Source organism: Triticum aestivum, chromosome 4B, assembly GCF_018294505.1.
Source record: "Triticum aestivum cultivar Chinese Spring chromosome 4B, IWGSC CS RefSeq v2.1, whole genome shotgun sequence".
NCBI lineage: Eukaryota > Viridiplantae > Streptophyta > Magnoliopsida > Poales > Poaceae > Triticum > Triticum aestivum.
In genome coordinates this window covers 100,009,595-100,081,683 of record NC_057804.1, presented here as the reverse complement: position 1 = coordinate 100,081,683, position 72,089 = coordinate 100,009,595, and the positions used below count along the sequence as shown (strand labels likewise).

Sequence of the window (72,089 nt, the reverse complement as noted above, 5' to 3'; positions counted from 1 at the left end):
AGCCCACCTCCCACCTCCCACTCTTCCACCTCTCGGCCCCCATCCCGACCCACATCCCCACGGTGCGGCCTCCTCCCCCGCGGCCGGCGCGCCACCTCCCCTCCACCCCAACGGCAGCGCGGCCCCCTCCCCTCCTTCCCAACGGCGGCGTGGCCACCTACCCTCCTCCCCAATGGTGGCGCGGCCCCCTTCCCTCCTCCCCAATGGCGGCGCGGCCTCCTCCCCTCCTTCCCAATGGTGTCGCGGCCTCCTCCCCTCCTCCCCAATGGCGATGCGGCCCCGGAACCCACCGCGTGCTTTCACCGATCTGCCCTGGTTCCCGAGCGCCATCGCCGGTCCCCGGATCCCACGAGCAGCCGCTGCCTTCCTGGCTGGTGAGCACGAAGATGCCGGCACCGAGGTGGCAGGTGAAGCCGAGTCACGTGAGGTCCCACCACTTGAGGCAGCGGCACACTCGTTCTTGCTCCGGTGCCACATAACGCCGAGATCCAAGGCGTCGGGTGGAGCGGCCGGCGAGGAGGCGGCCCCTGAGCCGCGCGGGCGTTGCAGCCAGCGCGCCCCAGCTCGCCAATGAGGGCCCCGGGAAGAAATCATCCTTGCCCCACCGCCAGTAGCTCCTCGCTGTGGTCGCTGGCTTATGTTGCGGCGCTCCCACGGGATCCATGGCCTAGAGCTTTGGGTCAGAGCATGGCTTCACTCTGTTTGTCTGTGCACAGGTGCAGGACAAGTTATTCTGAATCGTTGTCTCCGGAGGTGAAGTGACTGCAGAATGCGAACAGAACAAACCTGTTGTCTTCTTCCTTTGGTCGCCAACTCTCCATCGTTGTGGACTCCCTATCTGTCCATCCCATCTTTATCGTGCACCATAAATCATATACCAAGCACGACTTTGTTTTTGTTGGAAAACCAAGCACGAATCTTGCTATGACGATTGGCTAGAAAACAAAGGGATACCGGAGGTGAAGTCTGGGAATAAAAGTTGCACTCTTTCGTATTTGTTCTACAACTTTTGTTACTTGGAAAAAAAAGTTGATGAAGTTCATGTATTACTGTCGATGAAAATATCATAAAAAAGAGGACAGACGAGTTCCCAAAAAATCGGGGGTGTGGGTCGGAGCCTAGAAGTTCATGAAAGAAAACTAGGGGGAGGTTAATAATATCTTAGTCGATATGACAACCCTTTCAAGTTCAAAAATAAAAAACCATGAAGTTCAATAGAAAAACAATAATCATAGAGTTCAAAACAGAAGAAGCAAAAAATTCATGTTCAAAACATTGTACAACATGCTCTAGGGGGAATGTCATCTTCTAACATAAAAACATGGGTCTAAAAACATCATGTTGTACAACTTTTCGTTCGTTATTATTTCCTCAAGTTCAGCTGTATTTACGGATGCAAAAAAGTAATGTTAACTCTCGAAGTTCATATATAATAAATTAGAGAGTTCGACAAAAACGCGAAAACAAAAAAGAGACACATATGTTTATACAAAAAAAAGCTCATGGATTTTTGAGGGAAAAGCCAATAAAGAGAAAATAAAAAGAAGTTCAAAGTGATGACAGCCAGAAGTTCATGTATTGCATGTTGTTTGTTTCATACGAGAAAAAAGAACAAAAAACCTAAGCCTAATTTTTTTTTGTTCCTAGAAGTTCATGTGCTCTACCCTCAGAAGTTCAAAATTCTTGAGGGAGAGGTTCACGGTGTGTTTACATTATTAAAAAAACACAAAAAGATGTTGTTTCTCATGTTTTAAAATAATTCTCTCAATCCATTACAAATTTGGAACAAGAATGAAAAAAAGAATGAAAAAGCAAAGGCTAAAGGTTTTGTTGCTAGAAGTTCAATTGCTCGGATCGAGAAAGTTAAATATTCTTGTGAGAGAGGTTGAACAAAAATACATGACAGAAGTTCAAGGTGAAAACAACGAGAAGTTCAACTACTGCAAAGAATGCATTTCCGGTAAGAATAAAAGTATAGAAAAATAAAACCTTAAAAGGTTTGTTTCAAGAAGTTCATGTGCTCTGTCCGGGGAAGTTCAAAAATTCTTGCGAGATATGTTCACCTTGTATTTCCATGTTCAAAAACAAAAAAAATGTTTTTTTGCATTTTAAAATAATTCTCTCAATCCACAAAGAAGTTCAGTTATTATTTAGGAGCAAATTGATTTCAAACAGAAAATAAAAAAATCAAATTATAAAGATTAAGAAAATAAAAGCAGGAAGTCCATATTAAAAAGATGGAGAAGTTCGATGATTATAGAAAACTCAGATTTTCCTCGTTATTAAAGAGTGGAAACAAGAAGTTCAAAAAATACAAGAAGGTCAACTTTTAAAAATAGAGCGCTTCAAAATTCACATAAATATTAATAGATAAAACCAGGAAGTCCATATTAAAAAGATTGAGAAGTTCAATGATTATAGAAAACTCAAATTTTCCTCGTTATTAAAGAGTGGAAACAAGAAGTTCAAAAAATAAAATAACAAGAAGTTCAACTTTTAAAAATAGAGCGCTTCAAAATTCATAATTTTTTTTAAGAAATTCAGATAAATATTTATTTAAAACTCAGATATTTTCACGTAACCGAGAGAAGTTCGATTGATAACTGCCAGAAGTTCACGTACTACACGATGTGCATTTTGTATTAAAAAGAATAAAAAAGCAAAGACTAAAAGTTTTTTGATCCGTCGGAGAAAGTTAAAAAAATATTGTGAGAGAGGTTTATACAAAAGAAATACCATTTGTGTAACACTTGACGAATGGATGAGAAAATTACAAATGAAAAATACATCACAGAAGTTCAACGTGAAAACAGAACGAAGTTCAACTACTATAGTGAATGAATTTAAGATGAAAAACTATTAAAATCGTCGCGGGTAAGAAAAAACGATCTACACGGGAAAGTTGTGTGTTTCCAACAGCTTTCCGTCGGTATATCACTTGCTCAATTTCGGTGAGTGGATGGAGAGCTACGAGCAGTGGATGGAGATCTACGAGCAAGAAAAGCACGTGAAAAACAGAGTGAAGTTCAGGTACACGTGCCGAGAAGTTCAGGTACTTCACGCGATGCATTTTTCACGAATCTGTTTCGCGATAAAGGCAGAACGAATGATCTTGCCATTTTCCAAATTACTTGAAAACGGCAGGGAATCACAGAAACCCATCAACACGAAAAAGTTTCGCAGTTTCGTTAGCTTTTCAACGGTATATTATTTGCCCCATTCCGATAAAGTTTATGGAAATTACAGCGAAAATACGTTTTTAGCCATTTTGAAAACTGACATAAAACAGTAAGGAATTGGGAGAAATAATATATACCAAAAGTTTTGCATTTCCTCAAGCTTTCCAACGCCATATCATTTGTTGCATTCGGACATAGGGTTAAAAAAATAGATCGAAAATACGAACTCGATGAAACTTGTACCGTTTTCTAAATCACTTTTAAACCGTTCAAAATTAGAAAAAACTTTCTACATGAAAAAGTAGCGCCTTTTCATAAGCTTTCCAACGCCATATCATGTGCCTCGATTGGTTTAGCCTTTTAGAAATGACATCGAAAATACGAACTCGGCTATTTGGTTTTTGAAATTTTACGATTTTCTAAATTACTCTTTAACCGTAGGGATTTAGAGAAAACTTTCAACATGTGGAAGGAGCGGTTTTGCAGTAGCTTTCCAAAGCCATATTACTTGCCTCATTCCGATAAACGGTTTATAAATGCGATCGAAATTACGATTCATGTTTTTTGTGTGAAGAAAAAATGGTTTTCAAAACTGCTCTTAAAACGCTTACATTTTGCGAAAAAATTATCTTGGGTCATGATACTCGTGTCCATAGCTTTCCGACGGTATATAGCAAGCCCTAATTGGGCAATGTTGCGGGAAGTTCAACCTAGCACGGGGGGAAGTTCAGGTCGAACAACTTACGCAGTAAAATCGCAAAAAACGCGAGTTCTTCACGACCCGAGTGCAAAATCCGCCTATGAGCGAGATTCTTATCAAAAACGAGTATTTAGTTGCTAAAAATTGTTTGAAGATTACACTTACATTACATGGAACACGACTAACCAGAAAAACTCGTGGTAGAAGGCACAGTTGCGAAGATAGCCCGAAGGTCGGGTTCGTACAGAGAGAAGTTCAGGCTCGCATACAAACAAAAATATGTCACAGAAGTTCAACGTGAAAATAGCATGAAGTTCAACTACCACGCTGAATGAATTTCAGATGAAAAACTTTTAAAATCGTTGCGAGTATGAAAAAATGATCAACACGGGAAAGTTGCGTGTTTACAGCAGCTTTCCATCGATATATCACTTGCTCAATTCCGGTGAGTGGATGGAGAGCTAGGAGAAGTGGATAGAGATATACGAGCAAAAAAAGCATGTGAAAAACAGAGTGAAGTTCAAGTACACGTGTCGAGAAGTTCAGGTTCTTCACGCGGTGCATTTTCGAAGAATCAGTTTCGCGATAAAGGCAGAACGAATGATCTCGCCATTTTCGCAATTACTCGAAAACGGCTAGGAATCAGAGAAAACCATCAACATGAAAAAGTTTTGAATTTTTCGTAGCTTTTCAGCGGTATATTATTTGCCCCATTCCGATAATGTATGTATAAATTATGCCAAAAATACATTTTTATTCATTTTCCAATTTGACTTAAAACTGTAAGGAATTAGGAGATATAATATATACAAAAAAGTTTTGCATTTGCTCAAGCTTTTCGACGCCGTATCATTTGATGCATTCGAACGTACAGTTAAAAAATTAGCTCGAAAATATGAACTCGGTGGAACTTGTACCGTTTTCTGAATTACTTTTAAACCGTTCCGAATTAGAAAAAACTTTTAACATGAAAAAGTAGCGCATTTTCACAAGCTTTCCAATGCCATATCATTTGCCTCAAATGGATTAGCCGTTTAGAAATTACATTAAAAATACGAACTCGGCTGTTCGGTTTGTGAAATTTTACAATTTTCAAAATTACTCTTTATCCATAGGGAATTAGAGAAAACTTTCAACATGTCGAAGGAGCGGTTTTGCAGCAGCTTTCCAATGCTATATTATGTATCTCATTCCGATAAATAGTTTAGAAATGCCATAAAAAATACGATTCACGTTTTTTGTATGAAGAAAAAACGATTTTCAAAACTGCTCTTAAACCGCATACATTTTGCCAAAAATTTAACTTGGATCATGATATTGGTGTCCATAGCTTTCCAACGGTATATTGCAAGCCCCATTTGGACAGTTTTTAGCTGAAGTTCAACCCAGTACAGAGGGAAGTTCAGGCGCGTTACTCAGGCAGTTCAGGTTGTGATCAGAATATTATTCTGATCCCGTGATCAGAATAGTGTTTATGTATATATATATACGGATCGCTCTAACACAAAGTGCTTGCCAAAGGAAAAAGTGTAAAAAGGAAAGGTGATGATCACCATGACTCTTGTATAAGGGTAGAAGATACAAGTAAAAGATAGGCCCTTCGCAGAGGGAAGCAGAGGTTGACATGCAATTTTAAGGTTGGATGCACAAAATCTTAATGCAAAAGAACGTCACTTTATATTGCCTCTTGTGATAGAGACATTTATTATGCAGTCCGTTGCTTTTATTTCTTCCCTATCACAAGTTCGTATAAAGCTTTTTTTTTCTTTGCACTAATAGATCATACATATTTAGAGAACAATTTTTATTGCATGCACTGATGACAACTTACTTGAAGGATCTTACTCAATCCGTAGGTAGGTATGGTGGACTATCATGGTAAAACTAGTTTAAGGGATGTTTGGAAGCACGAGTAGTATTTCTACTTGGTGCAAAGAATTTGGCTAGCATGAAAGGGAAAGGCAAGCTCAATATGTTGGATGATCCAAGACAATATAACGTTTCGGATATAGGAAAACATATCCCATTAAGTTGTCTTCCTTGTCCAACATCAACCTTTTAGCATGTCATATTTTAATGAGTTCTCACAATTATAAAAGATGTCTAAGATAGTATATTTATATGTGAAATCTCTCTTCCTTCAATATTCTTTCATGAATTGTTCAAGTGACCAATTCTGTGTTTTCTAACTTTCAATAAGTTTACTACCTATACTTATTCTGTGTGAAGTCATTACTCCCCATGGTATAAGCATATGAAACATATATAAATTCAGATTTATGATATTCAATTCATTCAACCATTTATTCATAGGATATACGTGAAGCGCGTGAGTAAATGACAACCTACTCCAAAAAGATATAAGTGAAGAACACTGAGTAGTCAAATAATTAACTAGCCATGGGAGGATTCTTTTTCATTCAAACAGCAAGTAAAATTGAAAATACGCTCCAAGCAAAACGCATATCATGTGACGAATAAAAATATAGCTCCGAGTAAAGTATACCGATAGTTTTGAAGACGAAAGAGGGGATGCCTTCCGGGGCATCCCCAAGCTTAGGCGCTTGAGTCTTCCTTGAATATTACCTTGGGGTGCCTTGGGCATCCCCATGCTTAGGGTCTTTCCACTCCTTATTCTCCTTATATCAATATCTCACCCAAAGCTTGAAAACTTCAATCACACAAAACTTAACGGAACTTCGTGAGATAGGTTAGTATGATAAAGAGTAAACCATTCACTTTGGTACTGTCAAAGACAAGGTTCATAATTGTTATCATACAATGCCTACTGTACCATATCATTTCTACAATTTATATTGAGAAATATAAGCCATAGAAACTAGAAAACAAGCAAACTATGCAATGAAAATAGAATCTGTCAGAAACAGAACAGTCTGTAATGATCTGAACAACAACCATACTTCTGCTACTCCAAAAATTATGAAATAAATTGGTGGACGTGAGGAATTTTTCTATTAATCTTCTGCAAAAAGAATCAACTCAAAAGCACTCTTCTCTAAAAAAATGGCAGCTAATCCCGTGAGCGCAAAGTTTATGTTGTTTACAGCAAGATCACATTAACTTTCACCCAAGTCTTCCCAAAGGTCTTACTTGGCAATTTATTGAAACAAAAGCTATAAAACATGATTACTATAGTATCTTAATCATGTAAACACACAAAGACAGCAAGAGTAGATATTAGGTTGTCTCCCAACAAGCGCTTTTCTTTAATGCCTTTTAGCTAGGCATGATGATTTCAATGATGCTCACATAAAAGAAAAGAATTGAAACATAGAGAGAGCATCATGAAGAATATGACTAGAAAATTTAAATCTAACCCACTTCCTATGCCTAGGGATTTTGTGAGCACATAATTTATAGAAACAATAATCAACTAGCATAGGAAGGCAAAACAAGTATAACTTCAAAACATTAAGCACATAGAGAGGAAACTTGGTATTATTGCAACTCCTACAAGCATAAATTACTCCCTCATGATAATTTTCAGTAGCATCATGAATTAATTCAACAATATAACCATCACATAAAGCATTCTTTTCATGATCTACAAGCATAGAAATTTTTCTACTCTCCACATAAGCAAAATTCTTCTCATTCAGAATAGTGGAATCACTAATTCCTAAAGTTGACACTCTTCCAAACCCACTTTAGATGATAGTATTATTAATACTCCAAAAGATATAAGTGAAGTTCATGGAGCATCCTATAATTAATATAGAATAACCAATATCCAAGCTCAAAATATGTAAGTGAAGCACACGAAGCATTCTATAAAACCATACTCAAAAGATTTAAGTGAAGCACAAAGAGCAATTCTATAAGATCATACTTAAAAGATATAAGTGAAGCACATTAAGTATTCTATAAATCAATGAAGTGATAACTCATACTAGCATGGTTCTTAAAGAAAAGAAACAAAAAAACAAAGGACATAAATCATGTGAACAAAACAAAAACCAAGGTATACCGATATTTGTTGAAGAAGAAAGATGGGATGCCAACCGGGGCATCCCCAAGCTTAGATGCTTGAGTATCCTTTGAAATATTTACTTGGGGTCCCTTGGGCATCCCCAAGCTTTAACTCTTGCCTCTCTTTATTCTTCTCATATTGATATCTCCTCGATCTTTGAACACTTCATCCACACAAAACTTTAACAAAAAATTTGTGAGATCCGTTAGTGTAATAAAGCAAACTACCACTTTAAAGTACTGTAATGAACTCATTCTTTATTTATATTGGTGTTAAACCTACTGTATTCCAACTTCTCTATGGTTCATACCCCCCCCACCCCCGATACTAGCCATAGATTCATCAAAATAAGCAAACAACACGCAAAAAACAGAATCTGTCAAAAACAGGACAGTCTGTAGTAATCTAGAAGTTTCGTAAACTTTGGTAACTACAAAAATTATGAAATAAATATGAAAATTTGAAAACTTTGTACAGAAGTAATGTGCAAAAAGTTTCAGACCCATTTGACCTTCTAGTAAACAATGTAAAATCACGCGCTACAGCCAAAGTTTCTGTTTTTCTTCTGCACATAGTAAACAAGCAATCTAATCATCCTAAAACCAAAGCTTGGCACATTATTTTTATAATACAATGGATATATACAAGGGGATAATTATTTACAGAGAAACTTCCATGAAAAATTCTATATTGTTTCCATGAGCATGAACACAAGTGGTCAAGGTCGACCCTCACTTCTTCAATGCATAACTTTCCAATCACTTCTCTTTTCGAAAAACATTTTTAGGCATGAGAGGCAAGTAATTTTTTTGTATTTTCATTCTTTAATTTTTTTATGTTTCACCCACAACTAAACAGAAACAAAAAGGAAAAAGGAAATCTACTTAGTGAAGAAAGCAAACAAGCATACACGAGAATATCAACCCCACGCTATTGCACCCTTTCAACGGTGCCAGAAAAAGGTCTTGATAACCCACAAGTATAGGCGATCAATTGTAGCCTCTTTCGATAAGTAAGAGTGTCGAACCCAACGAGGAGCTAAAGGTAAGATCAAAATTATCTCAAGTCCTATCTGCCACTGATACGACTCTACGTACACCGAATGTTTGCTTCCAACTAGATACGAGAAATAAAATTACATTGTGGGTATGAAGAGGATAAGTTTGCATGATATCGGAGAGCTAAAATATAAAAGTAGGTGCTCTTATCATAAAGTTAGAATATATTACTAAATATTATAAATAGCGAGTGTGTAATAATGATGGATCGGTGTGCGGAATTATCCTAGGCAATTGTTAACAAGACCGGTAGTCATCATTGCAATTTCATAAGAGGGAGAGGCATAAGCTAACATACTTTCTCTTCTTGGATCATATGCACTTATGATTGGAACTCTAGCAATCATCCGCAACTACTAAAGATCATTAAGGTAAAACCCAACCATAGCATTAAAGCATCAAGTCCCCTTTATCCCATACGCCACAACCCCCTTACTTGGGTTTATGCTTCTGTCACTCAAGCAACCCACTATAAGCAAATCATGAACGTATTGCAACACCCTACAGCGGGAATCCCTCACGCTTGCGCGACACGGAGGGCACAATAGGACAGCACCAAAATAAAACATACAACTCGTACCAATCTAGATCATCAATCAACCCAAGGACAAAAGATATCTACTCAATACATCATAGGATGGCAACACATCATTGGATCATAATATGTGGAATAAAGCACCATGTTCAAGTAGGGATTACAGCGGGGTGCGGGAGAGTGGACAGCGTAAAAGAGATGAGGATGGCGATGATGATGGTGATGTTGATGAAGACGATCACCGCGGCGATGATGCCCCTCCCGATGGCACTCCGGTGCCACCGAGAGAGAGAAGGAGAGGTCCTCCCCCTTGTGCTTCCTCCTCCATGGCCTCCCCCCTCGATGGGGAGAGGTTCTCCCTCTGGTCCTTGGCCTTCATGGCGATGATGGCCCCTCCGGGATCCTCCTCCATGGCCTCCGGTGATGATGGCCCCCTCCGGCAGGGTGCCGGAGAGGGCCTAGATTGATTTCTCATGGCTACAGAGGCTTGCGGCGGCGGAACTTCCGATCTAGGTTATTTTCTGGAGGTTTCCGTATTTATAGGAATTTTTGGCATCGGTCTCACGTCAGGGGGGGTCTCCGAGTCGTCCACGAGATAGGGGCCCACGCCCAGGGGGGTGGGCGCCCCCCACCCTCGTGGATAGCCGGGGACTCTTCTGGCCCAACTCTTTTACTCCAGGGGCTTCTTTTGATCCATAAAAAATCATCAAAAATTGGCACGTCAATTGGACTCCGTTTGGTATTCCTTTTCTATAAAACTCAAAAACAAGGAAAAAACAGAAACTGGCACTGGGCTCTAGGTTAACAGGTTAGTCCCAAAAATCATATAAAATAGCATATAAATGCATATAAAACATCTATGATGGATAATATAATAGCATGAATACTTCATAAATTATAGATACGTTGGAGACATATCAGCCGCCTTCAGTCGAGCGAGATAATCCACAACACTGTCCAGGCATGACTCCAACCACAACACATTCATTGCCACATCATCTTTGACAGGAGAGTTTATGGGGTCAAGACATGTCTCGACCCGCCCAGTTTCTGCTTTGAAATCTTGACAAAGTTCTGCACAATCGAAAAAGCAGTGAGTCGATAGTTTAGCGAGACGTGTCAGTCGACATCAACAAATCAGTCAAATAGGAGGAAATACCTTCAAGCTTCAAGACCAACTTCGCAGCAAGCTACCACAGATAAGACTCCAGTTCGCCCTTCTTGGCCTTGAGATTCCCAACTTTGTCAATCAAGCTTTCCTTGTCCTTCTTCAGACGCGCTACCTCCTGGTTGGCTTCAGAAACGGCGGTCTTCAACTTGGAGTTCTCCTCTTCCAACTTGCTGACTGAGGCCAACTTCTTGTCCACAAGTGATGTTTTCTCTCGCGCCTCCTTCTGGGCCGCGACAAGATCCTGATCCTTCTTCTCTAGAGCCTGCTTCATTTTCTCTAAAGAAATAACATTCTTCAGACAAGCTTGAAGTTGATGGTTTTCACTACGCACATCTGTTCGAGTGGAATCACTCGGTTCAAAGAGACTGGAAAAGAGAGAGAGAATCATAAGGTCGGACAGTTGACGAGTGGTTACCTCCCATGATAGTTGCTTCGTCCTAGGCCTTCTTGAGGTTCTGCTTGGCAAATTCCAGATCAAGGTTGAGGCTGATCTGCTTCTTATCCAGTTCAGAAAGTTGAGCTCCAAGATCACAAGACTTCTGCAGTCAGCAAATAAGATATGTCAGTCGACAGAAACAAAAGTCAATCACAGCGAAAGTTGCTCCCCTGAATCAAACATTCAACAGTAGTCTCGGGGACTACACCTAGTGGGTGCACTTGGCGTGCCCCCACTGGTCCGGTTTTACACTCGGCATGGTCTGCCCAGCATGAGTAAAAAAAAGAGATTCTTAGACCCCAGCTGACTACCAGCAATCGACCACGGTCTCGAGGACTACACCCAGTGGGTGCACTCTGCGTGCCCCCACTGGTTCAGAAAAGCACTCGACTCAACCTAGTCGACTCAAGTGGAAGAACTATTCAGCTCTAAGTCAAAAACACCCTAGTGGGTGATTGGATGCGAAATGCAGACCCATAGATGCACATAATAGGTTTCAAAACGCTCATCCAAGGACACCGTATGTTCAGTGAAGCAACAGTTGCAACTATCACTACTCAAGAGACCACTCGGAAACCAACTAACCTTGACGTTGGCTTGCAGAGCGGTGCTGGCATTATAAGCAACCTGACTGGCCTCATGCACCACCTTCATCTACTCCATCACAATGTTTGCCTAGAGAAGGGCCTCCTTAGTGGCACTCGGCGAGTCATCCAGAGTCTGGTATGCAGCGAAGAGCGATGATGGCAGTACAGTCAGAGCAGTCATAGGTTCGGATACATGGAGTTGTACTGGAGCGACAGAGGCCCGAGCAGTCGACCCTGATGGACGGTCAGTCGATAGTGGATTGGCAAAGGTGACATTGCTCCGAGCCAAATCTTCGGATCGCTAGACCACTGTCTCAAGCACCGATGTCGACTAAGGGACCTGACCCTCGGTCGCTTTCCCACTTGAAGCCCTGCCCCTCCTTCTCCTCTCTCCCAGAGGCACTTCTTCTTCGTCATCCGGAAGCTCAATAACGTCCTGCGGAGCTGCAACAAAAAGCAATCTTAAGGGTTCAATCAACCAACAACTCAGTCGGCAAAATAAATTCAAGTTGGAAATGGCGTACCAGCTTTGGAAGTGGTCACGTCATTGGCCTCCTCAACGTCCATATCAGTCGTAGAAGTTGTAGCGCTGAAACAATTCATAATCCACTCGGTCAAAGCAGAAGAATCAGTCAGAAGAAGAAAACATAGAAAGATATAGCACTCACCCAGACGCAACCGGAACGTCCATCTTGATCTTGGGCAAGGTCTTCCGAGCCTTCGAAGGGGCGACCTTGGGTTGCTTGGCGACCTTCTCCGTCGGCTCTGGGGTCGAAGTCCGAGTACGCTTCTGTGCTTGAGTACTTGGATCCATGGTCCTGACACGCCCGCCCGCTGGATCTTGGTGTTGCTTGGATCGACGCTCTGAGCGAGGTGGTGAGTCGACTACCTCGTCGTCGTCCGACTCACCACTTTCCTCCTTGTCGTCATCTTCTGGAGATTGCCAATCGCCGCTTTCTTCCGCGTTGTCCTCTCCCTCCTGGTCTTGCTCCAGAGCTTGTTCACCATTGGGCATCGAATACATCTCAGTATAAACCTACAAGACAAGAAGTCAAACAAATATCAGTCGGATTCAGAGATAGTTGCAAGACAGATTGAAATACAGTCGGTAGCAAAGATCAGACCTTGTCTGGATGGTTGTTGGCGTTTAATGGGTCGACTCTCCTGGCTCCCCTAGGGTTATCCTTGTTTCCTGTAATGCCCTTCAGCCACAAGGCCACCGTCTCATCCGTCACCTCCTCTGGATGAACCCGAGCCGTGAATAGGTTAATAGGTTAGTCTAAAAAATAATATAAGATAGCATATTAATGCATATAAAACATCCAAAACAGATAATATAATAGCATGGAACAATCAAAAAATATAGATATGTTGGAGACATATCAAGCATCCCCAAGCTTAATTCCTGCTCGTCCTCGAGTAGGTAAATGATAAAAACAGAATTTTTGATGTGGAATGCTACCTAACATATTTATCCATGTAATTTTCTTTATTGTGGCATGAAGTTCAGATCCATAAGATTCAAAACAAAAGTTTAATATTGACAGAAAAACCATAATACTTCAAGCATACTAATAAAGCAATCATGTCTTCTCAAAATAACATGGCCAAAGAAAGTATCCCTACAAAATCATATAGTCTGGCTATGCTCCATCTTCATCACACAAAATATTCAAATCATGCACAACCCCGATGACAAGCCAAGCAATTGTTTTATACTTTTGATGTTCTCAAACCATTTCAACTTTCACGCAATACATGAGCATGAGCCATGGACATAACACTATAGGTGGAATAGAATATGGTGGTTGTGAAGAAGACAAAAAGAAGAAGATAGTCTCACATCAACTAGGCATATCAACGGGCTATGGAGATGCCCATCAATAGATATCAATGTGAGTGAGTAGGGATTACCATGCAATGGATGCACTAGAGACATAAGTTTATGAAAGTTCAAAAGGAAACTAAGTGGGTGTGCATCCAACTCGCTTGCTCACGAAGACCTAGGGCAATTTGAGGAAGCCCATCATTGGAATATACAAGCCAAGTTCTATAATGAAAATTTCCCACTAGTATATGAAAGTGAAAATATAGGAGACTCTCTATCATGAATATCATGGTGCTACTTTGAAGCACAAGGGTGAAAAAAGGATAGTAACGTTGGCCCTTCTCTCTTTTCTCTCTTTTTTGGTGGGCTTCTTTGGCCTCTCTTTTTTGTTTGGGCTTCTTTGGCCTCTTTTATTTTTCATAAAGTCCGGAGACTCATCCCAACTTGTGAGGGAATCATAACTTCCATCATCCTTTCCTCACATGGGACAATGCTCTAATAATGATGATCGTCACACTTTTATTTACTTACAACTCAAAAATTACAACTTGATACTTGAACAAAAATATTACTCTATATGAATGCCTCTAGCGGTGTACCGGGATGTGCAATGACTCAGAAGTGACATGTATGAAAGAATTATGAAATGTGGGTTTGCCACAAATACAATGTCAACTACATGATCATGCAAAGTAATATGACAATGATGGAATGTGTCATAATAAAATAGAATGGTGGAAAGTTGCATGGCAATATATCTTGGAATAGCTATGAAAATGTCATAATAGGTAGGTATGGTGGCTGTTTTGAGGAAGGTATATGGTGGGTGTATGGTACCGGCGAAAGTTGTGCGGTACTAGAAATGCTAGCAATGGTGGAAGGGTGGGAGTGCGTATAATCCATGGACTCAACATTAGTCATAAAGAACTCATATACTTATTGCAAAAATCTATTAGTCATCAAAACAAAGTACTACGTGCAAGCTCCTATGGGTATAGATTGGTAGGAAAAGACCATCGCTCGTCCCTGACCGCCACTCATAAGGAAGACAACAAAAAAATAAATCATGCTCCGACTTCATCACATAACGGTTCACCATATGTGCATGCTATGGAAATCACAAACTTCAACACAAGTATTTCTACAATCCACAATTACTCACTAGCATGACTCTAATATCACCATCCTCCTATATCAAAGCAATCATAAGGAATCAAACTTCTCATAGTATTCAATGCACTTTTATATGAAAGTTTTTATTATATCCCTCTTGGATGTCTATCATATTAGGACTAAATTCATAACCAAAGAAAATTACCACGGTGTTTAGAGAGACTCTCAAAATAATATAAGTGAAGCATGAGAGTTCAACAATTTCTATAAAATAAAGCCACCGCCGTGCTCTAAAAAGATATAAGTGAAGCACTAGAACAAAATTGCCTAGCTCAAAAGATATAACTGAAGCACATAGAGCATTCTAATAAATCACAATTCATGCGTGTCCCTCTCAAAGGGTGTGTACAACAAGAATGATTGTGGCAAACTAAAAAGCAAATACTCAAATCATACAAGACGCTCCAAGCAAAACACATACAATGTGGTGAATAAAAATATAGCCTCCAGTAAAGTTTCTGATAGACGAAAACGAAAGAGGGGATGCCTTCCGAGGCATCCCCAAGCTTAGGCTCTTGGTTGTCCTTGAATATTACCTTGGGGTGCCTTGGGAATCCCCAAGCTTAGGCTCTTGCCACTCCTTATTCCATAGTCCATCAAATCCTTACCCAAAACTTGAAAACTTCACAACACAAAACTCAACAGAAAATCTTATGAGATCCGTTACTATAAGAAAATAAATCACCACTTTTGTTACTGTTGTGAACTCATTCTTTATTTATATTGGTGTAATATCTACTGTATTTCAACTTTTCCATGGTTCATACCCCCCGGTACTACCCATAGATTCATCAACATAAGTAAACAACACAAAGAAAACAGAATCTGTCAAAAACAGGACAGTCCGTAGCAAGCTGTAACTCTCAAATACTTATGTAACTCCAAAAATTCTGAAAAATTAGGACAACCTGGGCAATTGGTGTACCAATCTTGTGCAAAAAGAATTAGATCAAAAGCACGCTTCTGGAAAAAAAATCCTGGGCGCAAACGTTTATGTTTTTCAGTAAGATCAAAACAACTATCACCGTAAGCCATCCCAAAGGTCTTACTTGGCACAAACACTAACTAAAACACAAAAACACATCTAACCAAAGGCTAGATGAATTATTTATTGCAAAATAGAACCAAAAAGCAAAGAACAAAAATAAAATTTGGTTGCCTCCCAACAAGCGCTATTGTTTAACGCCCTTAGCTAGGCATAAAACACAAATAGATCTAGGTATTGTCATCTTTGGTATGCAATTCATAAGTAGATCTCATAATAGATTCATATGACAACTTAATTTTGTTTTTAGGAAAGTGTTCCATTCCCTTACTTAACAAAAATTTAAATCTAATGTTTCCTTCTTTCATATCAATAATTGCACCAATCGTTCTGAGGAAAGGTCTACCAAGAATAATAGGACATGTAGGATTGCAATCTATATCAAGAACAATGAAATCTACGGGCACATAATTCCTATTTGCAACAATCAAAACATCATTAATCCTTCTCATAGGTTTCTCAATAGTGGAATCCGCAAGACGCAAATTGAAGGAACACTCATCAAATTCACGAAAACCTGGCACATCACATAAAGTTTTTGGAATCGTGAAAATGCTAACACCTAAATCACACAAAGCATGGCACTCATAATCTTTAATCTTAATCTTAATAGTAGGTTCCCACTCATCATAAAGTTTTCTAGGAATACATTGCCGCTGATTCATGTTGTGCTCAATTACTTTGACCCAAACCCTCAACTACGCTGTCCTTACCCTCATTCCTAAAGTTAAAGGCGCGGACGTAATCTCCCAATTTAGACCTATTGCTCTCATTAACAACTTTGCTAAGATTCCAGCTAAGGGTATGGCTGTGAAGCTGTCCCCGATCGCTCATCGAGTCATAAGCCCTTTCCAATCTGCTTTCATTAAGGGAAGATACATCCTGGATGGGGTGTTGTGCCTTCACGAGATTATCCATGATCTGCGATGCAAGAACACCAAGGCTCTGGTGCTCAAGCTCGATTTTGAAAAGGCATACGATTCAGTTAGTTGGAGCTTCCTTCGCCAAGTGCTGTTGGCCAAGGGGTTCGCTGGCTCGGTGGTCCATCGCCTGATGCAACTGGTCTCGGGGGGGCACATGGCGGTGGCAGTTAACGGGCAGACCAGTAACTTCTTTGCGAATGGTAGGGGCTTGAGACAAGGGGATCCGGCGTCTCCCTTGCTTTTCAACTTTGTGGCTGATGCTCTCTCCCGCATTTTGGCTCGTGCAGCGGCTGCTGGCCATATTGCGCCTGTTAGTTCTCACCTTCTTCCTAATGGCATCTCTCATTTACAATATGCGGACGACACAATCATTTTGGTGGAGCTGAATGATCATTCCATCACTAATCTGAAATTTATTCTTCTATGCTTTGAAGCCCTGTCGGGTCTTAAAATCAACTTCTCTAAGAGCGAGGCAATTGTGACTGGGGTCTCTGATGAGGAGGCGCAACGGGTGGCCCACCTTCTGAATTGCTCTCTCGGAGCCTTCCCTCTTAAATATTTGGGCCTTCCGATTTCCCCTCATAAGGTGCTGGCTAAAGATTTTGCCCCGGTTGTGACTAAAGTTGGCAATAGAGTTTTGCCGTGGCGAGGTCGGTACAACTCCCAGGCGGGCAAGGTTGCCCTCACAAATTCATGCCTTTCCTCGCTCCCGATGTTCCTTATGGGATTCTATCTGCTGTCTGAAGGGACACACGCGGGCTTCGATAAGCACAGGGGTGCTTTCTTCTGGAACTCCTCCGATAATAAACATAAATACAGGATGGTTAAGTGGGATCTCATCTGTAGACCCAAGAGCATGGGGGTCTAGGCATCATCAACACCAGAATCATGAATAAATGCTTGTTACTAAAATGGTGGTGGAAGATTATGACCCTTGATGACCGTCCCGTGTGGCTTAATATCCTAAAAGCGAAATATTTCCCTTCTTCCAGCCCTATGCTCGCTGCCGCTTCTGGTGGCTCTCAATTCTGGCGCCAGCTAGTTAGCATCAGACCGGCTTTTCAGTCCCTTGTGAAGTTTGTTGTTCGTAATGGTAAGTCCACGCGTTTTTGGTTAGACTGGTGGGTTGGTGACACCATGCTGGCGGTGGCCCACCCGACTTTGTTCTTGTTTTGTGCTGACCCTGAGATCTCTATCTTTGAGCTCTCGGCTCAGGGTTGGGTTCTTGATTTCCGGCGCTCTCTTTCCCCAGTAGAGTTGGAAGATTGGCATCGTCTTATTGCCTGCTTCCCCCTGCTCTCGGAGGAAGAGGACTCCGTGGTTTGGCCCCATGCCTCTTCGGGGCGTTTTTTGGTTAAGTTGGCTTATTTGAAACTTATCGCTGGGTCCCGCATGGATAAGTTTAAGTCCATTTGGTCTGCCCGCATCCCTCCCAAGATCAAGATCTTCCTATGGCAAGCTTACCGTCGCAAACTTCCAGCGGCTGACCAGATTAAGAAGAGGAATGGTCCGGGCTCGGACTCCTGTCAACTTTGCGGTGCCCTTGAGAACACTGAGCATATCTTTTTCCACTGTTCCTTGGCTAAATTCACATGGAGTTGTATTAGACTTTGGCTTGGGGTTAATTGGTACCCATCCTCCTTTGGTGATTTGAGGCAGTGCATCAACTCCCTAGTAGGCTGGTCTAAGAGGGTTTTCTTGGTGGGTTGGGCTGCGATGTGTTGGGCGCTCTGGACTACTAGGAACAAGTTCACTATTGAGCACATTTTCCCTACTAACCCTGTCAACTGCTTATTTAAAGCTACTATCTTTTTGCATCAGTGGAGATCATTGATTAAGGACGGGGATCTACAGGCTTTCGATGACATGTTATCCAGAATGAATTCTACGGCGTCTACCCTGCTGCGGCACTCTAGGCGAAACCCTCCTCACTAGTCTTGGCCGGTGCTTGGGTGGCCTGCGTGCCAATTAGGCTGGATGCCTTGTAACTGCACTTCTTATGCGGCTGATTTAAACTTATTTGGTTTCGTGGTGGTTGTGCCTCTGCCTGTTGGCTTTATTTATAAAGTCGGGCTATCGCTTTTTCTCTAAAAAAAGTTCGTCATCATTTCATTCGAGATCATGTTGCTAAAGGTGACATCAATCTTAAGCATGTTAGCACCAACAAGCAATTGGCGGATATATTCACCAAACCACTTGATGAGAAAGTGTTTTGTCATTTGAGATGTGAATTAAACATCATTGATGCCTCAACTTGGAGTAGTAACTCCATTTGAATGCACGCAAGGCATGTGCCTTTGTATGACTAATCCTTGATATTTCTCTTATGATGATGATCATATGTCTTGGACATTCTTGTACTCTTGCATGGCATCTAACCTTTGTAGGTACTTGGATAAGACCAACTCTATGAGATTGCGACAATATGGTGGTTGAAGACAAGGAAGCATGAATCCTTTCAATATATCCTTTGATTTCTCTATATCAAATTTCATGATTGTCATTTTGGACACACAAGTGCTCTTCCTTGCAAGACTAACCCATGTAGGTAGATAAACTCCAACTACAAGTGGTGCTTGCTACTTCTTGAGCACTGCGTTTGTTTTCCCTTGAAGAGGAAAGGGTGATGCAGCAAAGTAGAGATAAGTATTTCCCTCAGTTAGAGAACCAAGGTATCAATCCAGCAGAAGATAACGCACAAGGCACCAATACCTGCACAAACAATCAAACAATTTGCACCCAACGCGATAACAGTTGTCAATCCCTCCCGAGAACGCATCATGCGCATCAAGTGCTCCAATGGCTTTTGGACCATTAGATGAAAAGGCAACGGGCTAAATTTTGTCATATGTTGGAGTATTAACATACTTATGGAAGCAATCTTATACTTTCTCTGTAAACTACTCCCTCCGTTCCTAAATATATGACGTTTTGGTAGTTAGGAACAGAGGGAAAATATAAAATCGTTTAGGTCATTAAAGTAGTGATCTAAACAATCTTATATTAATTTACAGAGGGAGTAGATTATTACATTCGAGCCGCACTCCACATCCCATCCCCCCATCAACAAATTTGTGTGTTTATTTATTTTGGCTCAAACAGAAAAATGTCACATTTTTTTAGCAATGAATCTGCCGAGGACGAGAACTCAACCTGCTTGTGACGTGGGTGGAGTTGCAAACCTCGCACTGCTAGATCAAATATGCGCCATTCGCCCCTCTTCAGAATCAGCCTCCGATACCTTACTCAACCTCACCACCTTTTTTTCACCTCCATCGCAACTACATGATCCGAATGACCGCCACAAAGGTCCTGTCACACATGCTACATCATCCTAGACATCTAAACAGAAAAATGTCACATTTTTTTGGCAATGAATCTGCCGAGGACGAGAACTCAACCTGCTTGTGACGTGGGTGGAGTTGTAAACCTCGCACTGCTAGATCAAATATGCGCCATTCGCCCCTCTTCAGAATCAGCCTCCGATACCTTACTCGACCTCATCACCTTTTTTTCACCTCCATCGCAACTACATGATCCGAATGACCGCCACAAAGGTCATGTCACACATGCTACATCATCCTAGACATCTAAATAACCTAATGGGATCCATCTAGCCAACCCCAACCTAGCTCTTGGGCAACGATATGACCAAAGCAGGAAGAGAAACGCTCGAGAAGATGTTTCCACCGGGCGCGGTACACCCATGGCCAATTTTTTTTCCGCAAACAGTCCAGTTTTTGGGAACACCATCAAACTGTTCGCCACCATGGACTCTCACAGAAGTCAAAAATATGCTTGTGAAAGAACGAAGCGAAAATCCTCTAGGCACATAGATCTGAATGTGGGTAAACAAAATGTGGCGACTGCCTGCCCGCAACCTAGAGGAGTTCATTTGTTTGGCACAGTAATCATACCAAGCTGCATACTCTTTACTGTATTAGTTTAGGCAGAATATTGTTTATCTCCATTAACACCAGGCAAACAATTCTCAACTCAAAGTTAAGTTTGGGTATTATAGTCAATATAGGCTGTGGCATATTCTGAAGAAAAGAAAAAACAAGGCTCTCTTTCATTTCAGACAGCATAACTGCATCTCTGGGCTGGATTTCATATCAACAACCACACGATTTGGCATCTCTAGTCTACTACCCTTAATTTACCTACAGACAAAAAAATGTAACGAACTTCTATGTGTTACTGCTACTTACAAGTACATAAATCGGTACTCTACATCATCATGCTTCAGCTTGCTGACACATGCAGTCGGGCATCGGGAGGTTGTATATCGATCCATGCTGTTTCCTGAACCCGAAACCTTTCGATTCACTTTGGCGACGAATATCCTGCATGAAGTGCGTGAAACGATCCCATCTGCAGTCAAAGCAAACAAGTTGGATATCAGAGGTTCCGTTACAGCCTTACATTCTGCTAAATTGTATTTTAGTGTTTACATATAAAATAATATGGACAATAGTTAAAATTCACTATGATTTTCTACAATAATTTATCTCTAAAATTGACTGTCCAAATGGAAACTAGCTAAATGTGGATATCCAGATTAGACGTGGCAAAATTCGGGCCTTCTCCAGCTTCGTCGTGCAATCAGACAACGGTTACTCAAAGCTGACCTGATATCCAGGTTGTCAAAGAGTAGCACCATCTTCCGTTTATCTGGTGTTATTGTCTTTGCATGCCCCCCATACAAATAACGCCTGTGTCCGATCAGGAAATGAGGGAAATTGCTTCCTTGAGTTGTTACAAAGGCTTCGCTCCGTAGACAGACTGTGTAGTCCAATGCTGCCAGTCTGGATGAATGCCCCTGGATATAGGAATGTGAGTCAAAGGTAAGTCTGTCATGGAGATAAGAAATGGCTCTTATCCAACTGTTACCCTCCCTTCAAACTGAACAAGGATTATGCATGCTTGCTGTGAAATAATGTAAGAATGTGAGTCAAAGGTAAGTCTGTCATGGAGATAAGAAATGGCTCTTATCCAACTGTTACCCTCCCTTCAAACTGAACAAGGATTATGCATGCTTGCTGTGAAATAATGTAAGAATGCATCCTTTCTACAGTAACAATTTATGATAGAAACGGAGTAACTAAGGGAGGGGGAAATACCTTGAACTGTGCAAGCTCCTCAGGTGAAGTGAGTGTTTCCTTTGTTTGTAGAAGTGGAAACAACTCTCGAAGAGGAGTCATATACTTCTCAGCATTGTATATTTTACCGGATGCAACGTAGAGTGAGGTAGTATTATCAAACCCCATGCCACGCAGCATCATTCCAACCTGCATAAACCAAACTAGTGAGGAAAAAGAAAAGTTGTACAATGATATCATGTAAATAAGATCTCCTCTTGGCAGCTTGCAGCAAGGCCTATTGGAATATATCTGAAAATTGTGGTGGCAGGATACATTTACCAAAGCTTTAACTCCAGTTTAACTAATCAGTCCACTGAAAAATAAGAAACTATGATAAGGAATTCTAGAAATTGTCTGAAAACATGACGTCCAGCACTACCTACTGTAGTCTGCAATGAAAATGCCTACAAAATGCTTTTTGCACCAATGCACAACACCATAGATGCTATTTGGAGTGTCCAACTGTATTCTCTAACAGTAGATAGCCTGAGGAGTAATGAACATGATGTGAACTCAGGAAAAAAAAACAGAGTAAGGCTCCATTTAGTACTGCAGTGGCAATTTAGAAGCACTTATTATTCTTGGATGTAACAGTTAAGAATATCTTTAGAGAGCTTACTAAAATTGGTAAATGTCCCCCTAACTGGCCCTAGAAGTGTTGCAATACGAGCATACTCAAAACAATTCCAGGGAACTAACATTTCAACCTCTATAGGAGCTAAAGGACATCTCCCATTCCTCCGGTTGGCCTCGGGAATAATCACTCGACCTGGTCGGCGAAACTTCCCTCTCCAGCCCCTTTCACGAGCATTCTCCATTGCAATATTCTCCTTCCAGTCACCGTCATATATACAGCAAGAGAAAGCTACCATATCCTAAAATGCAGCACACATAATCATCATAAAGCTTGGTCTTAGTGAAAAGATTTAATAACAGGCACCAACTAGCATGGCATTGCGTTTGAACCTCTTCAAAGCGAAGATGAACTGACATGTACTTCCCACCAGTCAAAGCACTCTTCTTGATCATTCGGTCAACCATGTTATCTGCAAGAATTCTTATGGGTTCAGAAAATCTCAATGCCTCATAGTTTGCCAAACATCTCAACGCATGGATATTTGATGGAACTGAATTAGCCAATCTATTTGAGAAAGGAGCAATACGCACAGCCCTGTGTCATAGAACAGAAAATGAGCAAAGATATGGTAGTAGCCTTTAGTCACAAGAAGGTGCAACAGGAGCACATACCCTAGCTCCAACAGTTTCGGAAGCACATTTTCTAGGTAGTAATTGTGAGACGAGAAGGCTTTGGTTCTCATATTCGGTATACTGCTGATATTATGGTCAAACTGCACAGAAACATTTTCAGGAAGTTCTTTGACAACCCTTACATGTTTTCGGAGTGTTTCAATAAAATGGTCTTCATCAAAGATATCACCAAATTTGCTGAAAGAAATTATGCAGGAACAAAGAAGAATTATCCTTCTGGAAAAGTGATGAGAAAATCAAAAACTTATATATGACACAGGCATGAGGAGAATAAACTGAAAATATAATCACATATGAAAGAAAACCAACGCTGCATAAAAAGTAACAATTCTTTATTCAATCAATTATTTTCATAGGGATACAGCTTATAAAATGGCAAATGCAAAGATCGATGTGATACTATTGACATTATTGAGGTACATGCTTAACAAGGAACAAAAGAAGAGTGCTGAAAAATGCATTGTTAAAACATAAGCACAAAAGAAATGACACAACAGAAAATAGTGACTTAATAGCACAAAAAAAGAGTGCAGACAAGGGCTTGAAGAGACATAATGAAGTTTCTCTTTTCCACAAGGAAAGGATACTGATCCATTTACTTATCGAGAGCAGATAAACATGGGAAAAGAAAGAATATTTTCACTTATATAATACAGAAAACGCTAACTGAAGTAAATTTGCAACTTAATTATGCAAACGACATTTTTACAAAGCTAGTTCTCAAGAAAGTGACCCAGGGACGCATCTGTTGTATGCCAGTTTCTCCAAATACATCTGTGGATATTCTACAAAGAAGCAAAATAGTTACCTAGAATCACGCCAAACACTATTCAGATGAAAAGCTGGGCTGACAAGAGTTGCATTAAGTAAGCTTGCCACAGCAACAGCATCACAAATCTGTATCGAGACATCTCTGTTAGACTCAGATAAACACTAAAGAGCAAACACGTTGTGAAGTTTGAAATTCAAGTTGGCAGTTGAGACACTAGAAAAAAGAAAAGAATTCTACTCCCTCCGTCCCAAAATGTAAGACGCTTTTTGATACTATCACAGTCTCAAAAAACGTCTTACATTTCGGGACGGAGGGAGTACATATGAAGATCAGTGGAATGCGTAATGACTTTTGAAAGTATTCAGAATTTAGTGGAAGATAAAAGGGTAAGCTGCAACAAAACATGAAACAGCATGTTCATGCAAAAAATAAATTCAAAAAAAAATCCAAGGGAGTCTGTGAAACAGGAATCCAGGGTAATTAATATCGAGCCATGGGTCATTATACTTTTACTTTTTAAAATATACCATTAAAGAAAGGTATTTCGGTACCAACAGTGACTCGTTTCAGTAGTGTATGTAATAAAGATGACTCTGAGGGAATATATCTAGTTGGTCCACGTTCAGTAAGAAATTGATCATGCAACTTACAGAAATGCGTTGCTGATTCAGACCACCATTTGCTTCAATTACGAGAAAACCATTTGAAGGTGGTAACGCTGAAAAGTGTAATGTGGACCATCAATAAAACCTACTTAGCTATTTCGCCTGTTACTACTTATACTAAAGCTGATTCTGACTGGCTGATCTTGGTACATTTGGTATAGAAATTCATAAAAAGCATTTCAAATTTGCACCTGATTGTGTCAATCTCTTTCTGATGCAAGGTACCCATCTCTTTCCAGACTTTTTATAATGGGATGCCATTAGCTGCAATGACCCGGCAAAATCATGTTACATACATATGCGAAGAGTCTATGTATGACTGTAAACTAAAAGAAAAAAAATGTTGTTGGTCACAGTGATCATAGGCATTAAACATGTGTTGTGATTGGATTAGAAGCACTGTAATGCTAAAAATGATCATCATCATGACACCATTGTTACAATCAACAACTGACAGATAAATCCTCTTTGACCTTTAAAGAGCTCCTAATGCCAAGCATCTCCCAAGTTGCAGAACATATTATAGGCCTGCCACATGAAGGGCTGTCACCTTTTTGGCATATGAACATGAAACAGAACTCGCATGCATAAGTAGTACTTCCTCCGTTCACTTTTGTAGGTCGTTTTAGACAACTCAAAATGACTTGTTTTGCACATTGTCTGAAATGTCTTCAAGGTCTTATAAAAGTGAACAGAGGGAGTATTATTTATGCCCTATGTATTGCCATCTCAAGGTGCCAAGTATCTTCATTGGCCTGCAGTAGTGCATTACGTCAATATCAATAAAGGATTCAATGGCTGTCTCCTCCCACAAGCAGCCAAATTCAGTGTTATCAGTGTCACCACCAGTTTCACTAGAGATTAGTAGTAAGCTATGTAGCATTGTATTTGTGTCACAATTCACAAACAGCCAACACAAAACTCGAATGTAATGTGTGGTAAGGCTACAAACAATTTTGGGACGATTTGTAATCAAACTATGAGCATCCAATGGCAAATCAAGGAGTGGACGAGAAAAAATCATCCGACGCACATGACCGGAAGAAAATTTCCACCTGTTTTTTAAGCCAATCCACCCGTTCCGCTGGGAATGGATCGGATAAACATTAAGTCCCTGGGAAGGAGCAAGAACTCACTGGGCTAGGACGAGAGGCGAGGGCACGCATTTCCGGCAGGAGCCGCTCGAACACGAGGTGGCTGCGGTACACCGATCCGGGCGGCGCTGGCGGACGCGGCGCGCCTACCACCACGCGTCCACCACCTGCGCCCAGGCCCGTGCCGTCAGCGCCCAGGAGGAGCACGAGCATAGCCGCCGTGTACGCTAGAGCGAGGAGCAGCACGGTAGCTCGTCGCCGGCGCGCGGCCAGCACGCGGTCCGGGCGCCGCGCCGTACCCTTCGCGCCTTCGCCGCCGCGCATCGACGCCGGCGCCGGCGCCGACGCCAAAGCGATCGCCGGCGGCATCACCGAGAGCGCTCCCGCCGGATCATGCGACGCAAGAGGATGTGATGGAGGAGCGCACGCGAGGGAAATTTTATTTTCTTAGCTGGTTGCGATTGATCACGAACGTTGCGCAAGGAGTGTACTACATCGGTACATGATCGAAGAGAGTGTGTATGATCCAACGCATGAAAAATTAGATCTTTTCGAAAATCCAAATCTGAGCCCGAGCTCATCTGCACCTGCGCTCACCAAAAAAATCAAAATAAATACTAAAAAAATTCAAAAAATTCCGAAAAAAATTGGGTGGTGGACAATTTGATGCGTGAGGTGCGCCCTAATTTTCAAAACATTTGGACTTATGTGCAGCTCTCAGCAAAAAAGACAAATCGGAGGTCTGTAAAAATGTGTACTGTTCATATACTGTTTTGGTTTGATTTGTCTTTTTTGCTGAGAACTGCACATAAGTCCAAATGTTTTGAAAATTGGGGCGCACCTCACGCATCAAATTGTCCACCACCTCAATTTTTTCGGAATTTTTTGAATTTTTCTGAATTTTTTACGAATTTTTTTTTGAACGGGTGCAGATGCACCCGGGCACCGAAACGCCGCACTCAGATCTTTTGCCCTATTTTATATCTCTATTAGATAATTTGCCCCATAAGAGGCTGCCGGGTGGAGCCGGGATCACTAGTCATTGAAACAACTCTGGGGCAAATCATCTCCCCGAGTTCAGGTCAATGTAGCTAACAACAGATTGATAATGTTCGTCCAGAAAGAAAAGAAAAAAGACTGATAACGTTCACCAAGTTCATGTCAACACAACATTAGCGACAATACTGATAATTTTCATTCAGAAGAAAAAAGACCGGTAACGTTCACCAAGTTCACGTTCCCTCCGATTCATAATAAGCATCACAGAGTTGAATATGTGAATAATTTAGTGAATTTCACTAGTTAAGTATGTACTCAAACTTTGACCTAAAATACAATATGGACTGAGCGCATCTCCAACATTGATGGTCACTCCCATCCATCCGGACCAAGCGGTCTGGACCCATTTTATCATCCAACGTGGTACCTCATCGGTCCACGGACCAGCCCGGACGTCCGTTCTTTCACAAACCAGAGGCGAACTAGGGTGCTTTGCGGGCGTCCACACCGTTGGGCAGCACGCGACAGACACCCGGACCCACCCAAAACCCTCTCACTTGCTCACGCCCTTTCCCGAGTGAAGTGGTTGTCGCGCAATCATGCCGATCAGTGCCACTCCAGAGCACCAACGCCGCATCCATGCCGGCCCAGAGCAGACGTGACATCTCACTAGAGCCGGCATTGAAGCGGCGCCGGCCGAAAGTGCCGCACGCATCGCGACCCGGTGTACTCACCTTCTCTTCGGCTCCTCGACGAGCACCAGCTCGCGGAGGAACAAATCATGGCGACCAGGCAAACGACAAGCCCGTCATGACTATGGTGGCGGACGGTCTGGGCTTCCTCGATGAGGAGCAACTGCTGCTCCTGTCCTACTGCGGTGCTCGCGAGATCCACCGCAAGCGGTGGCGGTTGCACGTGTTGCGGGCAGAGAGAGACACCCTGCTCTTGGACATCGATGTGGCAGCAGAGGAAGAGGAGGCGCAAGAGACCGAGGATGTCGCTAGCTCTGCGTCGACCACGCGGCCATCGCCGTTCGCACCCAACCGCCATGACGACGAGGCTCGCCTGTCCACGCCCTCCCCTGTCGATGGCGGGAAAGAGTAGAACATGGGAGGCCACCACTGCTTGGGTCCCAGAAAGGCCATTGTCGACGTCTTGCCGGGTCACACATTCGATGAGCTTGCCCGCAACTTCGCGAAGGCCACTGCTCTTCCCCTCCCGCCGAATCTTCACTTCCCGGGGCTCACGGCCGACTGATGAATTTGCTGTCGGACATGAGAAAGACATGTTGTGGGAAACGGGCGCCGCCCGTGGCGGCAATCATTTAGACTTTCATCCTGTGCGTTGAAATCCGGTTTGAAATCTATGCGGTCATGGGTGGATGGCCGGCTTCCGTATCACTGTTGGCGAACGCGTCCGCGGACGGATTCCATGACTTTTTTTGGGGTGCGCCTTGAAGATACCCTAATACCCAAACCTCTATATCCGGGGAGGTTTTTGCCCCAGGTCTCGCCACTTGGCCGATGGGGACTGGGAGGCCTATCAATTGTTGACACGTGCATTTGTTTGGGAGGCTACGAGGTAGAAAATGCGTGTGGCCTTGTAGGCCTTCGATCAAAAATTTGTTAACTGATTCGCATTTTCTCATGTGCACTTGGGGTGTCTTTAGCATTTTGGTTTAGATGATTGTTTGTTAATATACGAAACATAACTAGGTTTCTTTTACCCAGTTTTTTTGACTTTTTTCTATCGGTGAAAAACCGGCCAATCGGGTCACGCCACGTTGTTTACTGGGGATATGGCTAGGTACACTTTGGGGGTGGCTCTAGCAGTTTCACATTAGCTGCGAGACATCCCCATGTTGGCACATGGACCGCATGGTTGACTACGTATTTTTTGTCTCCTTCCTATTTAGATGTGTCTGTGAACAGCCATTCGGTTGCATGCGTCCTTGTTTTTTTGCCTTTATGAAGAGGTGTGTTGCATGGTTGCCGATTTATCCCCACATCTCCCCCGAAGGATCCTATCGAATGCGTGCACGGCTTAACCACCGCTTCGCCGCTGTTAGGAGCCTATAAAAATAGTCTGTGGCTGCATCGCCATTCAGTCTGCCGTGGAGCAGCAGTGGCCACCCCAGCCCTTCTTCCCTACCCTGCTTTATCTTTCATCTTGCCCATCCCTTGCTCCACCGTCCAGAGGTGGCTCGCAGCCCACCTGGAAGCGGCCCCATTCTTTTTCTGACCGGGGGATAGCACCTCGCACGCAGACGCGCCGCTGCCGTCGTGGATAAATCGTTGGCCGAATCTCGTGCCGCTAAGCTATGCTGCTTTACTTGACTATAAAAGGTACTCACCTCTCCCGACGGTCACTACCTCGCCTTCCTCCCCGTTCTCCTCGAGACCTCGACCAACCTCCTCTTGCTGCGACACCATCTCTCGAATGATCCTGTGTGGGTATTATCTTGGAGGAGATGCCCTCACGGTGGTGATGGCCTATGCGCGCGGCGTGGCGGCGCTGGCCACGATCAGCACACGGAAGAGATGCCTCCCACGGCTACCAGCCAGATCTCCCGTCAAGTCATCTACCAAGCTCATGGGTCGTTTCCTACAACGGTGGCGGTAGCCACAACACCGTACTGGGGCACGGGCTCCGCCGCAAGGTGTACCTCACCGTTGGTTGTTGCCGAGCTTCTCCACCTAGCTATGAACAACGCATCAGCGATCACCGAGTCTGGCCTCGGAGGCGGTCAACGCGTGCAGCGGCGGACAAATGAAAGAGGTCTGGTGTCGGCTGGTGGACTACGTGTGCCACCATCGGAGGCACGCAACAGCTCCGGACGACGATGATGTAGGTACCAGGCTCTGGTGGCATGTGACGGAGGGGCACCAACAATATGGGTGGGGCAGGAGGTCGATGATGGAGGTGGCTCGAGGCGTCGAGCATGAGGTACGATTGGACGACACAGGATGGGCGGGATGCCCGCAGTCTCAACGGGCGCGAGCTTGAGGCATCAGCGAGCTGAGCGGTGTCATGAGTCTCATGAGCACCATCGACGAGTTGCTCCTCTCTCCAGCTAGCTTCCCTTTACGCGCACTTCGCCCACAACCGCCTCTGCTGCCACACGGTGGCCACACTCGCCTCCAACGCCTCGCTCCTCCGCCACGATCACAGCCTCACGCTCTTCGCACCGGCAAGGGACCCGAGGGATTAGGTCGCGATGGTGATCCTGGAGGTGGCGCTACTGCAGATCATGTTCCTCGTGCAGACCATGCCGGTGGCGGTGGCCTACACCGTGACCTGATGGTGGGCGAGGGAGGACGCTACCGCGACAAGGAAGCATGGGAGAACGACGATGCGCTTTCAGGCCGAGTCGGTGGAGGCTGTCAGGCTGGTGTGGGGGTGGTCGATGAGGAGAAGGTGATGAACCTCCGGGTGAACTATCTCCTCTTTGTTCTCTTCGGTCTTTTGGACGTGCACCCTGCAAAATCAGTGGTAAATCAGACCTAAATTGTGATGAAGGACAACAAATCTAACAATTTATAATGATGCGGACAAATTCCCTTTCATGCTTTTGAATGTGGTCTGACAATTTAGAATGATTACCATTATGGACAATCTCTATGCGAGTTTTCTAATTAGTATCAAGTACGCTACTGTAGCTGATTTTAAAAAAAGCAAAAGCCCTAATGGATGTCGATGGATGCCCACCGTCTCATCTTATGTTAGGCCAGATAATGCGTCGCTAGATGGACCCCGCTGCTCATGGCCATGTTAACCTTAACATAGATGGGACATATATCAAGGAGACGGGTGAAGCATGTGTCACTAGTAGAAAACAGGGCTTTGGTTCGCCAGAAAAGAGCATTAATCCCGGTTGCATTACAAACTGGGACTAATGTGAGCATTAGTCCCGGTTCGAGCGGCTAGGGCACCGTACAGGTATTATTTCCGGTTCAAATGGGACCTTTAGTCCCGGTTAGTGCCACGAACCGGGACTAAAGGGTGTGATGCCCATTAGTACCGGTTCGTGGCACCAACCGGTACTAAAGGTTAGACCTTTAGTCCCGGTTCGAGCCACCAACCGGTACTAATGGGGTTTGAGGCATTAGTACCGGTTCGTGGCACGAACCGGTACTAAAGGTCCCATTTTCAAACTCTACCCCCCTCGATCGCCTTTTCAGTTTTGTAAAAAGCAAAAGAAAATGATAAAAACTTCAAAAATTAAAATCCTTCCAAATGTAGTTATGTTACTACATGTACTAGTTAGGAAAAATTAAAAACTTAAATTTGCACATGTTTTGCAAAAAGTGTAAGGAAAATGTAAAACGGCTATAACTTTTGCATACGATGTAAAAAAAGTATAATATATCAAAATGTTCAGCACGAAAATTCGCATCCGATTCTGACAGCCTACGGCATGGTTGCAAATTTTTAGAATCCTCATATTCTAAATGGAAAAAAAGTTATGCTCAAATTTCAGTTTTTTTTTAATTTTTGTTAAATCTGGTCAAACTATGGTCAAACTACTTATTCAAGAAGTATTAGTGTTACTAAATAATTATTCAAGAATATTAGTGTTACTAAATAATTATTTCAGTTTTTTAAAATTTTGGTCAAATCTGGTCAAAATCTGGTCAAACAATGGTCAAACTAATTATTCAAGAAATATTAGTGTTACTAAATAATTATTTCGTTTTTTTGAATTTTGGTCAAATCTGGTCAAACTATGGTCAAACTACTTATTCAAGAAATATTAGTGTTACTAAATAATTATTGTTTTTTAGAACAATAGTTTCAAACTCAAACAGTGAAATGTGTGACTTCATGGTCAAGCTAAATTCCTGAGGGTTAATAGGATTGACATCTTACTAATGTCAGGAAAACAACAAGTGCGGACTTGGAAACGAGGGAGAATAGAACCCGGAAGTTAAGCGTGCTCAGGCTGGAGTAGTGAGAGGATGGGTGACCGTCCGGAAAGTTAGATGATTTGGAATGATGAGGGATGATTAGAGATTAGAGGTTAAATTGAGCAGTGATGAGGGGTGATTAGAGATTATAGGTTAAAATAATTCAGCCCTTTTTCTACTAGTGTGTTGGGATGATTCTACCAGACAATATTGGTGGCATAATCTTCTCGGCATGCAGAAACATATTGCGTTGTGCGAGCCCAGTGCAAGCGGAATTAGAGCATGTTTGGAGGGGCCAAACTTTGCATTGCTATGGTCTACACTGCCAATTGATGTTGAGATGGACTGTAAAGCTGTGATGCTCTCTATTCAGGCACAGTTCCCCGGATTGATCGTTGAATGCAATGTTGGTGAATGAAGTTAGGAAATGTCTTGGTGAGAGGGATAGTTCTATTATTGTTCATGTTAGTAGGAATCAAAATGTTGTAAGTCATAGATTAGTTTCTTTTGGTCGTGCTGAAGGGCATACTACACTAGCTATGGATCAGATCGGATCCTGCTAATATACTACAACTTTGTATGAAGGATCTCCCTCGAAGTTGAGCAATGAAACCCCTTTAACCCCACAGAAAAGAAGTGTTTTCTCTAGCTTCTCTTTTTGTGCCCATAATTCCACATACTAATTCTCTTGCTTTAAATTAAGTCTTATAATAAACATTAAAAACACTATTACATATAAACATAACGTATCGTAAGAATCTTCGATGGCGTTTCAAGGAGAACCAGCCGAAACAGAAGACGAAGCTAAAGAAAAGGCTGTCACTATGCACTTGAAGTCACAAAAGAAAGACTATTTACATCACAAGAAAAGGCACAGACCAACAAGCAATGGCAATTCAACATGGCTTGCCCGGAAGTAGCTACTCAGCAGAATGAATTCACAAGACAAACAATGATTTGAGCAAAACTACATGTCAGACGTGTCCAAGAATTTGCAAAAGGTTTGTACCACCTTATTATGGGAACTAATCCTATAGGAGGCTATACCAAGATGATCTAATTCAGAAAAATTAGTTGCGATTTCTTACTGCAGAACGGTTGTGTCATCGTATACACATCCCACTATGTAGGGTGGCTTAAAATTTCATATATATTGATATGCTTTTCTTTATCAAATAGAAAAAGATACACATAAAACTGCAATACATATTCTGTTTAGCTCATAATTGTTTATAATTCTACCTTTTCAACTACGGTCTACATAGTTGCGACTTACCGACGGGCGCGGCGTGGCGCCGCACGGGCTAAGCTAGTAAGTACTACGACATGCATTATTATGTTTTAGTTAAATCTATGGTTAAATTTTGGCTATGGGGATCAATAAACAAGTACGGAGGCAGTACTAATAGAGCACAAGATTATTCTGTGCACCTGGTGAATGATGGAACGTGTGCTTGGGCATCGGGAGGCTCAGGCCAACACGGCCAAACACCATCCATAGGACAGTGAACATGGCACACCATGCAAGATTATTCAGATAACCCAGTGGATTACATCAGGCGTGCTGAACATGTAGCGTGTACTCTTGTGCTTGAACATCCGGAGGCTCTGATCATCTTTGCCGCGAACCATCTCGATGCCAGTGAGCACAGAAAATTTCATGCCAGTCGCCTCTGCGCTAATGATTTTAGCAATGCAAAACTTGCCAGACCCAAGGTTCAGTATCCTGAAATGCGTTGGTACCCAGTCCTCTTCCTCAGGCCGATCAAGATCTTCCCAAACATGATGCACGACGGGCGGTTGGCCATGGTCCATGGTGGACAGGTCAACGGCGCACAGGTGGTTCGGCCTGGGCGGGCTGAAGCCAAACCATAGCTTGAACTCAGGGACATACTCTGCCTTGTCGTAGAAGGGCATCGCCCAGTGCCCAACGTGCCTCCATTCATCCCGGTAATCCCACCCTAGACGGTGGGTATCATCGTCGCGCACCGTGTCAAAGCAGTAGGTGCCGATGCCGTTCCTGTCCGACGAGATGCACAAGGTAGTCCCGTCGCCGACGACGGCGTAGGACGTGATCCTGGTGGGCTCGTACCCGTGCTCGTGGATGAAGGGCGGCGGCGGGAGAGTCCGCCAACCCCAACCCTTCATGCTGTCGTCCGGGTATCTGGAGCTGGGCCGGTACTCGAGCACCTCGAAGCAGGAGCGCATGCCGGGACCGCCAGTGCTACGCCGCGCAAGGGCCCGGCCGGGATAGCGGTCCACAGTGGCGAAGCCAGCGTGTAGGCGTTGGGTTCACTTGAACCCAACGATCTTTGCACGTCACGGCCATATATACACGTATTCACTTGCATGAACCCAATGCAAATGCACGCTTGAACCCATCAAAGCTACTAGGCACGAGCAAGAAGCCTCTAGCCCATTGTAAATTTATTATAACATGATGAATAGCCAACAAAAAGCCTACAGCTATTTCTCAAAACAAAGAGCCCAATACCATTACGATAAAATCCACGCAGCAGGCTCGACAGTTGACCGCACGATTCCATACCATCCCTACGCAACACGCTGCCGCTTATCGTTCCCCCAGTTCGTTTCCCAACCCGGACCCTCGGTGTTTCATCGCGGCGCCAGATCGGCAGCCTCCGGCGGCAAGCCAAGAACAGTAAGTCGGCCGTCGGCGGTGGCTGGCACTTGAAGTCCAAACTGAACTTAATCAGATCACTCCGTCCCTGCTGTGTGGTATTACCTTTTACCCTAGTTTTCTGATTATTTTCCCCTGAACTTTGATTTGTCTGTAGTACTATGGTATGCAATAATATTTCCCAAGAAGAAATTGATCACCCGATTCAGATAACGATGCTGGCACTTCTAGGCCATCCGTTAGATGTAATTAAGCAGTGCATCGAATGCCGCTGCAAATAATCTCCCAAAGTTTTCAATTGACGGATAAATTACTGCCATATGATGTGTTCGATCTTTTCATGGTAACGAAGATCGAAAAGCTACACACTAAAATGTGAGCGGCTTTACATGCTTCTTTCGCTTGATGGTACTTATTTTGAATTTGTGAAAATAACTTGTCATTTTTTTCCAATATTTTCAGCAGATGAGAGGCTGACCATGAAGCTATGAAGTTATTGGGGTACTACCTTGTTTATAAAATGAAAATAAGTGATTTTATAATTTCATCCAACTGGTATGTCTTGCACTCTTTAGCTTTAAATTTAATCTATGTGTGTGTGTGTGTGTGTGTGTGTGTGTGTGTGTACGATAATCAACATCATATTCTGTTTGTTACACTCTTGTTGTAAGAATTTATCAAAAAGACTCTTGTTCTAATATAGTTCGAAATTAAACTTTACACTTAATTAATTCGTACCAAATTAATTCTCACAGTGAGGTAATGAGTGAACCCATTGGCCAAATTTTCTGGCTCCGCCCCTGGCGGTCCATGACGTAGAGAGCGTCTTCCTCGGCGTCGGGGTGGGTGATTGAGAGGCAGATGGGATTGGTTCCCTTGGGCTCGTGGAGCGAAGGCAGGTTGAAGATGATGCCCTCGTCGGCGTCGTATAGCCCGGTGTCGCCGGCCACGTTGGCGTTGACGACCCTGCTTTCGCTGCGGCGGGGGCCCAGGAGCTCGAACCACTCCAGGCCGTCATTGATCCACAGGCCGGCCGGCGACGGATCGAATCTGGCGATTGGTCTAGGCAGCCGCCGCAGGCTACGCATCCTTGGACTGGAAGATCTCTTTGATTTGTTGCTATCATCTGCTGCTGATGCTGCAGAATCCATCGTGTTGATCTCTGCTACTTCTTTTGCGTCATTTCTTGACTGGTAGAAGAGATGCACGTCTGGATTGAGGCGGCGCAGTGAATAAATCCCATCTTCCCAATTCCGCGTCACCAGATTCACAAACCGCCGCTTCATCGACGTCTCTCAGTCCCAACTAGGAGGATCTTGCGAGCGAGCCTGAGTGAACACTAATAAAACGAGAAAATAAATGAATCGAGTTGACCTGCGAGCCCTAATTTCAGTTTTGTCATGTTGATTTTTACGTGACTTGTACTTTGATCTTAATTGTTGTGGGGGTGTATATTGATTCACCTTAACACAAGCTTTTTTTTCCATGACACGCATAGTAATACGTGTCTCATTTATATTATAAAGATCAAAAATACAAATCACGTAAGGACCGACATGACAAAACTGAAAAAAATAGTAGAACATCTCTGAGCTTGAAACCAACACCAGTCACTTGTCTCCGGCACCATCACAACAGCCACCAAAAAAAAAAAGAATGACGGATCACCTTCTCACCCGGGTTCGACGCGGCTCCATCGCTGATATGCAGTTTTGCGGGCCTCCAAGATGGCTCATCAAAAATGAAGCCTTTACCGTTGAACGAATAAGACCGGGGCAACACCCCGGACACACCATCAAAGACACAAGTTTACAACCATCTCAGTGTCTGACCGTAATCATACAGCCGTCTTTATCTCATATCTACCCATCTAAGCTAAGTAGTGGTGGCTAACATGATTACACCCCGTCGTAATAGCTTTCACCACTACTACCTTTCTACCTCCTCTCATCATGTTGGCGATCTCCTGAATGACGGCGGCATGTTGCGAATTGTTTTTTCAAGGATTGGCAATCATTGCGGCAGCCTCGGCACTATTTGTCTCAAGAATAAATGAAAGTGTGCTCCACTCCAGGGTTAAAGCAATTCCCTCTCTAGTTTCGTAGCAAGAAAATTATCGCATCAGGGTAAGATACATAGTGGGAGGAACCCAGGTTCCTTGGAGTTTAGCGATTTCTGGCCGTTGGATGCTTTGTTTGATGCGTTATAGACTGTTCGATCACGAGATGAAGGGATCTGGAACGTTGGATCGAAAAGAGGCACTGTAGATCGAAACAGTGTAAAAAATTTGTGCCACCGCCTGTTATTCCTGTGCCCCGCCGAGGGCATTTTTGTTATTTCACCTGGTTAGAAAAGTGCTTGATAGCGCTAGGGCGAGAGAGGCTGAGAGCGAGCTGGGTCGTTCCCCTCGAGCCCACTCTCCCTTCCTCCCCGCTGCCGCCAGCCATCCTCCCCGTCCCGCGCCTTCTCCTCCCCATCGCCCCTCCCTGCCGCAGAAGCAGCAGTCCCCGCCCGTCGCCCAAGAGTCGAAGCCCGCCACCAAGCAGCCGCCCCCTCTCCTCTTCCTCCCACCTCATCCCTCTCTCCCCATCCAAACCCTAGCCCCGCACCGGCCTTCCTGCCCCGCCGCCGTCATCTCCTTCGCCCGGTCGGCCGCCCCGCACCGCACGAGGTGGGATGCGAGGAGGCAGGCGAGTCGGTGCAGGGGAGCAGGCAGGAGAGAGCAGCGGAGACGCGCGGAAGAGCAGGATAGCTACACGACCTAAGGCGGAACTGCGCGGTTGTGCCTGGAGCGCGGGCAGATAACTGGAGACGACGAGGAGGGCTTCTACAGCGTACTTCAGCTCCAGCGAGGATCCTGTAAGTCCCTCCACTCATCCACATCCCATCGTATCTTCCTCACCCCATCCTATCTCCCTCCCAGATCCCCACCGCGCAGCTCTGTAGCTCGCTCAGGCACCCGAACACCGACGCCATGGAGGACGCTGCTCCACCCCTGCTCCGGTTCGTGCCCCCGATGCCATGGAGGACGCCCCTCCACCCCTGCTCTAGCCTGAAGGTACTCCACAACTGCTCCATCTCAGTTTTGGTCAAAACTGAATGTTGAATGGTCCTGCTGCATTAAGCTGCTGTTTCACAATTTAAAACTGAGTTTTTAAAACTCTGTTCTGTACTATGGTCTCTCTGTTTTGTAAATCTGTTGTAATCATTTATGTTGTGGAGTAAGTTTTAAACAAATTCAGTAGAGTTCCGAACTATTAAGTTCTGACCATTGCATCTGTAAGTTTTAAACAAATTCAGTAGTTTTAAACAAATTACTAGATCATTGAGTTCTGAACCATTGCAAATTCTTAATTTTTTGATCGACGACGACTCCTCCTCCTCTTCCAAGTCTAGCCCATCGACGATGACGGCTCTGAAATGAACATGTATGCACAAGTGCCCCTCCTCCTCCAAGTCTGTAGTTTGATACAATACAAGTCTGCAAGTGCTCTGCAATTCTGTTTTTATACCTTGTATGGTGCAATACAGTGAGCAACCTTTATATACTCTTAAGTATATGTATTGTGATTTTTCATTGTTTGTTCAGTCATGCACGTGGCTCTAAATTAGGTGATACGTTGTAATATGGCTGCACGTTGTAATCTTGACAGGTTTGACTGTAAGCAAGTCCTTGCTATAAAGTTGTTGGATGTATATTCTTTTATATGCAAAATGTGAATTCAGCACAGCGAATCTTATGATTTGTACTTCTGATTGAGGAAGCAAAAATGTCAGTGCTAACCAATTATTTTCCATGTAGTGTTATCTGTGAATGGAGAAACAAAAACTGTAATGCAGGAGATAACTCATGGTGCCTGCAACTATCTCCTAAAACCCGTTCGCATCGAGGAGCTTAGGAATATCTGGCAGCATGTTGTTTGATCCGTTGAACTACATATAAAATTCATCTATGCTGTCAACCATCTTGGAATTGACAGCAAGAACTTACCTTCCTTCTCTGTAGCTACTTTTTTCTGGAGTAACTTTTTTTCTCACTATTCTTTCATGTTTATGCAGAAGGTGTGCCGAAAAGGATACTTGACCTCATGAATGTTGAAAAACTCACTAGGGAAAATGTTGCAAGTCGTCTACAGGCAAGCCACTTACTTAACTTTCTTGTAGTTATCAGCAGCTCAGTACCATGTGTGTTTCATACTTGCCGAACTTTATCTATACTGCAGCCAACAGCTAGGCATTCAGAGATAATAGTGCTTAGAAGTTGTAACTAGAGATAACTTTTGCTGTGTGTGGCTCTACACATTATATATTCTGCAACTTCTGTTAAGTTTTTTTTAAGAAAACGCAAAGGACCTTTGCATTTCATTTCATTGAAAAGAGAGTGGAAATGATACGGGTTTCTAGCAACAACAAAAGTGACATGCCATATATAAGGATCTTACTCCATGGGGTATCCATCAACCGTCTGAGGTTTCACAAGGAAATGAGTTTCTTGCATTCTCATGTTAAAAAGAATTATAAAGAAACCAAGCAGAATATGTTGTCAAAGTTTTAAGTTATTATTGGATTCGTCCACCTATATCAAGGTTTGCCGAAAGTTATCAACTTCGGCTTTGTATCCTGCATTTCTGTTTGTGCAAGAAATCCAATTGGAATTTGTGTGTTGTCGTTCGCATGTACTTTTTTTGTTTCTTATATATATTTCAACCACTTATGTTGTCTCTAAATCATTTTTGACGACTCAAGTTGACCACACTTTATATCATGTTGGACCACCTTGGAATTTGTAGATACTTTTATCGTTGAAGGATGTACTCACAGAACAAAATGAGTGGATTGTGATGTTCTACACTTCTGTCCATAGCAGTGGGATATGTTTTCTGCACTGCGCGGCTACCCTCTAATGTATGTTTCCTGCACTATGCGGCTACCCTCTAATGCACTACTCAACCTTCAGATTTTTCTGTACAAATGACTTGATCTAACTATTATGAATGACCTGTGAGTGTCTTGCTTTGTATATAAATGACTTGCTCTATTTTTTATCTATCAGACTCTGTGTTTTTGGTCCATTCGTTTTTGCCAAAGTTATGCGTCGAGCTTTGAGCTACTCTGTGAAATTTCTTGGATCTGTTTAGGTCGCGATGGCTGACGAAGAGATCTAGGTTCATGGCTTGCTAGGTTCAGCTGGTTCCACTAACAGCCATCTCCGAGCACTTGCATAGGTCAGCTGATATACGTCATGTCCCCTCTTTGGTTTTACTGGACTGCTGCAAAAAAATGATCAGTGTGACTCCGTAATTTTTGTAATCAAAGGAAGTACTCACAGATGTAAACACTGATATAGGGTTTGTAGATGCTTAGAGATAGTAGTAAATGAGTAGTAATATTTTGATCCAGACAGTGTGATGATTTAAACTCTGTTTTTTATATGACCTTCATGTAGTTAATTGCTTTGTTGTCACTATTATTGCTGCATGATTTGTTCAGAGAGAGTTGCCAACTGAGCTTATATTTTTGTTAACTTACTGAATGATAACCAGACTCACCTTTGCATATTGTAGGCCATGTAGAATACTAAAATAATTTTAATTTTATCTTTTATATTCTTTTATGTTAAAGAGGCTACACTGTATCCAGGTCATTGTATATTATCCAGAGTGATTCTCCTTCATATAGACCCAATTATTTTCTCCCTGTCCATGAGACGCACTGTTTGAACAGTTTGCCTAACAAGATATGTCCTTTAGCAGATCCGTGTGTCACAACATGCAAGCAAATCAAATGAATTAGTGTGGACAAAGTTATATATCGAGCAAATCAGATGAAGGCGTGTGGACAAAGTTATATATCCAATAGTCAATCATGTAGTTTACTATTGTGCAGTATGAAAAACAGTGTACATAAGTTATCTGGGACTAATACTATGGCCTGCTTTTGGTTTCTATCGTACCAAACCTTGCTTAGGTATTTCATGTCACATTGCATGACAAATGCGCCGATGCATGTAGATATGGCCATTTTTGTAGATATTTTACAGGGTGATTACTGTAGTGAGTATCTGTCATCGCCTACTCTTTGAGTAATATCAGATATATTTCCATCCTGGGGTATATTGAGTAATACCACATGTTAATAGAAAAAGAGCTATATCAAGGTTTTGATCATTGAGTTTTTTTTGATTAATTCCTTCATATACTCTCTGCATTTCCATCTTTAATAGACACACGCATGTGGGAGTTGGGTTTCGGCAACTGCAAGTAGCACCTCTTTGATTAAGTTGTCATGTTACATGTGCTAAACTTGCTATCCTACTAATGCATCATGCGGCTTGATCTCCACTGCTTGGTCATATTAGTTGGACCGGCACCCTCGCGCCAAGGCGCGTTGCTGATCTAGTGTGAATAAATTATGGGCAGGATGTGAAGATGATATCGCCTGAGTTGTCCCAGAGCACCATACCGGAGCCTCGTTTCCTGCCTGCGCTAGAAAAGCGCCGTCGGTTGGGCGGCGCGTCGGTTGGCTCGTGGCGGCCTCAAGCAGCGCGGGATTTGGCATTCAGGGACGCCGTCAAGGGGTTCGTCGATCTGACGACGGCAAGGAGCGACGCGGTCACTCGAGGTTGCGACAGGGGCGCCAAAATGTGGTGCACGCAGATCTGCAGAAGCTGTCGCGTGGATCGTGCGAGGTGGCAAGGGGCGGCGGTTCGCGTCGCATGTGTGGCGAGGTCGCGCTGTGGGCGTTGGCGCGGTTTCAGGCACTCTGGCAGGGGTGCCGGCGAGGCGCGGTGCGGATGCGGAAGGGGCGCATCTTGGGCTGGCCGCTAGGGGCGGGCTCCGTCGGCCTCTCTGCATCAAGTCCGGCCTGGTGGCGGCTCTAGGCAGCGACCAGTTTTTGGCTGTCGAGGTGGAGGACGTGTGGAGATACAGCGAGGGCATGTGGATTGCCGGATTGGCTGTCGACTAGAGGATTATGAGGGTTAGGTGAAAACCCGTCTCTTGCCATGGCCGGAGCGTTTGAAGGTGGCGTCTGTGGACACCGTAACCTTCTTGAAGGCGTCAGCAGGATGCTCTCTCTTCCTCTGCGAGGGACAGCTTTGGGGAAAACCCCAGACCCGGAGGGTCGGTCATTAGTGGCGTGTTGGCGGCGTTTCCCTCTCGAGGGCATCGATTTTGGAGCTCAATCCATTCAGAGGGACCAGCTGGTGTGTTGGGAGGTTGGTGGTATGCGTTGGTGTGGCGTCGAGGCTTCTGTGCCAACAACGATATGGCAAGTGAAGTCGGAGACTTTGCAGTGGTAGTCGGCTCTTCTTTGGCATGTTCGTGGGATTACCTCGATTTGGTTGTTGTGGTGGTCGGAGCTGCACCGGTGGGGCCCCTCTGGCAACGATGACATGCAGCAGGTGGCTCGTTCGGTGGTCTTCAACGATGCCAATCTTGCATAGTTCTCCTTTGGGTCTTTGCTTCAGAGTTGGAGCTGTGTCTCCCTCGATGCGGGTAGTTGAGTTCTGGCATGGATCTTCATGTTTTCCTACACAACCTCTACGGTGGGTGTTGGTTCGATGTTTCTCCACGTCGAAGTCGGAGTCGCTTGCTCGGGGATTAGGGATGGCGATGACGCCTGTTTGGGGAGAAGTGATGACGATGACGCTTGTGTGCTAGCTTGACGAGACACTCTTTGTAAAGGTGTGCTTGGGATATCTTTGTGTGCCGCTCAGTGGTTTGTGACGGTTTTCGCCCGGTTTTTCGTTGATTAACTGGGCAATTCTCTTCTGCTTAATTAATGGATGAGGCAAATCTTTTGCCTTCATTAAAAAAAAAAAGCGTTGTCCATGTTAAGCTTGTGCCATCCCGGAGGTGGCACTCCATCTTTCACCTGGTGGTTGACCTAGACCAGCTCTTGGCGCTATGGCCCTGCAACGAGCAGGCACGCTTGTACTGTTGCATGCAGATGCAGGCACTCTGGCGGGTGTGCTGCTGCTACCCTGCATGTAGTCAGTATTGCCGTCGGGCGCTCGACTGGTACTGGTTCCCGATGCAACTCGGAGCACCGAGTCTATTAGAACCATCTTGTCTTTTGCACATATCATTTGTAAGGAATTGTTGGAAGCATAGTAAAGAAGTTAGGAGTTGTGTAGGAATCGATGAGATGCTTCGGTTGGTGGAGGGGCTTTGTCGTGAGTGATCTCATTGCATACGTGTCACGAGCGCCACATAGTCTTCAAGAGGGGCATACGAGATGTTTCTGAGAGCGGTTTAAGCACATCAAAGAGCCACTTCGGACATGTGTTACAAACAGGCTGGATGGTTGGCAGCCCCGTGATCAAGCTCACGATGTGTATGGTCAGGCGATAATAGATGTCATCACACCGGAAGGGCCATGAGAATATCTCTCCACGTCGAAGGAGCAAAATCATAGTCTATCTAGCCCCTCAACATACATTTTCGATGAACCTGTAAGTTGTCGTCGTTATGATCACCCTGTTATGGTTGACGTTAGAACAATCCCAAAGTGCATCGTCCGGCATGGAATGGATCGATACTCTCATGGTCTAAGGAATTATACATATGTCAACTGCACGTGTTATGAACTAGACTTGCAACGATTCCATCTCTAAGTATAACATACAATTTGGATCAGTTCAACACAAGTGTTCTACCAACATCATGCTCAATGTTGTTGGGCATTATAGTCATGCCCATGATTAGGACAACAGAACCACCATACAATACTTGGGAAAGTACTAGATGCAAGACTAGGAATCTTGTTTTACCGTTTATAACTCTACACGTGTACATGCGTTTTCCTCTGAGCCTCTTGGTTATCACAGGTTTGAGAACCATAACAATTATAACATAGAGTATAAACATTAATTATAAACTCGGAAATAAATAATACTCAAATATTATTGCCTCCAGGGCATATTTTCAACAGTCTCTCACATACACTGGAGTCAATAATCTAGTTTACATAACTTCCTTTACACCAGCGGTAATTCGGTGTTGATCTTGTTTTGCCCATTGCTACTTGTGGGCTACATTGGGATTTTCCCCGAAGAGGAAGGGTGAAGAAATATAGTAGCTGATAAGTACTTTCCTTGGTTAGAACCAAGGTTACTGAACCAATAGAAGAACCACACAAATCCCAGTGAACATCACCTGCACACACAAGAGCAAATACTTGCACCCAACGCGGGAAGAGGGTCGTAAATCCCCTTGAACTCGTTACTTGCAAGGATTAAATCTGGTAGTGGTAAATAGATAAAAATAAAAGTAAATAAATTGCAGCAAGGTCTTTTTTATTTTAGTAATATAATTAAAGTAGACCTGGGGGTCATAGTTTTCATTAGAGGCTTCTCTCTCGAAACAATATCATACGGTGGGTAGACAAATTACTGTTGGGAAATTGATAGAAAAGCGCATAGTTATGACATCATTCATGACAATGATCATGTCTATAGGCATCATGTCCGTGACAAGTTGATCGACTCCTGCCTGCATCGACTACTATTACTCCACCAATCGACCGATACCTGACTTCATATATGGTATTAAGTTCATGACAAACAGAGTAACGCTTTAAGCAAGATGACATGATGTAGATAGAATAAAACCAAGCAATATGATTAAACCCCATCATTTTATCCTTCATGGCAACAATACAAATATGTGCCTCGCAACCCCTTCTGTCACTGGTTGAGGACACTGTAAGATTGAACCCATCACAAAGCACCTCTCCTACTGAACATAAATCAATCTAGTTGGTCAAACCAAATGGATAGATCAGAGAGAAATACAAAGCTATAACAATCAAGCATAACAAAGTACAGAAAAGACTCAATTACTTTTAATGAATAATCTGATCATAAACCAAAAATTCATCGGATCCCAACAAACACACCGCAAAAGAAGATTGCGTCGGATAGAACTCCATGGAGATCATTGATAACCCACAAATATAGGGGATTGCAATAGTTTTCGAGGGTAGAATATTCAACCCAAATTTATTGACTCGACACAAGGGAAGCCAAAGGATATTTGTAAGTATTAACAGTTGAGTTGTTAATTCAACCACACCTATAGAACTAAATATATCTTGCAGAGTGATCACTAGCACAGTAGTATGATAATTTGATAGCGTTCGTAGCAATAGCAATAGTGATAGTAATAGAAGTAGTGGTAACTTAGCAAAGATCAATATGTGAAAAGCTCGTAGGCATTGGATCGGTGATTTTGTTGGATAATATTCATCATATAATAGTCATAACCTAGGGCGACACCAAACTATCTCCGATTCATCAATGTAATGTACGCATGTATTCCGTATATAGTCTTACGTGCTTATGGAAAAGAACTTGCATGACATATTTTGTCCTACCCTCCCGTGGTAGCGGGGTCCATAAGGAAACTAAGGAATATTAAGGTCTCCTTTTAATAGAGAACCGGAACAAAGTATTAACACATAGTGAATACATAAACTCCTCAAATTATCGTAATCACTGGAAAGAATCCCAATTATTGTCACCTTGGGGTATGCGGATCATAACACGTAATAGGTGCATATAACTTGCATGGTAGGATCAAGAGCACAAATATATTCGCGAAAATATAAACGGTCCAGATCTGAAATCATGGCACTCGGGCCCTAGTGACAAGCATTAAGCATAGCAAAGTCATAGCAACATCAATCTTAGAACATAGTGGATACTACGGATGAAGCCCTAACAAAACTAACTCAATTACATGATGAATCTCATCCAACCCATCACTGTCCAGCAAGCCTACAAAGAGATTACTCACTCCCGGTGGTGAGCGTCTTGAAATTGATGATGGAGGATGGTTGATGATTACGATGGCGGCGAATCCCCCTCTCTGGAGCCCCGAACGGACTCCAGATCTATCCTTGCGATGAAGAACAGGAGGTGGCGGCGGCTCCGTATCATGAAACGTGATGAAAATTTCTATCTTATTTTTTTCTCGGAAAATAGGAATTTATAGTATCCAGATTAGGGCCAGCGGAGCCATGGGGGCCACACCACCCACCAGGGTACGCCTAGGGGTAGGCACACCCTAGTGCCTTGTGGTTATAGGGTGGCCCCCCTCTAGTGGGTCTTGGTTCCAATATTTTTCATTTATTTCATAAAAAATCTCCAAAAAGTTTCCTCCAATTCCGATAACTTTTATTTCTGCACAAAAACAACACCATGGTAGTTGATACGTCCATTTTGCATCATGTTTTCCTACTGTTATTCGTAGTGTTTTTATTCGTTATAACACTTTATGGAGTAATTCTAATGCCTTTTCTCTCATAATATGCAAGGTTTACACAAAGAGGGAGAATGTCGGTAGCTGGAATTCTGGACCTGAAAAAGCTATGTCAGAGATATCTGTTCTGCACATCTCCAAATGAGCTGAAATTTCACGGAGAATTAATTTTGAATATATAAAAAATATTGGAATAAAGAACTACCATAGGGGTTCACCTAGTCGCCCACAAGGCACCAGGGAGCACCTCCCCCTGGCGCGCCTTGGTGGGTAGTGGAGGCCTTGGCCCACCTCCGGTGCCCATCTTCTGGTACATAAGGTCTTTTGACGTGAACAAGTAAGGAGAGGACTTTCGGGACGGAGTGTTGTCGTCTTGAGGCGGAACTTGGGCAGGAGCACTTTTGCCCTCCGGTGGAGCGATTCTACCAGGTGAACTTCCCTCCGGGAGGGGGAAATCGAAGCCATCGTCATCACCAACAACCCTCTCATCTTTGGGAGGCCAATCTTCATCAACATCTTCAACAACACCATATCATCTCAAACTCTAGTTCATCTCTTGTGTTCAATCTTTGTATCAAAACCTCAGATTGGTACCTGTGGGTGACTAATAGTGTTGATTACATCTTATTTGGTGGAAGATTATATGTTCAGATTCATTATGCTATTTAATATCCCTCTGATATTGAGCATGAATATTATTTGTGAGTAGGCCATGGGAGAAGTCATGTTACAAGCGATACGTCTCCGTCGTATCTACAACTTTTGATTGTTTCATGCTAATATAGTCTACAACTTTCATATACTTTTGCCAATATTTTATACTATTTTTGGGACTAACCTATTGATCCAGTGCCCAGTGCTAGTTCCTGTTTGTTGCATGTTTTCTTTTTGCAGAATACCCATATCAAACAAAGTTCAAACACGATAAAATTTATGGAGAATTATTTTGGAATATATTTGATTTTTGGGAAGTGGAATCAACGTGAGACAATGCCCAAGGGGCCCACAAGCTCAAGGGGCGCACCCCCTACCCGGGGTGCACCTGGCAAGCTTATGGCCACCCTGTAGGTCGGTTGGAGGTGTCCTTTGGCCCCAAGGAAGCTTATATCCAGATAAAAATTGTGTTGAAATTTTAGCCCAATCGGAGTTGCGGATCTTCGGATATTTAAGAAATGGTGAAAGGCCAGAAAACAGGGACGCGAAACAGAGAGAGATCCAATCTTAGAGGGGCTCTCGCCCCTCCGCCGCCATGGAGGCCATGGACCAGAGGGGAAACCCTCCTCCCATCTAGGGGGAGGTCACGGAAGAAGAATAAGGAGGGTGGGCTCTCTCCCGGTGGTGCCGGAACGCCGCCGGGGCCATCATCGTGACGACGATCTACACCAACAACTTCGCCTCCGTCAACACCAACTCTCTACCCCTCTATGAAGCGGTGTAACACCTCCTCTCCCCGCTGTAATCTCTACTTAAACATGGTGCTCAACGCTATATATTATTATCCAATGATATGTGGTTATCCTATGATGTTTGAGTAGATTCGTTTTGTCCTATATGGGTTGATTGATGATCGTGATTGGTTTGAGTTGTATGTTTTATTATTGGTGATGTCCTATGGTGCTCCTGTGTCGCGCGGGTGTGAGGGACCCCTGCTATAGGGTCTTGCAATACATTCATGATTCGCTTATGGTTGGTGGCGTGAGTAACATAAGCACAGACCCGAGTAAGTGGGTTGTTGCGTATGGGAGTAAGTGCATATGTTCTTTAGTAGTTGCGGATGCTTGCTAGAGTTCCAATCATAAGTGCATATGATCCAAGAAGAGAAAGTATGTTAGCTCATGCCTCTCCCTCATATAAAATTGCAATAATGATTACCGGTGTAGTTATTGATTGCCTAGGGACAAATAACTTTCTTGCGACAAAAAGCTCTCTACTGAAACTAACTTAATTGCTTCTTCATCTAAACATCCCCTAGCTTTTATTTATGTGTTCTTTATTATCTTGCAAACCTATCCTATCACACCTACAAAGTACTTCTAGTTTCATACTTGTTCTAGGTAAAGCAAACGTTAAGCGTGCGTAGAGTTGTATCAGTGGTCGATAGAACTTAAGGGAATATTTGTTCTACCTTTAGCGCCTTGTTGGGTTTGACACTCTTACTTATCGAGAAAGGCTACAATTGATCCCCTATACTTGTGGGCTATCTGTTGGGGAACGTAGCATGCAATTTCAAAAAAATTCCTACGCTCACGCAAGATCTATCTAGGAGATGCATAGCAATGAGAGGCGGAGAGTGTGTCTATGTACCCTCGTAGACCGAAAGCAAAAGCGTTTGACAACGCGGTTGATGCAGTCAAACTTCTTCTCATTCCAACAGATCAATTACCGAACATACGACACCTCCGAGTTATGCACACGTTCAGCTCGATGACATCCCTCAAACTCTTGATCCAGCAGAGTGTCGAGGAAGTAGATGAGTTCCGTCAGCACGACGACATGGTGGCGGTGATGGTGAAGTGATCCACGCAGGGCTTCGCCAAGCACTACAAGAATATGATTGGAGGCGTAGACTGTGGAGGGGGCGTCGCACACGGCTAACAATAGTTGATTTTATGTTCTAGGCGCCCCCTCCCCACGTATATATAGGTGGGAGGGGGAGGCGAACAGCCTTGGGGCGCCCCAAGTAGGAGGAACCCTACTTGGGGGCCTAGTCCTATTCCCCCCTTATCATACTTCCCGGAGGGGTGCCCGGAACCCCTTCGGGTGACCCGATATGTAGTCGGTACCTTCCAGAACACTTCTGGTGTTCGAATAGTATCGTCCTATATATCAATCTTTACCTCTCGACCATTTTGAGACTCCTCGTCATGTCTGTGATCTCATCCGGGACTCCAAACAATATTCCATCACCAAATCACATAACTCATATAATACAAAATCGTCATCCAACGTTAAGTGTGCGGACCCTACGGGTTCGAGAACTATGTAGACAAGACTGAGACACCTCTCCGGTCAATAACCAATAGCAGAACCTGGATGCTCATACTGGCTCCCACATATTCTAGAAGATCTTTATCGATTGAACCGTTATGACAACATACGTTATTCCCTTTGTCATCGGTATGTTACTTGCCCGAGATTCGATTGTCGGTATCTTCATACCTAGTTCAGTCTCGTTACCGGCAAGTCTCTTTACTCGTTTCGTACTGCATCATCTTGAAACTAACTCATTAGTCACTCTGCTTGCAAGGTTTCTTATGATGTGCATTATCGAGAGGGCCTAGAGATACCTCTCCGATACTCGGAGTGACAAATCCTAACCTCGATCTATGCCAACCCAACAAACACCTTCGGAGATACCTGTAGAGCATCTTTATAATCACCTAGTTACGTTGTGACGTTTGATAGCACACAAGGCATTCCTCCGGTATCCGGGAGTTGCATAATCTCATTGTCGGAGGAATATGTATTTGACATGAAGAAAGCAATAGCAATAAAACTGAAAAATCATAATGCTAATCTAATGAATGGGTCTTGTCCATCATCATTCTAGTAATGATGTGATCCCGTTCATCAAATGACAACACATGTCTATGGTCAGGAAACTTAACCATCTTTGATTAATGAGCTAGTCTAGTAGAGGCTTACTAGGGACACAGCATTTTGTCTATGTATTCACACATGTATCAAGTTTCCGGTTAATACAATTCTAGCATGAATAATAAATATTTATCATGAAATAAGGAAATATAAAATAACAACTTTATTATTGCCTCTAGGGCATATTTCCTTCAGTCTCCCACTTGCACTATAGTCAATAATCTAGATTACATTGTAATGATTCTAACACCCATGGAGTCTTGGTGATGATCATGTTTTGCTTGTGGAAGAGGCTTAGTCAACGGGTTTGCTACATTCAGATCCGTATGTATTTTGCAAATTTCTATGTCTCCCTCCTTGACTAGATCACGGGTGGAGTTGAAGCGTCTCTTGATGTTTTTGGTCTTCTTGTGAAATCTGGATTCCTTCGCTAAGCAATTGCTCCAGTATTGTCACAAAAGATTTTCATTGGACCCGATGCACTAGGTATTACACCTAGATCGGATATGAACTCCTTCATCTAGACTCCTTCATTTGCTGCTTCTGAAGCAGCTATGTATCCGCTTCACATGTAGATCCCGCCACGACGCTCTACTTGAAACTGCGCCAACTGACAAATCCACCATTCAATATAAATACGTATCCGGTTTGTGACTTAGATTCATCCGGATCAGTTTCAAAGCTAGCATTGATGTAACCATTTACGACGAGCTCTTTGTCACCTCCATAAACGAGAAACATACCCTTAGTCCTTTTCAGGTACTTCAGCATGTTCTTGACTGCTGTCTAGTGATCCACTCCTGGATTACTTTGGTACCTCCCTGCTAAACTTATAGCAAGGCACACGTCAGGTCTGGTACACAGCATAGCATACATGATAGAACCTATGGCTGAGGCATAGGGAATGACTTTCATTTTCTCTCTATCTTCCTGCAGTGGTAGGGCATTGAGTCTGACTCAACTTCACACCTTGTACCACAGGCAAGAACCCTTTCTTTGACTGGTCCATTTTGAACTTCTTCAAAACTTTGTCAAGGTATGTGCTTTGTGAAAGTCCTATTAAGCGTCTTGATCTATCTCTATACATCTTGATGCCCAATATATAAGCAGCTTCACCGAGGTCTTTCATTGAAAAACTTTTATTCAAGTATCCTTTTATGCTATCCAGAAATTCTATATCATTTCCAATCAACAATATGTCATCCACATATAATATTAGAAATGCTACAGAGCTCCCTCTCACTTTCTTGTAAATACAGACTTCTCCGGATGCCTGTATAAAACCATATGCTTTGATCACCTCATCAAAGCGTATATTCCAACTCCGAGATGCTTGCACCAGTCCATAAATGGATCGCTGGAGCTTGCACACTTTGTTAGCATCTTTAGGATCGACAAAACCTTCTGATTGCATCATATACAACTCTTCTTTAAGAAATCCATTAAGGAATGCAATTTTGACATCCATTTGCCAGATTTCATAATCATAAAATGCGGCAATTGCTAACATGATTCAGACAGACTTAGGCATCACTACGGGTGAGAAAGTCTCATTGTAGTCAACTCCTTGAACTTGTCAAAAACCTTTTGCAACAAGTCGAGCTTTATAGACAGTAACATTACCATCAGCATCAGTCTTCTTCTTAAAGATCTATTTATTCTCTATGGGTCGCCGATCATCGGGAAAATCCACCAAAGTCCACATTTTGTTCTCATACATGGATCCTATCTCAGATTTCATGGCCTCAAGCCATTTATCGGAATCTCGGCTCATCATAGCTTCTTCATAGTTCGTAGGTTTATCATGGTCAAGTAACATGACTTCCAGAACAGGATTGTCATACCACTCTGGTGCGGATCGAGCTCTGGTTGACCTACGTGGTTCAGTAGTAACTTGATCAAAAGGTTCATTATCATCATCATTAGCTTCCTCTCTAGTTGGTGTAGGCATCACGGGAACGGATTTCTCGGATGAGCTACCTTCCAAATTGAGAGAAGGTACAGTTACCTCAGCAAGTTCTACTTTCCTCCCACTCACTTCTTCCGAGAGAAACTCCTTCTCTAGAAAGGTTTGGTTCTTGGCAACAAAGATCTTGCCTTCGGATCTGTGGTAGAAGGTGTACCCAATTGTTTCCTTAGGGTATCCTATGAAGACGCACTTCTCCGATTTGGGTTCGAGCTTATCCGGCTGAAGCCTTTTGACATAAGTGTCGCAGCCCCAAACTTTAAGAAACGACAACTTAGGTTTATTGCCAAACCACAGTTCATACGGTGTCGTCTCAACGGATTTAGACGGTGCCCTATTTAACGTGAATGCAACTGTCTCTAATGCATAACCCCAAAATTATAGTGGTAAATCGGTAAGAGACATCATAGATCGCACCATATCTAATAAATTATGGTTACGACGTTCGGACACACCATTACACTGTGGTGTTCCAGGTGGTGTGAGTTGTGAAACTATTCCACATTGTTTTAAATGAAGGCCAAACTCGTAACTCAAATATTCGCCTCCGCGATCAGATTGTAGAAACTTTATTTTCTTGTTACGATGATTCTCCACTTCACTCTGAAATTCTTTGAACTTTTCAAATCTTTCAGACTTGTGTTTCATTAAGTAGATATACCCATATCTGCTCAAATCATCTGTGAAGGTCCGAAAATAATGATACCCGCCGCGAGCCTCAACACTCATCAGACCGCATACATCAGTATGTATTATTTATAATAAGTCATTGGCTCACTCCATTGTTCTGGAGAACGGAGTTTCAGTCATCTTGCCCATGAGGCATGGTTCGCAAGTATCAAATGATTCATAATCAAGTGATTCCAAAAGTCCATCTGCATGGAGTTTCTTCATGCGTTTTACATCAATATGACCTAAACGGCAGTGCCACAAATATGTTGCACTATCATTATCAACTTTGCATATTTTGGCATCAATATTATGAATATGTGCATGACCATAAAAGATATTACTCATATAAATAGAACAATCATTATTCTCTAATTTAAATGAATAACCATCTCGCACTAAACGAGATCCAGATATAATGTTCATGCTGAACACTGGCACCAAATAAAAATTATTCAGGTCTAAAACAAATCCCGGAGGTAGACGTAAAGGTAGCGTGCCGACGGCGACCACATCGACCTTGGAACCATTCACGACGTGCATCGTCACCTCGTCCTTAGCCAATCTTCATTTAATCTGTAGTCCCTATTTCGAGTTACAAATATGAGCAACCGAACCGGTATCAAATACCCAGGCACTACTACGAGCATTAGTAAGGTATACATCAATAACATGTATATCAAATATACCTTTGTTCACTTTGCCATCCTTCTTATCCGCCAAATACTTGGGCATTTCCGCTTCCAGTAACCAGTCCCTTTGTAGTAGAAGCACTCAGTTTCAAGCTTGGGTCCAGCTTTGGGCTTCTTCCCAGGAGTGGCAACTTGCTCGTCATTCTTCTTGAAGTTCCCCTTCTTTCCCTTGCCCTTTTTTCTTGAATCTAGTGGTCTTGTTAACCATCAACACTTGATGCTCCTTCTTGATTTCTACCTCTGCAGCTTTGAGCATTGCGAAGAGCTCGGGAATAATCTTTTCCATCCCTTGCATATTATAGTTCATTATGAAGCCTTTGTAGCTTGGTGGCAGTGATTGAAGAACTCTGTCAATGACACAATCATCTGGAAGATTGAGTCAAGTGATTACGATATCCAAACATTCTGAGTATGTGTTCACTAACAGAACTGTTCTCCTCCATCTTGCAACTATAGAACTTGTTGGAGACTTCATATCTCTCAACTCGGGCATTTGCTTGAAATATTAACTTCAATTCCGGGAACATCTCATATGGTCCATGACGTTCAAAACATCTTTGAAGTCTCGATTCTAAGCCATAAAGCATGGCACACTGAACTATTGAGTAGTCATCAGATTGAGCTTGCCAGACATTCATAACATCAGCATTTGCTCCTGCAATAGGCCTTTCACCTAGTGGTGCATCAAGGACATAATTCTTCTATGCAGCAATGAGGATAATCCTTAAGTTACGGACCCAGTCCGTGTAGTTGCTACCATCATCTTTCAACTTAGCTTTCTCTAGGAACACATTAAAATTCAAAGGAACGGTAGCACGGGGCATTGATCTACAACATAGATATGCAAAAACTATCAGGACTAAGCTCGTGATAAATTAAGTTCAATTAATTATATTACTTAAGAACTCACACTTAGATAGACATTCCTCAAGTCATCTAAATGATACGTGATCCAAATCAACTAAACCATGTTTGATCATCATGTGAGATGGAGTAGTCATCAATGGTGAACATCTCTATGTTGATCATATCTACTATATGATTCACGTTCGACCTTTCAGTCTCCGGTGTTCCGTGGCCATGTCTGTACATGCTAGGCTTGTCAAGTTTAACCCAAGTATTCCGCATGTGCAAAACTGTCTTGCACCCGTTGTATGTGAACGTAGAGCCTATCACACCCGATCATCATGTGGTGTCTCAGCACGAAGAACTGTCGCAACAATGCATACTTGGGGAGAACACTTATGCCTTGAAATTTAGTTAAGGGGTCATCTTATAATGCTACCGCCGTACTAAGCAAAATAAGATGCATAAAAATAAACATCACATGCAATCAAATATATGACATGATATGGCCATCATCATCTTGTGCTTTAGATCTCGATCTCCAAAGCATCGTGATGATCTCAATTGTCACCGGCTTAACACATTGATCTCCATCGTAGTGTCGTGGCCGTTGTCGGTGTCAAAACCGGCATCCGGGTAGGGGCAAGCTGTGCGTCCAAGGATCAATGATAACAATGGACAATGGGACACAATGTTTACCCAGGTTCTGGCCCTCTTAAAGGAGGTAAAACCCTACGTCCTGCTTGATTGTATTCAATGAGTATAGGGGTTACAAGAGTTGATCTACCTCGAGATCGTAATGTCTAAACCCTAGCTTGTCTAGCCTATGAATATTATGATAGCCTCTATGGACTAAACCCCTTGGTTTATATACATCCTAGAGGGGCCTAGAGTTACACCAAGTCGGTTTACACGGGAAGGAAAGAGTATATCCGGACACCAATCTTACTACCCATGCATACAAGAGTCCTACCCAGACACGGGGGATGGTTTTCCACTTTATCTTCACAACCCACCAGTCCAGCCCATATTGGATAGGCTGGACACCTAAGGACCCCCCAAATCCAGGACTCCCTCAATAGCCCCCGAACTTGCCTTCAATGATGATGTAGTATCCGGCTGTATGTCTTCGGCTTTGCAAGACGGGTTCTTTAACGTACTTCGGATCGACGGTAGTCCGGCCTTGGTCTCCGTATTCTGCCTTTATGATCTCCTCATGTTGTCTCCTTTCCACGCGTTAGGTGAATGCGAATAGTCCATTATTTTATTACCAATAAGCCCCTTGCCTCACATGGGCGGCATCTATATAAAGAGGTCAAATCCCCAAATGCCATCCACATCATGCAAAAAGCATCGGAGCAAAAACCACAGAAAACTCCAAAACATGACGAGCGCCCCCTAGCTCTTCCTCGCGCCCTCATGGCCCTCAAGACAGTGCTTGTAGAAGTTGTTCAGTATCTCATCTCCAACTGAGTCGACTTCAGACTCAGGGATATTTCCCTCCCGCAGATCTAGTCTCTGTACGGGCGGGTTTGGCTTCGATGGGTAGTGACGCGCTAGCAGAGAATTTCCCCAACCCCATCTGGGAGGAGAGGGTGTGCTTTGTCTCTTTTCTTTTGAGGGGCTTAGGATTCCCGATTCATCCCTTTCTCAGGGGTCTATTGGAATTCTATGGGATCCAATTGCACAATCTCACGCCAGGTTCAATCCTGCATATTTTGGGTTTTGTTGCTCTCTGCAAGCTGCTCTTAGGTTGCGAGGCTCATTTTGAATTGTGGAGAAAGTTCTTCTACATCTTCCCCCGCCACCAAGGCGGCTCTATATTTGAAGTGGGCGGTGACGAAGTGTGGTGCATAGCCGGATCAGGATACCCCATCAGAACTCCCAAGAAGGGATCCGAAGAATGGTCTTTGAAATGGTTCTATATTGAAGATCTTCCCCTTCCGGACCCAGTTCGGCGTGGGCTTCCTGAATTCTCCAGTGCTCCTCCGAAGAAGTTACTTAATTGGTGTCCTCGGAGCCCCAAGCAAGAAGATAGTGCGGAAGTAATGAGGTTAGTTAGCAAAGTCAGATTACTTGCCCACTCCGGACTCTCGATAATCGAAGTCATGGCTATCGCGATAAAGCGATGCATCCAGCCTCTTCAGTCCAGAGTGACCCCTTTATGGTGTTACAAAGGGAATGACGACTCATCTCGCTATAACTGCAAGGGTCCGGATACCTCAGCCGCTCTGGCTGCCATTCTGGCAGATCTTTTACAAGGGGGAGGAAGAAGAATTTCCCCGCTTAAATTGTCGGGAAGGTTTTTCCATGTATAACCCTATTGACTGGGTAAGTCTATTGTTTTATTAGCATTGTTCTACCTTGTTATCGAGGGGTGCTAACCATTCTGACTGTCTTTTGAAGCAGACATGGAGGAAGGTAGTCGAAAACATTCACTGCCCCTCCCCTCAGCTAGAGGATCATGCTCGCAATGAAGACCCTGGCTTTTGCAAGGATCCGGATATATTTGTGGAGTTTGATGATGGAGTCAATTATCAAGCGAGTCCTGATGGCTCGGAAGTGGCCATTACGGTCGACTACCCTGGCCTTTACCATTTCGTTAAGGTAAGTGTCCGGAAATCATCTTCAAAGAGAGGATCCCTTGTTTGCACATCATCTATCACACTGAACCGTGTTTTATAGGATCGGCGCTCAGTGAGCCGAACCCAGTCAAGGGCGGCCTTAAGGAAGGCAGCATCTTCACGGGGTGAGCATTCAAAACGAAAGGAGACCGGGAGCGTCGTTGATCTCCTCCGTCATCAAAGAGGTATAACTCTTAATGTATGCCTAAGCATAAGATCAAATTGTCATATTTCTCCCCCTTCTATTATCCCAAGAGGAGTACACGATGAACCATATCCAAGATCCCGGCTAGCTGAGCTTTAGCCAATCCAGCGATGGACTCGTCGACCAGCACGAGGGCCCATATGGAAGCGGCACCGATTCATCCGCCTCATGAGGATTTGGATGACTGCTACCTCTTGAGCATGCGTTGATTTTCCCTTGAAGAGGAAAGGGTGATGCAACAAAGTAGCGTAAGCATTTCCCTTAGTTTTGAGAACCAAGGTATCAATCTAGTAGGAGACGACACACAAGTCACCTAGTACCTGCATAAACAATCAAGAACCTTGCAACCAACGCGATAAAGGGGTTGTCAATCCCTTCACGGCCAATCGCAAAAGTGAGATCTGATAGAGATAATAAAGTAAATATTTTTGGTTTTTTTTGTATATATTGGAAAGTAAAGATTGTAATTAAAAAGGAACGGCGACAGAAATTGGCAAGTTTGACGGGAAACTAATAGATTCAATATAATGGAAAAGAGATGTAATATAATAGAAAAGAGACTCGGGGGCCATAGGTTTCACTAGTGGCTTCTCTCAAGATAGCATGTATTACGGTGGGTGAACAAATTACTACCGAGCAATTGATAGAAAAGCGCATAATTATGATGACATCTAAGGCAATGATAATGAACATAGGATCACGTCTGTGTCAAGTAGGCCGAAACGATTCTGCATCTACTACTATTACTCCACACATCGACCGCTATCCAGCATGCATCTAGAGTATTAAGTTCATAAGAATGGAGTAACGCATTAAGCAAGATGACATGGTGTAGAGGGATAAACTCAAGCAATATGATATAAACCCCATCTTTTTATCCTCAATGGCAACAATACAATACGTGCCTTGCTGCCCCTACTGTCACTGGGAAAGGACACCACAAGATTGAACCCAAAGCTAAGCACTTCTCCCATTGCAAGAAAGATCAATCTAGTAGGCCAAACTAAACCGATAATTCAAAGAGACTTGCAAAGATATCAAATCATGCATATAAGAATTCAGAGAATAATCAAATAATATTCATAGATAATCAAGTTCATAAAATTCAGAATTCATCGGATCTCGACAAACACACCGCAAAACAATATTACATCGAATAGATCTCCAAGAACATCGAGGAGAACTTTGTATTGACAATCAAAGAGAGAGAAGAAGCCATCTAGCTGATAACTATGGACCCGAAGGTCTGTGGTAAACTACTCACGCTTCATCGGAGTGGCAATTGTGTTGATGTAGAAGCCCTCCATGATCAATTCTCCCTCCGGTAAATCGTCAGAAAAGGCCCCAAGATGGGATCTCATGGGTACAGAAGGTTGTGGCGGTGGAAAAGTGGTTTCGTGGCTCCCCCTGATGTTTCTAGGGTATAAGAGTATATATAGGCGAAAGAAGTATGTCGGTGGAGCTACGAGGAGCCCATGAGGGTGGGGGCGCGCCTACCCCCTGGGCGCGCCCTCCTGCCTCGTGGCTTCCTCGTAGATTTCCAGACTTCAACTCCAAGTCTTCTGGATCGCTTTCGGTCCAAGAAAGATCCTTGTGAAGGTTTCATTCCGTTTGGACTCCATTTGATATTCCTTTTCTGTAAAACATTAAAATAGGCAAAAAAAAACAGAAACCGGCACTGGGCCTCCAGATAATAGGTTAGTCCCAAAAATAATATAAAAGAGCATATTAAAGCCCATTAAACATCCAAAACAGATAATATAATAGCATGGAACAATAAAAAATTATAGATATGTTGGACACATATCAAGCATCCCCAAACTTAATTCTTGCTAGTCCTCGAGTAGGTAAATGATAAAAACAGAATTTTCGATGTGGAATGCTACCTAGCATATTTCTCAATGTAATTTTCTTTATTGTGGCATGAATGTTCAGACCCGAAAGATTCAAGACAAAAGTTTAATATTGACATAAAAACAATAATACTTCAAGCATACTAACAAAGCAATTATGTCTTCTCAAAATAACATGGCCAAAGAAAGTTATCCCTACAAAATTATATAGTCTGGCTATGCTCTATCTTCATCACACAAAGTATTTAATCATGCACAACCCTGGTTTCAGGCAAGCAATTATTTCATACTTTAGTATTTTCAAACTTTTCAATCTTCATGCAATACATGAGTGTGAGCCATGGACATGGCACTATAGGTGGAATAGAATGGTGGTTGTGGAGAAGACAAAAAGGAGAAGATAGTCTCACATCAACTAGGTGTATCAACGGGCTATGAAGATGCCCATCAATAGATATCAATGTGAGTGAGTAGGGATTGCCATGCAACAGATGCACTAGAGCTATAAGTTTATGAAAGCTCAACAAAAGAAACTAAGTGGGTGTGCATCCAACTTGCTTGCTCACGAAGACCTAGGGCACTTTTGAGGAAGCCCATCATTGGAATATACAAGCCAAGTTCTATAATCAAAAATTCCCACTAGTATATGAAAGTGACAACATAGGAGACTCTCTATCATGAAAATTATGGTGCTACTTTGAAGCACAAGTGTGGTAAAAAAGGATAGTAGCATTGTCCCTTTTCTCTTTTTCTCTCTTTTTTTTATTTCGGCCTTTTCTCTTTTTTATGGCCTCTTTTTTTAGTCCGGAGTCTCATGCCGACTTGTGGGGGAATCATAGTCTCCATCATCCTTTCCTCACATGGGACAATGCTCTAATAATGAAGATCATCACACTTTTATTTACTTACAACTCAAGAATTACAACTCGATACTTAGAACAATATATGACTCTATGTGAATGCCTCCGACGGTGTACCGAGATGTTCAATGATTCAAGAGTGACATGTATGAAAAATTATGAACGGTGGCTTTGCCACAAATACGATGCCAACTACATGATCATGCTAGCAATATGACAATGATGGAGCGTGTCATAATAAACGAAACAGTGGAAAGTTGCATGGCAATATATCTCGGAATGGCTATGGAAAGGCCATAATAGGTAGGTATGGTGGCTGTTTTGAGGAAGGTATATGGTGGGTGTATGGTACCAGCGAAAGTTGCACGGTACTAGAGAGGCTAGCAATGGTGGAAGGGTGAGAGTGCGTATAATCCATGGACTGAACATTAGTCATAAAGAACTCACATACTTATTGCAAAAATCTACAAGTAATCAAAACAAATTACTACACGCATGCTCCTAGGGGAAGGGTTGGTAGGATTTAACCATCGCGTGATCCCGACCTCCACGCATAAGGAAGGCAATCAATAAATAATCATGCTCCAACTTCATCACATAATGGTTCATCATACGTGCATGCTACGGGAATTATAAAATTTAACACAAGTATTTCTCAAATTCACAACTACTCTACTAGCATGCCTCTAATATCACCATCCTCATATATCTCATAGTATTCAATGCACTTTATATGAATGTTTTTATTATACCCATCTTGGATGCCCATCATATTAGGACTAATTTTATAACCAAAGCAAATTACCATGCTGTTCTAAAAGACTCTCAAAATAATATAAGTGAAGCATGAGAGATCAATAATTTCTATAAAATAAAACCACCACCGTGCTCTAAAAAGATATAAGTGAAGCACTAGAGCAATATTGTCTATCTCAAAAGATATAAGTGAAGCACATAGAGTATTCTAATAAATTCTGATTCATGCATGTCTCTCTCAAAAGGTGTGTACAGCAAGGATGATTGTGGTAAACTAAAAAGCAAAGACTCAAATCATACAAGATGCTCCAAGCAAAACACATATCATGTGGTGAATAAAAATATAGCCTTAAGTAAAGTTACCGATAGACAAAGACGAAAGAGGGGATGCCTTCCGGGGCATCCCCAAGCTTAGGCTTTTGGTTGTCCTTGATTTATCTTGTGGTGCCTTGGGCATCCCCAAGCTTAGGCTCTTGCCACTCCTTATTCCAAAATCCATTAAATCTTTACCCAAAAACTTGAAAACTTCACAACACAAAACTTCAACAAAAAATCTCATGAGCTCCATTAGTATAAGAAAACAAACCACCACTTTAAGGTACTGTCATGAACTCATTATTTATTTATATTGGTGTTAAACCTACTGTATTCCAACTTCTCTATGGTTCATACCCCCCGATACTACTCATAGATTCATCAAAATAAGCAAACAACACACGAAAAACAGAATCTGTCAAAAACAGAACAGTCTGTAGCAATCTGTAAATTTTGAATACTTATGTAACTATAACAATTCTGAAATAAATTCTTGGACGTGAGGAATTTGTCTATTAATCATCTGCAAAAAGATTCAACCTAAAAGAACTCACCAGTAAAAAGTGACAGCTATTCTCGTGAGCGCAAAAGTTTCTGTTTTTTACAGCAAGATCGCAATGACTTCACCCAAGTCTTCCCAAAGGTTCTACTTGGCACAAACACTAATTAAAACATAAAACCACATCTAACCATAAGCTAGATGAATTATTTATTACTAAACAGGAGCAAAAAGCAAAGAACAAAAATAAAGTGGGTTTCCTCCCAACAAGCGCTATCGTTTAATGCCCCTAGCTAGGCATTAAGATTTCAATGATGCTCACATGAAAGACAAGAATTGAAGCACAAAGAGAGCATCATGAAACACGTGACAAACACATCTAAGTCTAACATACTTCCTATGCATAGCCATCTTATAGGCAAACAAATTATCATAGCAAGCGAAAACTAGCATATGCAAGGAAGCGGAAAGAAACAATAGCAATCTCAACATAACGAGAGGTAATTTAATAACATGAAAATTTCTACAACCATATTTTCCTCTCTCATAATAATTACATGTGGTATTATGAGAAAATTCAACAAAATAGCTATCACATAAAATATTTTCAACACGATCCACATGCATGCGAAGTTGACACTCTTCCAAAATAGTGGGATTAACATTAACTAAAGTCATGACCTCTCCAAATCCACTTTTAATAATATTGCAAACACTATTATCAATTCATCATGGGGCTTAAATAAATTTTCAAGATTATAACAAGAATCACCCCAATCATGATCATTGCAACAAATAGTAGACATAGCAAAACTAGCATCCCCAAGCTTAGGGTTTTGCATATTATTAGCACAATTGACATCAATAGGATTTATAGTAAAATCATTGCAATCATGCTTTTTATTCAAAGATCCATCGTGAATCACTTCATAAAGCACTTCATCACATTTTTTTCAGATTCACAAATTTCAAGCAAAACCTCATAAAGATAATCTAGTGCACTCAACTCACTAGCAATAGGTTCATCATAATTGGATCTCTTAAAAAGATTAGCAAGTGGATGAGGATCCATATCAATAGATTTTTAGCAAGCAAAGATGCAAGCACATAGAAGGCACATGGGGACACAAGCAAACATAAGATCGAACGAAAGGAGGGCAACGAAAAGGAGTGGGGAGAGGAAAATGGGAGGCGAATGGCAAATAATGTAATGCAAGGGAGAAGAGTTTATGATGGGTACTTGGTATGGCTTGACTTGGCGTAGATCTCCCCGGCAACGCACCAGAAATCCATCTTGCTACCTCTTGAGCATGCGTTGGTTTTCCCTTAAAGAGGAAAGGGTGATGCAGCAAAGTAGCATAAGTATTTCCCTAGGTTTTGAGAACGAAGATATCAATCCAGTAGGAGACGATGCACAAGTCACCTAGTACCTACACAAACAATCAAGAACCTTACAACCAACGCGATAAAGGGGTTGTCAATCCCTTCACGGCCAATCGCAAAAGTGAGATCTGATAGAGATAATAAAGTAAATATTTTTGGTATTTTTGTTGTATAGATTGGAAAGTAAAGATTGCAATTAAGAAGGAACGGCGACAGAAATTGGCAAGTTTGACTGGAAACTAATAGATTCAATATAATGGAAAAGAGATGTAATATAATAGAAAAGAGACCCAGGGGCCATAGGTTTCACTAGTGTCTTCTCTCAAGATAGCACGTATTACGGTGGGTGAACAAATTACTGTCGAGCAATTGATAGAAAAGCGCATAATTATGATGACATCTAAGGAAATGATCATGAACATAGGCATCACGTCCGTGTCAAGTAGACCGAAACAATTCTACATCTACTACTGTTACTCCACACATCGACCACTATCCAGCATGCATCTTGAGTATTAAGTTCATAAGAACGGAGTAACGCATTAAGCAAGATGACATGATGTAGAGGGATAAACTCAAGCAATATGATATAAACCCCATCTTTTTATCCTCGATGGCAACAATACAATACGTGCCTTGCTGGCCCTACTGTCACTAGGAAAGGACACCGCAAGATTGAACCCAAAGCTAAGCACTTCTCCCATTGCAAGAAAGATCAATCTAGTAGGCCAAACTAAACCGATAATTCGAATAGACTTGCAAAGATATCAAATCATGCATATAAGAATTCAGAGAAGAATGAAATAATATTCATAGATAATCAAGTTCATAAATCCACAATTCATCCGATCTCGGCAAACAGACCACAAAAGAATATTACATCAAATAGATCTCCAAGAACATCAAGGAGAACTTGGTATTGGGAATCAAAGAGAGAGAAGAAGCCATCTAGCTAATAACTATGGACCCGAAGGTCTGTGGTAAACTACTCATGCTTCATCGGAGAGGCAATGGTGTTGATGTAGAAGCCCTCCGTGATCGATTCCCCCTCCGGCAGATCGCCGGAAAAGGCCCCAAGATGGGATCTCATGGGTACAGAAGGTTGCGGCGGTGGAAAAGTGGTTCCGTGGCTCCCCCTGACGTTTCTAGGGTATAAGAGTATATATAGGCGAAAGAAGTACGTCGGTGGAGCTACGAGGGGCCCATGAGGGTGGGGGCGCCCCCCACCCCTTCCTGGTGCGCCCTCTTGCCTCGTGGGTTCCTCGTAGAGTTCCAGACTTCAACTCCAAGTCTTCTAGATTGCTTTCGGTCCAAGACAGATCCTCGCGAAGGTTTCATTCTGTTTGGACTCCGTTTGATATTTCTTTTATGTAAACACTAATATAGGCAAAAAAACAGAAAGTAGCACTGGGCCTCCGGTTGATAGGTTTGTCCCAAAAATAATATAAAAGAGCATATTAAAGCCCATTAAACAGCCAAAACAAATAATATAATAGCATGGAACAATAAAAAATTATACATACGTTGGAGACATATCAATGACGCATCCGTCACCAATTCTGAAGTGGAGAGCGCGATGAATTATCGATGCCTGAAAGAGACAATGCACGCTCCGACCTTTACTGAGCAGGAATTTACCGCTCTTAGCACTGTGGACGCATATATCCGGGCCGCCCGGGATGGACTCACTAGAGTTTCTTACCTGTTTTCGAAAGATATGTAGGTGACAATTTGTGCAAATTTAATAGATATGTGCCAGTAGCCCCCGTACTCTAAGCCGTATAGATTAACCATTTTAAGGATCGTTATGACCGCAGGTTCCAAAAGAAAAGAACAATGCGCTGTCCTAGGACCTTGAAACAGGCTAGACATAGCTTAATGCCGCCAGCTCAGAACTAGAGGAAATGAAGAAAAGCCAATGACCACTGGCGAACGAAAAAAACTGGAGGAGGAAATGAACAAGCTAGCCGAAAAGATAAGGAGCTTAAAGGCTCAATTATCGGCCGTGCAAGAAGAGAACAAAAAGTTGAAAGGCGGCATATTCGGTATGTCATTTGAACTATCCAAGGGACTCATATAATCTTATAATACAGCATCTTATAATGTTGTCCTTGCAGGTCTGTTAACCGGGTGTCCCGAAGAAGAAGTGTCCGGATTCCAAGGCGACGTTCTAAGAGAACTATCTAGAGTGCACAAGCGGGCCCGGAAAGCCATGAAGAGCATGATCAAAGCCTTATGGCCATCCGATGCCCCTACAGAAAGTATGGAGGGGTTGGCGAACCTGTTCAAAGGTGCCCAGCGCCGTTTCGGGCTATGGAAGTCGTCAGCATGCCGGCAAGGTGCACGAGAGGCATGGGCGATGGTGAAGACACGCTACACCGGACTCGATCTGAATCATATGGCCCGAGTTGGACCTCAGGGACTAGACGGAAAAGAAATTCCTGTGAACTTGGTATATGATCAGGTGATGATAGCTACAAAATATTTGCAAGAAGACTGTAGGTTAGATAGTCTTATAGATGGCATAGAGAAAGAGTAGGCGTTCTATTCTATGTAACAATGTACTTTAACATCGAACTTTATCTCCGGTTGAACTTGTCAAAATTTCTCATCACAGGCCTTCGGCTTCAACCTCCGAACCAAGAAGTTGGAGTGTTTTCGGACACTATGTTGAATAAGAAACATTCAGTAAGTCCAGAAACCAGGCAATCTGGTCATAGTGCTCAAACGGACAAAATTTGTTCGGGGAGTTATGTTATATTACTATTTAACGTAAGAAACATCTCCAAGGAAAATAGTTTTGTTAGGGGTTCCTTCCCTTGGGTCGACATGCTGAATTATGCATGCCTAGGCTTGTATCCAAATCATGGGCAGCCTATCCCGTGTTTGTTGTAAACGTAAAATGGTCTGTCGTTGCTTGCCAACCAATTATTCGCTTAAGAATGCTAGCTTTCGGCTTCACCCATCTGAGGTATAGATCCGGATAACCCGGTTGTAACAATCGCAGAGGTACTCCCTTTACACCCTAGCTGAACAATCGGGAATGTAGGGTATAAGCACAGGAGCGAGGCAACCCAGCTTAGAAAAAATTAAGTCATACAGGTGCATATAATTGCAAAAGATGTATAAAACAAACGACGTAGACAATGTAAGCTATAAGCTTTTAATAATAAGCTTCATTAAAGAAGCCCCCAATTATAGTGGGGTGTATACATTTAAAGATGTGTACCCCTAATAGTTCGGCAGATCGAAACATACCCCGGGATATAAAAAGGAAAAAAAACAAGAAGGAGAGGAGATGGAGAAACCTAGTCAAAGTAAAAAAATAAAGAGACCGAACTATGCGTAAAATCTTCGGAGCTGAGCGGCGTTCCATGGGTTCGGCTCAAGGCGATTATCCAATGCATTATGAAGGCGATAGGCTCCTCCTGTAAGGACTTCATCTATGATGAAGGGTCCCTCCCATTTTGGTTTGAGCTTATCCTTTTTCTTCTTTGGGAGGTGCAAAACAAGGTCGCTGACATTATATGTCTTAGCCCACACTTCTCTGCTTTGGTATCATCTGGCTTGTTGTTGATAAAATGCAAAATGGGCCTTTGCAACATTGTGCTCCTCTTCAAGTCCGTCTAGGTCATCCTGCCGATCGAGCTCGGCTTCTCGCTCTTCATACATGCGCACTCTAGGTGAGTCATGAATAATGTCGCAGGGCAGTACAGCTTTTGTGTCATACACCATAAAGAAAGGTGTGTATCCGGTCATTCGATTGGGCGTGGTCCACTGCCCCCAGAGTACAGAATCGAGTTCCTCAACCCAGTGCTTATCTGATTCTCGTAAGGAGCACCAGTCTAGGCTTAATGCCACTCATTATCAGGCCATTGGCCCGTTCAACTTGACTGTTTGTTTGAGGGCGGTATACGGATGCATAGTCAAGTTTAATGCCCAACTTAGCACACCAGTTTTCACCTCATCAACTATAAAATTGGAGCCATTATCAGTGATGATACTGTTAGGGACACCATAGCGGTGTACCACACTGGATATAAAGTCAATCAGTAGCCCTGCTTCTGTTGTTTTTACTGGTTTGGCCTCTATCCATTTAGTGAATTTATCTACCATCACCAGAAAATATTTTTTTTGTGGCTTCCCCCTTTAAGGGGACCGATCATATCAAGCCCCTAGACTGCGAAGGGCCAGGTGATGGGGATTGTTCTTAAGGCAGTGGGAGGCATATGACTTTGGTTGGCAAAAAGCTGACATCCCACACAACGTTGGACAAGGGCTTGTGCGTCTGCTCAGGTCATTGGCTAGAAAAAACCTGCCCTGAAAGCTTTGCTTATGAGTGCCCGAGCTGCGGCATGATGACCGCCCAGACCAGCATGTATTTCCACCAAGAGCCGCCATCCCTCCTCTTTGGAGATGCACCTTTGGAGGACTCCAGTGTGCTCTTCTTGTACAGTTCACCCTCGTGAACTGTGTAGGCTTTAGAGCGCCGAACTATGCGACGGGCTTCATTTGGATCGTCGGGAAGCTTCTGCCTATTAAGGTAGGCTAGGAAAGGTTCGATCCATGGAGCAATAACAACCATGATCTCATGAGCAGAGGTTGTTATTTCAGCATCCGAACCCTCGATGGTATCTGCATTGTGTTCGGCTGCTGGGTGTGCGACCAGGTCCGTACTAGCTTATCTGCTTTCACCCTGCCACACTACGGATGGCTTAAAGAGCCTTGCAACAAAGGTGTTAGGCGGGATGGGGTCACGCTTGGCGCCCATGCGAGCGAGGATGTCGGCTGCCTGGTTACTGTCTCGAGCGACATGATGGAATTCAAGTCCCTCGAACCAACCTGATATTTTTAATACAGTGTTTTGATATGTCGCCATTTTTGCATCTTTTGCATCGAACTCTCCATTTACCTGGGGTATTGCGAGGTTTGAATCGCCGTGCACCTCGAGGTGTTGTATACCCATGGAGACAGCCATATGCGAAGACCATGTTGAAGCGCCTCGTATTCGGCTGCATTATTGGAGTCCGTATACATGATTTGTAACACGTAGCGGATTGTGTCCCCAGTGGGGGATGTCAAGATGATGCCCACCCCAGTCCAGCTAGCATTTTAGAGTCGTCAAAGTACATAATCTAGTTGGAGCATGAACTATACTCTTTAGGGAGTTCGGCTTCCGTCCATTCAGCGACGAAGTCGGCCGGCACCTGAGATTTAATAGCCCGGAATGGCTTGTATGTTATTTCGAATGGTAGGAGTTCGATGGCCATTTGGCTATGTGGCCAGTGGCGTCCCTGTTGTTGATAATGTCGTTAAGTGGTACTTCAGATGCCACTGTGATCGAACACTCTTGAAAATAGTGTCGTAGTTTTCGGGATGCCATAAAGACCGTATAAGATATCTTTTGGTAGTGAGGGTATTGAGATTTGTATGGTGTGAGGACTAACGGTGTCCTGGACTAGGGGTACTCACCATGTCGTCTCCCGATCAGTTGGATTGGGCCGAGGACCCGGACAGCCGATGTACACACGAGGAAGATTCCACAAGACTTGGTGATCAAGACAAGGACTCCTCTCCACCGGCATATTCGACTAGGACTCTTGTTATCCTAGTCCTCTGGTACATTATATAAGTCGAGGCCGGGCTAGTCGATAGGATAGGCTAGATCATCATGACATGAAACATCATACCCCTAGGGTTTAGACCACAACATATGATCTCGAGGTAGATCAACTCTTGTAATCTCTATATCCATCAAGATCAATCAAGCATGAAGTAGGGTATTACCTCCATTAAGAGGGACGAACCTGGGTTAACATTGTGTCACATGTCTCCTATTACCCATTGATCAATGACACGCGGCTTGGGACCCCCTACCCAAGACTGCCAGTTTTGACACCGACAAGGACCTCCGATACGTAATAAACTGGCTTTTGGATGGGGAATTTATGTCCCTCTTCCCCTCGCTCGATGACGAGTACAACACTTACTACCTGGTGAGTTGTGGAGATATAAAGCAACATAGGCTCGCCAACACCTAGGGTAGCTAGCATTGGGTTGCCTGCTAGTAAGGCCTTGATTTCTTCCAATCCGGTTGTGGCAATGTTCATCCATTCAAAGCTATCAGTGTGTCTAAGTAGCTTGTAAAGTGGTAATGCATTCTCTCCTAATCTGGAGATAAAGCGGCTTAAAGCCACCATGCACCCTGCTAGTTTTTGGACTTGCTTTATGTCTATTGGTATAGCCAATTGTGACAAGGCTCGGCTCTTAGCTGGGTTTGCTTCAATTTCTCTATGGGAAACAATGAACCCTAGAAGCTTTCCGGCTGGAACTCTAAAGACACATTTTCCGGATTGAGCCGTATGTCGTATGTTCGTAGGTTGTTGAAGGTAAGGCAAAGGTCGTCCACCAGTGTTTCGATGTGTTTGGTTTTGATGACCATGTCGTCCACATATGCTTTGACTGTTTTGCCAATTTGTTTTTCCAAGCATGTTTCAATCATACGTTGGTAAGTGGCACCAGCGTTTTTAAGCCCAAATGGCATAGTGCTGAAGCAGAAAGGGCCATACAGGGTGATGAACACCGTTGCGGCCTGGTCAGATTCCTTCATTTTAATCTGATGGTATCCGGAATAAGCATCGAGGAAACACAGTGAGTCGTGTCTTGCGGTCGCATCGGTGATCTGGTCAATGGGGGTAACGGGAAAGGATCTTTAGGGCAAGCCTTATTGAGGTCTTTGAAATCGACACAAAGGCGCCAGGATTTGTCCTTCTTTGGCACCATGACCAAGTTGGCTAACCAATCTGGGTGTTTGATTTACCTAATGAACCCGGCCTCTAGCAGTTTGGCTAGCTCTTCTCCCATGGCTTGGTGCTTGGGTTCGAAAAATCACCGCAGTGTCTGCTTAACAGGTTTAAACCCCTTAATTATGTTTAGGTTGCATTCGGCCAGCCTGCGTGGGATGTCGGGCATGTCCGAAGGGTGCCAGGCGAAAATATCCCAATTTTCGTGTAAGAATGTGCGTAAGGCAGCATCCACTGCCGGATCCAGTTGCGCTCCGATAGACGCTGTTTTATTGGGGTCCGTTGGGTGCACTTGAAATTTAACTATTTCATCTGCTGGCTTGAAAGAGGTTGATTTAGGTCTCTTATCAAGGATCACATCATCCTTGTCCACTGTGGACCGTAGGGTGGTCGGTTCTTCTGCCGCTAGGGCTTCGGATAGTGCCTCGAGGGCTAAGGATGAAATTTTGTTTTTCGCTCAGAGAGCTTTGTCTGGGTCACTCGAAATTGTAATTATTCCATTGGGCCCTAGCATTGTAAGCTTCATATAACCGTAATGGGGTATAGCTTGGAAACATGAGAAAGCGTCCCGTCCGAGGATAGCGTGATATCTATTGTTGAAGGGGACCACATGGAAGAGCAACTCTTCGGACCTGTAATTTTCGGGTGTGCCGAATACCACATCCAATTTAATTCTCCCAGAGCATCATGCTTCTCGACTGGGGATGATCCCTTGAAAGGTGGTGCTGCTTTGCTTGATGCGTGTTCTGTCAATCTGCATCTTGTCGAGCGTGTCCTCGTAGATGAGGTTAAGCCCACTACTGTCGTCCATGAGCATTTTGGTAAGTCTAAAACCGTCCACTATGGGGTTTAGTACTAGGGCGGTGGGTGCTTGGACTGCGGGCCTTTGGTTCGTCTTCGGCGGTGAAGGTTATTGCCGCATCGTTCCATGGTCTCATGCGGTTACTTGGTGGACTTCGGTGAGGTTACGGAGTGCCCTTTTACGCTGATTATTTGAAGAAAAGGTCTCAAAGACCATGAGGATGTTAAAATCGTCCCTCTTCGGAGAGTATTTCTCTGGAGTGATGGTGGCGAGGATGGCCTCCCACTCTTTGCTACCTGTCGGAGTACCCAACATGCTCGAAGACTATGGGTTGAGTCTATACTTGGAGTTGCATGTATCGGACAAGGCTTGTCAAGGAGTTCGTCAAGAACGGACCTGTATCCTTTAAAGGGTTTGTTTTTTCTGCCAATGGACTGATAATCGGATGCCTTGCTAGGGCGTATCCGTTTAGCCCGGGTCGCACACTGCTTAAAGGCAGTAGGCTCCAGTTGAGTTTTATTGGCCTTCCATGTGCTTTTCATCGTGCAGTACTTTTGTACCACTTGTGATAGTTCCGTGAAGCTCTGTATGTGATGACGGTTGAGGGAATTCTGGATTCCCTCGTCGGTACAATTGCGATGGAAGACCGAGACTACATCGTCATTGCAACAATCTTTTATCTTGTTTTTAACAAGTAGGAATCTGGCCCAGAAGTGATGGGCCGTTTCTTGAGGTTGCTGTCGTACATACATCAGGTCATATATGTCTGGAGGGCCTAAATTGCTTGGAGAGTATTGATTGTGGTGGGTTTGTGGTCTAAAATTTGAATCCCGACCCAAATCTGTGTCTGTAGCTTGCAAAATCTCTGAGGTGACTAGTTGGGGTCCGGGGAGATCCAAGTGCTCCCCCGATCCTACGTCTGATCTAGAGTTCGGGGGCGCAGAGCCCCATCCGAAGGGAGGGTATCTGGCTCGAGGGGTTTGGAGACCCGGACATATTTGGTTCTCAATATAGGGAGAGAGGTGTCATCGGCTCGTTCCTCAATGACCGCTACCAGGTGGGTGATCGGCGGTTGATTAATTTCCCTTTGGTGAGGTTTAAGCCCGATCCGACCATAATCTGTTAAAACCCCAAGGGTGGCGATGTGATCTAGCAGCTCATTTAAAGACAAGACGTCTGTTGGATCCATCTTTTCGGAGTTCTCAAGACCGATGCGGAGGCGGTGTTTGGCGATCGTACGGGGCGCTGTCGGCTTAATGGTCGTACGGGCACCCATGATGAAACCGTCGAGTTGGAGGATCTGCCCAGTAGTTAGGCTCCTTCCAGGGGTGATGTTGTCGTTGATGACAAGGCAAGCCATAGATCTCTTTTTTGAGACTACACAACAGAGCTCTCAATGAAAGCACCAATGTCGGTGTCAAAACCGGCAGATCTCGGGTAAGGAGGCCCAAGTTGTGCATCTAAGGATCAATGGCAACAATAGACAATGGGACACAATGTTTACCCAGGTTTAGGCCCTCTTAAAGGAGGTAAAACCCTACGTCCCGCTTGATTGTATTCGACGAGTATGGGGGTTACAAGAGTTGATCTACCTCGAGATCGTAATGACTAAACCTTAGCTTGTCTAGCCTATGAATATTATGATAGCCTTTATGGACTAAACCCCCCGGTTTATATACATCCTAGAGGGGCCTAGAGTTACACCAAGTCGGTTTACAGGGGAAGGAAAGAGTATATCCGGACACCAATCTTGCTACCCACGCACACAGGAGTCCTACCCGGACACGGGGGATGGTTTTCCACTTTATCTTCATGGCCCACCAGTCCGGCCCATATTGGATAGGCCAGACACCTGAGGACCCCCAAATCCAGGACTCCCTTAGTCGTCCCGCCAACTATTGCTTCTACAACTATCGCTACCACTTAGTGATAAAGTAAAGCAATTACATGGCGTTTGCATTTCATACAATAAAGCGACAACCATAAGACTCCTGCCAGTTGCCGATAACTTTTACAAAACATGATCATCTCATATAATAACGTATATCACATCATGTCTCGACCATATCACATCACAAGCATGCCCCGCAAAAACAAGTTAGACGTCCTCTACTTTGTTGTTGCAAGTTTTACGTGGCTGCTACGGGCTTCTAGCAAGAACTGTTCTTACCTACGGAACAAAACCACAACGGTGATTTATCAAGTTTGTTGTTTTAATGTTCAAGAAGGACCAGACGTGGTCAAATTTTATTCAACTAAAGTAGGAGAAACAGACACCCGCCAGCCACCTTTATGCAAAATTAGTTGCATGTCTGTCGGTGGAACCGGTCTCATGAACGTGGTCATCTAAGGTTGGTCCGGGCCACTTCATCCAACAATACCGACGAATCAAAATAAGACATTGGTGGTAAGCAGTATGACGATCACCGCCCACAACACTTTGTGTTCTACTCGTGCATATCATCTATGCATAGACCTGGCTCTGATACCACTGTTGGGGAACGTAGCATGCAATTTCAAAAAAATCCTACGCTCACGCGAGATGTATCTAGGAGATGCATAGCAACGAGAGGGGGAGAGTTTGTCTACGTACCCTCGTAGACCAAAAGCGGAAGCGTTTGACAACGTGGGTGATGTAGTCGACCTTCTTCTCGTTCCGACCAATCAAGTACCGAACGTACGGCACCTCCGATTTCTGCACACGTTCAACTCGATGACGTCCCTCGAACTCTTGATCTAGTAGAGTGTCAAGGAAGTAGATGAGTTCCATCAGCATGACGGCGTGGTGATGGTGATGGTGAAGTGATCCGTGCAGGGCTTCGCCTAAGCACTACGAGA

The 72,089-nt window shown here is 43.2% G+C and overlaps 1 protein-coding gene and 2 long non-coding RNA genes across 5 annotated transcripts; 2 read left to right on the top strand and 1 right to left on the bottom strand.

Moving 5' to 3' along the window:
- Window positions 1-20,667: 20,667 nt before the first annotated feature.
- LOC123094551 (O-fucosyltransferase 9-like) lies at window positions 20,668-26,059 on the bottom strand. 2 transcript variants are annotated; one of them, XM_044516527.1, is made up of 10 exons: window positions 25,613-26,059; window positions 24,668-24,740; window positions 24,462-24,529; window positions 23,848-23,936; window positions 23,019-23,255; window positions 22,737-22,941; window positions 22,478-22,645; window positions 21,750-21,917; window positions 21,258-21,448; window positions 20,668-21,000 (listed from the first exon to the last, which is right to left on the bottom strand). In XM_044516527.1, the coding sequence occupies exons 1-10, from the start codon at window positions 25,937-25,939 to the stop codon at window positions 20,865-20,867; spliced, it is 1,662 nt and encodes a 553-aa protein (XP_044372462.1). In that variant the 5' UTR covers window positions 25,940-26,059; the 3' UTR covers window positions 20,668-20,864. The 2 variants fall into 2 exon arrangements, with proteins under 2 accessions (XP_044372462.1, XP_044372463.1); XM_044516528.1 differs by having other exon boundaries at window positions 23,019-23,216.
- A 10,446-nt stretch (window positions 26,060-36,505) lies between these two features.
- LOC123091279 (uncharacterized) lies at window positions 36,506-38,253 on the top strand. Of its 2 annotated transcripts, none has more exons than XR_006443000.1 (3): window positions 36,506-37,175; window positions 37,514-37,545; window positions 38,177-38,253. It is a non-coding gene; the product is annotated as an uncharacterized lncRNA (long non-coding RNA). The 2 variants fall into 2 exon arrangements; XR_006443001.1 differs by having other exon boundaries at window positions 37,920-38,253.
- A 649-nt stretch (window positions 38,254-38,902) lies between these two features.
- Window positions 38,903-40,284, top strand: LOC123091278 (uncharacterized). The gene is made up of 3 exons (XR_006442999.1): window positions 38,903-39,022; window positions 39,256-39,342; window positions 39,871-40,284. It is a non-coding gene; the product is annotated as an uncharacterized lncRNA (long non-coding RNA).
- The last annotated feature ends 31,805 nt before the right edge of the window (window positions 40,285-72,089 follow it).

Bases quoted from the DNA above. Each gene is read 5' to 3' on its own strand.
- LOC123094551 (XM_044516527.1), bottom strand. From the start codon at position 25,939: ATGCCGCCGGCGATCGCTTTGGCGTCGGCGCCGGCGCCGGCGTCGATG. The intron at 24,741-25,612 runs GTGAGTTCTTGC...GGGTCATTGCAG, and splicing joins TCGCCTCTCGTCCTAGCCCA to CTAATGGCATCCCATTATAA. The intron at 22,646-22,736 runs GTTCAAACGCAA...GCTGCATTTTAG, and splicing joins TTCATCTTCGCTTTGAAGAG to GATATGGTAGCTTTCTCTTG.